Source organism: Dromiciops gliroides, chromosome X (genome assembly GCF_019393635.1).
Source record: "Dromiciops gliroides isolate mDroGli1 chromosome X, mDroGli1.pri, whole genome shotgun sequence".
NCBI lineage: Eukaryota > Metazoa > Chordata > Mammalia > Microbiotheria > Microbiotheriidae > Dromiciops > Dromiciops gliroides.
The window spans coordinates 27,517,053-27,578,000 of NC_057867.1; the positions used below are offsets into that span (position 1 = coordinate 27,517,053).

Here is a 60,948-nt window from a genome sequence, read left to right on the forward strand (position 1 = left end):
AAATCCTACCTGGTCATAGTGTATTATCCTGGTGATCACTTGCTGTAACCTCCTTGCTTATATCTGATTTAAGATTTTTGCATCAATATTCATTGGGGATATTGGTCTATAATTTTCTTTCTCTGTTTTGGCTCTGACAGCTTTTGGTATCAACACCATATTTGTGTCATAAAAGGAATGTGGTAGAACTCCTTCCTCACCCATTTTTCCAAATGATTTGAATAATATTGGAATTAATTAGATAGAATTCAGTTGAAAACCCATTTGGCCCTGGAGATTTTTTTCTTAGGGAGTTCATTAATGGCATGTTCAATTTCTTTTTCTGATATGGGCTTATGTAAGGATTTTATTTCCTCTTCAGTTAACCTGGGCCGTTTGTATTTTTGTAAATATTTATCCATTTCATTTAGATTTTCAAATTTATTGGCATACAGTTGGGAAATATAGTTCCTAATTATTGCTTTAATTTCCACTTCATTGGTGGTAAAATCACCCCTTTCATTTTTGATACTGGTAATTTGGTTTTCTTCTTTCTTTTTTTTAATCAAATTGACCAATAGATTATCTATTTTATTGATTTTCTCATGAAACCAGCTCTTAGTTTAATTGATTAATTCTATGGTTTCTTCCTTTCAATTTTATTAATTTCTCCTTTAATTTTCAGAATTTCGAATTTAGTATTTACTTGGGGATTTTAAATTTGTTTTTTTTCCTAGCTTTTTAAGTTGCATACCCAATTCATTAATCTACTCTTTCTCTTTTTTATTGATGTAAACATTTAGAGATATAAAATTTTCCCTAAGCACTGCTTTGGCTACATCCCATAGATTTTGGTATGTTGTCTCATTATTGTCATTGTCTTGCATGAAGTTATTGATTGTTTCTATGATTTGTTGTTTGACCCACTCATTCTTTTTTTTTTATCATAAAAGTAATTTATTATTTTCCAGTTACATGTAGAGGTAGTTTTCAACATTTGTTTTTTTTAAATAAAAGTATTTTTTTTAATTTTCCAGTTACATGTAAAGATAGTTTTCAGCATTTGTTTTTATAAGATTTCTAGTTTCAATTTTTTTCCTGCCTCCCCCCCTCCCCAAGACAGCAATTAATCTGATATATGTTATATATGTACAATAACATTAAACATATTTCTGCTTTAGTCATGTTATAAGAGAATCAGAGCAAGAAGGAAAAACCTCAAAAAATTAAAACAACATGACCAAAACCAAAAGAAATGGTATGGTTCAATCTGCATCCATATTCCACAATTCTTTTATTTTCTTCTGGATTTGGAGAGCCTTTTCCATCTTTAGTCCTTTGGAACTATCTTGTACCGTTGTATTGCTTAGAAGAATCAATGCTATCACATTTGATCAACACATACTTTCTGTTTATAATACTTCTGTCTGCCCAAATATATATGTATATGTATACACACACACACACACACACACACACACACACACACACACAAAGAGTTCTCAATAGTTATATGTATTATTTTCCTGTGTAGGAATGTAAACAGTTTAACCTTATTGAATAACTTTTTTCTCTGTTTTTATTTTTTTTAACTTCTCTTGAGTCTTGTATGTGAAGATTGAATTTTCTATTCATTTCTGGTCTTTTCATCAGGAAACTTTGAAAATCCCCTATTTCATTGAATGTCCATCTTTTCCCCTGAAAGAATATGATCAGTTTTGCTGGGTAATAGATTCTTGGCTGCAATCCAAGCTCCTTTGCCTTCCAGAATATCATATTCCATGCCTTGTGATCCTTTAATGTTGAAGCTGCCAGGTCCTGAGCAATCCTGACTTTGGCTCCATGATATTTAAATTGCTTCTTTCTGGCTGCTTGGAGTATTTTCTCCTTCCCCTGGTAATTCTGGAATTTGGCTACAATATTCCTTGGAGTTTTCCTTTGGGGGTCTTCTTCAGGAGTTGATCAGTGGATTCGTTCAATGATGATTTTATCCTCTGATTCTATAATATCTGCGCAGTTCTCCTTGATAATTTCCTGGAATATGGTGTCTAGATTCTTTTTCTGGTCATGGCCTTCAGGCAGTCCAATGATTCTCAAATTTTCTCTCCTGGATCTGTTTTCCAGGTCAGTTTTTTTTCAATGAGGTATTTCACATTTTCTTCTATTTTTTTCATTCTTTTGATTTTGTTTGACTGATTCCTGGTGTCTCATGGAGTCTTTAGCTTCCAACTGTCCAATCTGAATTTTTTAAGGCATTGTTTTCTTCAGTCAGATTATGCACCTCCTTTTCCATTTGGCCAAATGAATTTTTTAAGGAATTGTTTTCTTCAGTCAATCTTTGTGCTTCCTTTTCCAAGCTGCTGGTTCTTTTTTCATAATTTTCTTGCTTTGCTTTCATTTCTCTCCCCATTTTTTCTTCTACCTCTCTCAATTGATTTTTAAAAATCCTTTTTGAGCTCTTCCAAGAAGGTTTTTTGGTCTTGAGACCAATTCATCTTCCCTCTTGATGCTTCACATGTAGGCAATTTGGGAGTATTGTCCTCATCTGAGTTTTTGTTTGTCTCTTTCCTGTCAACACAGAAGCTCTCAATGGTGAGAGCTCTTTTTTGTTTCTTGCTCATATTGTAGCTTATTAGTTTTTTTTAAGGTTGAGGTCCACTCCTTGGGCTCCAGGGTCACTGTTTCAAGCTTCTTGTGCTGGGAGATAGGGCCTGCATCACTGGCTTTCTGCTCTGATGCCTCTATGGCTTGTGGATTTCTCACCACCCTGGGCTTTCTTCTGACATGCACTGGGATGGCCAGGCCTGGTCTCACCCATCCTGTGGGTGGCCCCCTAGCTGGCAGCCTGCCCTCTCAGCTGGTGCTGCTGGATCTTAGCACTGGCCCACTGCGCCAACTTGCCTGCTGAGCCAGAATCAAGGGGCCTCAGTTGCTTCCTGCTGACTTGCTCTGACCCCCTCCGTGGTGTGGTGTGTTGAGTTGCGTTGTCCTCCCCGCCTGCCCAAGTGAGACTGACCTTTCCTGAAGTCTTTTTAATTATCTCCATTTGTGAGATTATGATCCTCGTTCTTTTTGTAGGTTCTGTACTTTCAGAATCTGTTTAGAGGCTTGATTTAATGTTTTTAAGGAAAATTTGGGAGAGCTCAGGCAGCTTACTGGCTTCTCTCCGCCATCTTGACTCTGCCCCCGAATCCACTCTTTATTTCTTAATCAGTACCAAAATGTTTTGATGATCCCTGATTTGTTGTATAGTTTGAGCTCTGGTTCTGCTGGGCCACCTTTTCCATTATTTCACTTGAGATACTTGACCTTTTACTCTTTCAGATGAATTTTGTTAATTTTTCTTATTTATATAAAGTAATTCTTCAGCGGTTTCATTGATATGAAACTGAATAAGTAAATTAACTTAGGTGGTATTGTCATTTTTATTATATATTGACTGGGCCTGCCCATGAGCAATGGGCATTTCACTTATAGTTCAGGTCTGTCTTTATTATTGTATAAATTCTTTTCTAGTTGTATCTGCATTTTGTCCACTTTGTAGTTATTTTGAGTGGAATTTCTCTTCTTATCTCTTTCTGTTTGGTCTGTTGGCACTATAGAGAAATGCTGAATATGTCGATTTATTTTATATCTCTTGCCTCACATTATTGTTTCAATTAATTTTTCATTAACTCTCTGGAATTCTCAAAGTCCATCATCATATTATCTGCAAGAAGTGATTATTTTGTTTCCTTGTTGTATATGTTTAATTCCTTTGATTTACCTTTATTTTCTTATTGCTAAATCCAGAATTCCTTTTTACCTCTGTCTAGTAACTCCTCTGGCTCTGGAAAAGCAAATCTTACTCAAAAGAAACAGGAAAGGTCAATGAGAAGAGAGCAGATGAGTAATGTCATGCACTAAGAAGGTGTTGTTTTTGTTCTTTGTACTTTGCTCTCCAAGAGGACTATGGCATGAAGGTGATGTCATGACTTGCAGTGAATTGGATTTAAGTGAGGGAGCACTGTCCAAGGTCCCCAACCTCACTCTCTCCTCTAGAGCCATCTGGATCCAGTGGCAAGATATGCATCAAGATGACTAGAGATGTCCCTGGATGCAGTGGGAGACCTTGGCTTTTGCAAGCTAAGGTCTTTCTCAGGTCTCAGTTTGACTGAATTTACTCCTATGAGTAAATCCAAGAACATGAGGGGGGACTGTGGTGGGGAGCATTGGGATAAAGACAAGAGTATGCATTAAGCAGCTTAACTTTCTGTTTTGCTGATGTTCTAGACTTACAAAAGCGTTACTAATAGAGATTCAACCTAAAGGTGTGTGTGCATGCCTGTCTTTTACTCTCAGAGAGCCCCAACATACCTACCCCTGTATTATTCTCTAGATCTTGCTCAAACTCAGCCCAAATATGGTAGAAGGCTGAGGATGAAGTCATCAGCAAACTGAAGCCATAGTGTCTTTAGGATGATAACAATAATAGTAATAATAATAATAATAATAATAACTAGGATTGATTTAAGTGTTTTGTAAGATTTACAAAGTGTAATCTATTATCTCATATGACTTCACAACATCCCTGGGAATTAATCCAGAGGGAACTAAAATGTGTGATATTGTTGTCAGAGTCCATACTATACACCTGAGCCACAGCTGCAGTCATTGCCACAGCTGGTGGTTCACCACGCTCCCCAGTGGAGTCAGACTAGATTAGAATGTCACTGGCAGGGGCAGCTAGGTGGCACAGTGGATAGAGCATCGGCCCTGGAGTCAGGAGTACCTGAGTTCAAATCCAGCCTCAGACACTTAACACTTATTAGCTGTGTGACCCTGGGCAAGTCACTTAACCCCAATTGCCTCACTAAAAAAATAATAATAGGGGGCGGCTAGGTGGCGCAGTGGATAAAGCACTGGCCTTGGATTCAGGAGTACCTGAGTTCAAATCCGGCCTCAGACACTTGACACTTACTAGCTGTGTGACCCTGGGCAAGTCACTTAACCCCCATTGCCCTGCAAAAAAAAAATAATAATAATAAAATAAAAAAGAATGTCACTGGCAAATGTTTATCAATCAATCAAAGTACATTAAAACACATTAAAACACAGATAATATTACATTTTAAAACTGCTATAGATCACCCCAACATAAAGAACAAATAGATGTGGGGCAGCTAGGTGGCACAGTGGATAGAGCACCGGCCTGGAGTCAGGAGTTCAAATCCAGCCTCAGACACTTAACACTTACTAGCTGTGTGACCCTAGGCAAGTCACTTAACCCCAATTGCCTCACCAAAAATAAAATAGGTGAGTCCAATAATCGGATCACAAGCCCAGCACAAAGGCATGGTATAACAGCAATGAAGTCTTAGATTATCCTGACATCTATTGGAACTCTCCTCCAAAAGCAGAATAGTTCACCATTCTTTGACTTGCCTTTAATGATCATTTCATCCTTCGAAAAATGGAAGAATCAACCAAGGAGATTCTATTTTGAATCTGATTCTTACCAACAAGAAGAGACTGGTTACTGGAGCATGAAGACCCAATAGAAAGCTCTTATCCAACATAAAGGGGGCAAAAGTCATTGAGCACCTGGCCATCCTTGATGAGCACTGAAAGTACCAGTAGATATGGTGACTGCACAGCCGTCAGGGAAAAGGGAAAAAATGGAATCTGCAAACCATATGTCAAAGACCTTAACTTCTAGTTGTAGCAAAATGACTAGTAAAAATCTACAAAAGGAAGCAGTGTTCTCAAAGAAGCTATTAAACCTGTTCTACCAAACCATGGGAATGCTGGAATTACCTAAACACACAGCACGTTTTTCTTTAAACATTAATTTTGAAATTTAAGTTTTAAATTTAAAAATGAAAAAAATAACATTTAAAATTTTAAATCCTAGACTATCAAAAATTGAGCCTAAAATGAATACATTTTGTTTGCCTTCTTAGTATATGGGAGGGATGTGAGAATATGATACAATAGATAAGAAAGTTTGAACTGACACCTTGTTTTTCCCTTTATAACAATTTCCCCTATAACAAATAGAGGCGTTCATCAGCATTTCATTCACTTTAAACACACTCTAAGTATAATCATATAAATATGGATTTGGAAAGGACCTTGGAGAACATTTTGGTCAACCCCTGCCAAACAAGCAGTTTCCCATAGCTCTTAGCAGTACAACTTGCCAGCCAAAAACCAGAGGGATGTTGTTTGTCCTTCGTTTTCCGAGTAGGATTGATCCCATCACCACGGGTGATGTCTTGACTTACACGTGAATTGGATTTAAGTGAGGCAGAGTTGCACAAAGTCAACAGCCTCACCTCTTTCAGAGTCAAATCCAGGGGCAGGACAAAAGTCAGGACGATTGGCGATGGCCCATGACCTTGGTGTCTCTGATGCCTGACCAAGCTCTCAGTACTCCACAGAGCCTGCTTCAGCCTTCTTCATGGCCATTGGAATAAATTGTTCTCATCTACCCATTCTATCTACCCATTCTACGAGGGGAAGTCTTCATATGCTTGGGGTAGATATCCCCCTAACTCACTGACTGGTTTGAGCCCTCTAGATAACCTGGGTTAGCCCTTCTGCTGAGATGATTTTCCAGGGTGTGGGTACTGTGGAGCCAAAGGGATAAGATGGGGTTGGAGATAGAGGGTAACTCTCTGTTTCAGATTCCTCTAGAGTCAATCGACAGTTATTTATGCACAAAATATAAGATGGTTTTCCTATTAAAAGATAAATAAAAGAACAGGGAGAACACCTCCCTATTCTCAGGTTTATCAGGCAGAATAGATTCTTCCATGAAAGAAGGTGGAGTTCAGATGGAGTGTGCATAACAATGTAAGACAAAAAAAGAAGACACCTGTAGAATAGGGTAGAGTGTTAATAGGGATCAACTTGGTGAGCCTATAAACCTATTTGGGAATTCAATGGCATCTAATTGATTGCGCCTCAATTGACTAATTTGAGCTGGAATGGATCAACTGGGTGTGAACTGTTTAGCTTGGATTCTTTGGGGGAAAGACACATATCTCTTGCTAGGCTTTGCCAAAAAAGTGGTCACCTGTGAGGTTGATCTTTTTACCCTTTTCCACATTTCAGAGAACACACCATGGAGCAGCAGAGATTAAAAGTGGACTTGAGTTGGTATGGAAGGGGACAGGGATGAGGGGAGGGGACGCCTGTGCATGTCCACACTCTGCTATCCCAAGAACAGTTCATGGATGTCTTGGGAAAGAATCACATAGGAGTTGTATGTGTTCTCACCTGAGAGAATTCCAAGACCCTAATTCTAACGCTAACCCTAACACGAACCCTAACCTTAATGTGAAGCCTAACCCTAACCCTAACCCTAACCCTAACCCTAACCCTAACCCTAACCCTAACCCTAACCCTAACCCTAACCCTAACCTTAACCCTAACCCTAACCAGAATACAGTCTTCTAGAGTAAAAAATGAGAAGTGCCTGGCTACCACCAGACACTGGGAAATAGAAGAGGATCCCAGAAGCCAACTTTCTATTGCAAGTTACCTCTGCAAAAGCCTTAAGTTTATTTTCCTTCGGGGAACTTTCTAAATCTTTAGAATAGTATCATAAGGCTTTAGGCATATATATATATATATTATATCTATCTATATATATCTATATCTATATCTATATATATATCTTGGATGAAAGTGAGGCTCACTGGAAAGTTGGGGGTGTTGCCTTTCCAGCATCTAAAAGTTCGTTTCTCTTCTGAGGGGAATCCAAACCACAAGGTGGTGCTCTGAGTCTAGTTGACTATCTTGGACCCCTAAAGAAAGATGATACTTACCGGCAAAAGAGAGAAATTGTGTCGAGTGTTGATGTACTACTGTGAGCCTTTCATGTATTTTCTCTGTTGCCTGTTGGGTGAAATGAAGAATGTCCTATTCTCAATATGCACCTCAAATACTTGTACAAGGGTTGGGGACCCATTTACCCACATCTTTGGAGCTCTAGACACAAGTTCCATTTGAGGTATATTGATATTTTCTAAAAGCAACTCTGGGTGGGGGCAAAAAAGTCAGAGATACCATGATTTGGGGTGCCATGGTCCAAGACTGAGCCTGTTTCAGGTTGGCTCAGAGTTTGGGGTTCTGGTCCTTGGATTACAACAGTTTCGAAGTTTATCGTAGTTATAGAGAATATGTATCTAGGGTTTTTGAAGATGAAATGGCATCTTAAGTCACATTGAATAATGAACACATCCTTTGGGTGACATGTGACAATGACTTGAAATGCAAGTGTTTGCTCTGGGCTTGTTAGTGTTGCCCAATAGGTAAAAATCCAGTGGGGTGGGGGGTGCTGACAACTCAAAGCTGGATACCCATCAAATTACATACTCATTTGATACCCATGAGAGGCCCATTGCTATCAATTAATATCTTTTTTTGTTTGTTTGTTTGTTTTGGTGGGGTAATTGGGGTTAAGTGACTTGCCCAGAGTCACACAGCTAGTAAGTGTTAAGTGTCTGAGGCCAGATTTGAACTCAGGTCCTTCTGACTCCAGGGTCGGTGCTCTATCCACTGCACCACCCAGCTGCCCCAATTAATATCTTTTTGAGGGTAACCTGCTCCCATCAGTCTGCCTGTGCTCTGGAATAGGGGGGAGGGGAGAGAAACTTTTCACAGCCTGCAAAGTTTCTTCTAGCCACTAAACCACGGGTTCTTAACTGGGGTCCATGAACTTGTTTTCTCTCTTGTATTTTGATAACTATTCCAGTGTAATTGGTTTCCTTTCTTATCTCATGTATTTTATTGTATGCATTTATGAACATTATTCCCAGAAGGGATTCATGGGCTTCACCAGACTGCCAAAGGGATCTATGAAACAAAAGGGGGTAATCATCCCTACACCAAAGGGTGCTCAAAGCTTTAGTAAGTCTCATTAGTCTACATTGCTTTCCCTCCCTCCACAATGTTTCACCTTGTGGCGGATGCCCATTACAGGTTAACACCTGTAAGTATTGATCAAAAGTTAAATTATGGAAATTGCTATAATTATATCTTGGTTCTAGCCCTCCACCATTGGAATGGTTAACCTTCTCATAACCCTTCCTTGGGTACTCATAGATTTAGACACCAGCATAGTAGTTCAACTCAACCTTAATGCATGTAGAAGAAAAATTTTCATAGAAAATGTATGAAATATCCTCCATTGTAGCAGATTGTCATTGCCAACTATAACTCCCTTTCATGTCTCTTTCTTTTCTTTTTTTTGGCGGGGCAATGGGGGTTAAGTGACTTGCCCAGGGTCACACAGCTAGTAAGTGTCACGTGTCTGAGGCTGGATTTGAACTCAGGTTCTCCTGAATCCAGGGCCAGTGCTCTATCCACTGGGCCACCTAGCTGCCCCCTCATGTCGCTTTCTTACTAAGATCTTCTTATGGATAGAGCAAGACTCTGAATAAGCATTATCCCAAGAATGATAAAGAATATTCCTTGACAGAAAGAATGGAATGGAGGAGGGGGGAGAGAGAGAGCGAGAGCGAGAGAGAGAGCGAGAGCGAGAGAGAGAGAGATATTGAGATTCTTCCTCTTTCCAATTCTTCAGGATTACAAACAATTCATAGTGGTTTGCAGCCCTTAGTCAACTCTAAGTGACACTAGTCAATGCCTCATGATCTCAATGCTGCTCATCTCTAAAACAATGGAACTTAGAAGTTCCCATGCTTAGAAGTTCCCATAAACAATGCCAGTTTTTCTTTTATATTTTTCCTTTATTGCAGAGATATCAGCACCAGTCAAAGGGCAATCCTATTCCTTCGAATAGAACTAAGAATTTTTTCTCCATCTAACTGCCACTATGAATCACTCCTGGGCCCATGGAACATTCACAAAGGCAATGAAACAAAACTACATTTTTCATGGCTTGAAAAAGAGACACAATTGACAATGACCAGGTGAGATACGCAGGGACCCATTTCTCTGCCAAAGGGAATAATTTTCCGACTGGGAAAATGAAACAAAAATGGTTAGTGGGGTATTAAAATCCAAGATAATGAAGGGGGTGGTAAGAAAATAACTAATTTCCCTCAATGAAAGTAAGTCATCCAGCCCAGATGAATTAATATCCATGGAGAGTGAAGGAATTAGCAGATCTAATTGCCAAACTTCTGAAAGTGATCTTTGTAAAATCATGGAGAATGGGAAGGGGCTTGTAGAATTGGAGGTGGGTAAATGTTGTGATTTTCAGAAAATAGAAGAAAGCATATTTTTCAAACAATAAGTTGATGAGTTTGATTCCTGGCAAAAGTCTAGACCATGTTATTGTAAAGGTGGGCAACAGAGGGGCTTTGCTCTTCTCAGACCTTGATTGGTCATGCTCTGCATATGAAAGGGTCAGGAGATATGGCTAAGACCAACAGAATGATCTTGTCCCCTGGGCTCAGAAGAATGACAGAAATAGAGAATTTTTAAATGGGGAGAATTTTTTTTAATGACCCTGGTAGAAGTCTTGAGGGTCAGTTAGCTTTGAGAAGTCAGCTCTGAAGGAAAGACCATACTCTTGAAGACTCATTCTTCACTTTTTCCTCTTATAACTCTAGGGGATTTCTCTCTCTTGCCCTTTCCCTACCTATTAGCAATGACACCTAGTAGTAGAAGATGTTGTTACTCCTTTATTTTGAAGGGGACCAATCATGATGTGATGTCTTGACTTGCATGTGAAATGGTCTTAAGTGAGGCAGAGCCACACAAAGTTGTTGGCCTCACTCTCTCTTCCAGAGCCATCAAAGTCCATGGCAAGACTAAAGTCGGGATGAGTGGTGATGGCATGGGATGCGATGGATAACCTTGGCGTCTTTGATGTCTGACCAAGCTCTAAGTGTTCCACAGCTCCCACTTCACCCACCCCCGTGGCCATTGGAACAAATTGTTCTCATCCGCCCATTCCTCCAGGCCATTGGAGACATATGATTACTTGCAGGCTGAAAGGGGAATTCAAGGGCATTTCTTTCTGAACCCCCGGTTTATCTCCATTCCAACATAATGAAAGGTAATCACAAGGGGAATGATGATCATTAGCACCAGCATGGGTTAACTGAGAACATATCATTTCCTGAGAACAGTAGTCTCATTTCCTTTTCTGACAAAAGGATTTGTAAATCAGTGAAATGCAGTGGACATACGCTTACATTTCAGCAAAGCCTTTGACAAAGTCTCTTGTGTTATTTTTGTTGATAAGACGGAGAGATATGAACGGACGTGCGCATAGAGTGTAGGCCTAAGATGCTAGCACTCCCCATCCCCATTGGCCTTTCCCCTTCCCCTAAGAGCAAAAGCCAATGGGCGTGTTTTTCTGGGTAATACCAGCACAATAATCCTATATCCCATGCATGCCTAGACTAGAGTATAATGTAGTTTGATGTCTACGGAGTTCTTTGAGTCAACCCAAAGAACGATGGATCAGTGTCATCTTGGAGGAAAGACTCAAATGGATCCTATTATTATTTTCAATATTTTTAATCGATTTCTCAGATGAAAGCATCTATTACCACAGTTGAGTAGGCAGGACACTTGAGCTGTGGGGGCAGGAAGATAGAGGCCGTTATGAATACCCCTAATGAGAGCAACAAACAACCTCTCTCCCATTCTGAGGTTGCCTCAAGGCTGATTATAAAAGCATAGAGAGTCCAAGCTTGTGTATTAATGCTCCCAATATTGGTCCTTGTACTTTGTTGTTACAAAGCTGAGTGGGTTGATGGCAGGGGAGAGAGAGAGAAAAAAGGGAAGCTTTCTCCAATCCAAGCAACATGGTTCTGTGAAGTCGGCTTACTTACATTACTTTCCCTAAGTGCTTGTGTTTGTTTTCTTCTGTGTTGTAAGCGTCCCCGAGGAAAGTCTTGGACATTGAGTTGTGCTGAGTGCTGCTTGAGGTCTCAGGCACGGAGAACATCAAAGAGCTCGGGGATGATGACTTTATTAGAGCGTTAACAACAACGGAATCCCCGACTCTTGTTAAGTACCTTCGAAGCCCTTCTCTGTTCTCTTGGGCATCTGTGTTTTAAAGGTTGTGGCACCACAGCAGATCATCAGCATTATAGCATATACAGAAAGCCCTAAGGTTTACAAAGTGCCTCATGTTTATTATCTCATTTGATCCCGAGATTCCACACAACACAAAATAGAAAGCTTATTACATGCGTGGAATGACGCAAATCTGGAACAGTGCCCTAACACTTTTGGAGGAATAATAAGGATGCTAAAATATTCTGGGGCAATAGACTGAATGGAAAAAAGATTAGATCGAATGGGAGATAAATGTAAATAAAGATCGGCATTTGTTTATTTTTTTTAAACGGTTCCAGAGATACAGGAGGAGCATCTAGGTGGCACAGTGGATAGAGCACTGGCCCTGGAGTCAAGAGGACCCGAGTTCAAATGCCACCTCAGACATTTACTAGCTATTTGACCCTGGACAAGTCACTTCACCCCAAACGCCTTAAACATCCGGGGCCATCTCCAGTCCTCCTTATCTATATATTTCCACTGGACCCAGATAGTTCTGAAGGAGAGAGTGAGGTTGCTGACTTTGCACAGCCCTCTCACTTAAATCCAATTCACCGCAAGCCATGACATCACCTCCTGATGTCACGGTCCTCTTTGAGAAGTGCAAACAATAACAACAACAGGTACAGGATGGAGGTGATAGGGGACAAAGAAGTTCACTTCAGAACTTGAAGATTTAGGCAGCTTACAAGCTCATTACAAGGCAACCCAAAATAGGAGGAGACTGGTGAGGTAGGTGATCATCCACCCTCTCTCTCCACAGTCCCAGTCAGACCATATCTAGATGGAGTCTTATGGATGTGTTTCCAGAGGAGAGAGCCCAAGCTAGTGAGATGACCTTGTGTTAGGACTAATGGAAGGAAGTGAACATATTTACCTCGGAGCAGAGAAGACTTAAGGGGCACACGATAACTGTCTTCAAGCATTGGAAGGACTTTCATATGGAAGAGGAGCTAGACTTGTTTTTAATTGGTTCCAAAGGGCAGACTAGACACAATGGGTAGAAGTTAGAATATAGCAGGTTTGGGCTTGATATAAAGACAAACTCCCTAACAATTAGAGCTGTCCAAAAGAGAAATGGGTTGCCACAGAAAGGTGAGGATTCCCCTGCCCCAAGAGGTCTCAAGTGGAGACTCATCTCTGATGCAGTTGAGGGGATTCCTGCTCAAATTGAGAATTCGTCTCAATGCTGAGTCCAATTTCCTCTCTCATCTTTATGGGCCACCTATGGGTATCATGGACCCGATTCCAGCCATCAGCTGTCTCGAGGGCAGGGCCTGTTGTCCTCACAGTAAATCTAGAGCTGGAACGATTGCTTCTATTCTGCTGATAGTCTCAAAGGCCCACTTGCAAAAGCACTCCACTCCACAAACTCCAGCAAGACGGAGAACTGGGAACCTTTCCAAATCGACATCTTTATTCATTTCCCCCTTCACCCAGAAGCTGCAGTCAACATCTTAATTGCAATCCGATGAGTTAAGGATGCCAGCAAAGCAGCAGGTTGGTCACTAGAAGGAAAACCCACACCCCACTTCCCCAGCTCCAAGAGCCTGAAAGTGCCCATTCTGTGGCTGAAAGAAAGATTTTTATTTCATCCCTTCCAGGAAGAGCCGCTCTGGTTAGGCAATCCAGACATCCCAGCTGGATCTTTGCTTCCAGAGCATGTGCTAGTCAAAGACCCCTGAAATCTTACAGAGACTGTGGCAAAACTGCTGCCTGTTGCCCACCCCCAACTCTTTCCCTAGCCCAGGTAAAACCACCAGTGGCAGAGGGAGGTGGTGATGGGTGGAGAGTGGGGAATGACACCTCCTATCATTTCTCCAGGGACTAACATAGAGCCATGGGCAAAGCTAAAGGATGGAGGACCTCGCAAAGTCTACTCACACAGGACCAAATCCAAGCTGCTCCCTCCCTAAGCAAGGGCCTAGGCTGGGATTCATGGGGGATGTTTAACTGGTAACCATACATTGGAGAGGGCAGCTAGGTGATGCTGCAGTGGATAAAGCACTGGCCCTGAATGGATTCAGGAGGATCTGAGTCCAAATCCAGCTTGAAACACTTGACATTTACTAGCTGTGTGACCCTGGGCAACTCACTTAACCCTCATTGCCCCACAAAAAAGAAAAACAAACAAACAAACAAAACATAAGGGGGGCTGGTGTGAGAGGGGGCCCGAGGGCCATTGTTGTTGGGCTTTTTTCAGTGTTTACATTTCCTTTCTTTTTCTCCTGCCTGATTTACTCTGGGAGTTGAATTTACAGACTACTTAAGGAGCACGCAAAAGAAGCCATTTACTTTCTTGTCATCTCAGCTCATTTAAACCCTGGCCTCAACCTTCAGTGGAAGAGATCCAAGCAATGTTCTAAACAGGGACCCAAGAGAACATGCATTCTCATGACACAGGCTCACTTCCCCTTTCTCAGATCACTCTCTGAAAATACAAGGGGGCCCTGCTTGTTTTCATTACAAAAGGAAACTTGGCTTGTCTGGGGGGGAGAGTTATTCACTTCAGGACTCCTCCAAATAGCGAATTCCTGTTGCTGTATTTTAAATGGGATTCAATGCACAGGCCTATTGTGTAAAGCAAGGCACACCTCTCCCCCAGAGGTCACCTTGTCCAACCAGGCTGAACCATTCCATCACTGGGTAGGGAAGGGAGATTTCCCTCCTCCCCCCCCAAAAAACATAAATAAAACTCAACAACATTGTGATGATAAAATCTGACTCCATTGAGATTATTCTACAGCTAAAGCAACCATCTGACCCCAATTTCAGGCCCATAGGCAGTCCCCAGTGCCTGAGACAAATATGAGTTTAAAAACTCAAGTTCGTAATTGCACAGGTGTAGGAGTTCTGTTACTAACCGGGATTACGTAGTTTAGAGTCACATCTGGGCTTACAATCCATATGTTTCCTCTTGAGCATCCATAGGTTAGAGATCAAGAATTAACCAAAAAAATAAGTTGACATAAGAAAAAAAAGCAGCCTTCCATTTTCATCCCACATCTCAGAAGTTAATTTCCTTTTCCCACCCTTGGGAACAAAAGGACAGTGGAATATCCACCAGGAAGGATGGTCTTGTGGTCCAAAGTCAGGCTTGGCATGAGCCATCTATTAGCATTGGCAGAGTAATGAGCTGATGATGGTCCTGGGTGCGAATGTGGCACTTGGAAGGCACTTGCTAGTTTAAGGCAGTGGACCATTCCTGGCACAAGGGGATGCAATAGAAGCACCCCATAGCTTAGAGGGCCAAAGGAGTCTGGCCCTCCAGTCTCCCAAAGGACAGAGCCAGAGAGCCTCATTCTCTAGAAATCTCCAGTTGACAGTTATTTTCATATGGAATCTTTTCTGCAATAAGGAGTTTCCTCTTCTGGTCCCTCTATGACAGTGCTAAGCCCTCAGAGTCAGCCAAAATCCTCTGCGAGGTCCACTAGATGATGGTCACTTTCCACATGGAACCCAGTGAGAGAAGCACATTCAGAGCACCAAAGTACATGCTGACTCCTCTAGGTTGATTCTTCTTTTCTTTGGGGGAGAGGAGGGGGATATAGCTTTCGTGTGTACATGTGTAAATGTGTGCCTGCCTGTGTCTCTGTGTAAATGTTGTTGTTGTTTCAGTCATGCCTATCTCTCCGTGACCCCATTTGGGGTTTTCTTGGCAAAGAGAGTAGAGTGATTTGCAATTTCCTTCTCCAGGTCATTTCCCAGATAAGGAAACTGAGGCAAACGGGGAACAATGACTTGCCTAGAGTCACATAGGTAGTTAGGGTCTGAGGCCAGATTTTCAACTCAGGTCTTCCTGACTCTAGGCCTGGCAGTATAGCCACTGCAGTGCCACCTAGCTGCTCCTCTATGTAGATGGGAGTGGTAGTGGTAATCGACTGTAATGAGCCTGCCTTCTGCATATAGTCTTTTGGAAACAGAAAAGGTCTAATCATAGCAGTGACATACTGACATCTTTCAGCATCGACCCCTTCAAGGTTTGCTAGTCACTACCATAGAGCATGGTGACTTGGAGTCAGGAAGGACTGGCTTCATTTGCTGACACTCCACAGCTGTATAACCATGAGCCTCATTTCCCTCATCACTTGCGGAACTTTCAGATGTTCCATGCCACAAAGAATTCATACAAATCTGCGTGTAACATCTGAAAGTTCTGCAGGTGTGATAAACCTGGCATGGGAAAATGCTTTTTTATGGACCAACATTGAGAGGCCGACTTCATGCCTGGCCCAAAAGGGTTAAAGAGACTCAGTAGGATGCCTGTGTTGGTGCATGACACAGTCCTCCAGCCACCTCCAAGACCAACAGAAATGGTGAAGGCGTCTAAAGCCTGGTCTGTTCAAACAGGTGATTAAGTCCTGAGTGTCATGGCTGAAGAATTACATCTCCATCAAGAGACATCCTCATTGGGAGAGAGATCTTGAACCCGATGAAAGCTTCACTAACATCTCTGCCAGGCATGATACACAGATAAAAAGATTCAGTGTTTGTTTTGATCTTTGAAGAAAGAAAGAACGGGTTTGAGGCGGAGCAATAAAAGGTGAGGAAACTAGGAATAGCAAAGTACACAGTAGGTGTCAACAACCCATGGAAATGTGCATGTGCAAGTGAAGAGAATATCCTATCCCTTCTTTGCCATCAATGTCATTGTGTGTGCAGAATTCATTCCCCAAAATGCAACAGGCAATGTGGATGAGTTCAGTTTAGAAGTGTTGAGGAATTCTGGGCAACACAAAAGAGGTAAACCCCTGGTCCTACCTAAGGATGTACCCCCTGATAATGCTGCTTCAGTTCCAAATGCACCTTCTGAGAACTGTTGTTGTTTAATGCAAAATAGCATGTCCTAGTCTTAAACCACCAGATTTAGCTCAGAATGATTTGGGGTCATTTCGAAAAATCAGACCCACCTTCAAAGGATTCACCAACATCGAAGTGTTTCAAAAGAATGTGAAATAATTTCCAAAGATAAATGCCCAAATGAATTGGAATCAAAGCTGTATCACTAAAATTAAGCACCCAGAGGGCAGCTAGGTGGCACAGTGGATAAAGCACCGGCCCTGGATTCAGGAGGACCTGAGTTCAAACCTGGTCTCAGACACTTGACAGTTACTAGCTGTGTGACCCTGGGCAAGTCACTTAAACCCCATTGCCCCGCCAAAAAAAAAAAGAAACACCCAGGTACCCAAGTTGGAAGATGTTGAAGGGGAAAACATTGGCTTAAAAGCATCAGTTCTAGTATAATTGTTTAAAAAGATATTCTCACTACTTAGAGTCAGGACTACCTGGATTTAAAACCTGCTTCAGATATTTACTAGCAGTGTGATGCTGAGCGAATCAGGTCACCTCCCTGGGCCTCAGTTTCCTCATTGTAAAATGAGTGGGTTGGCCTCCGGCTCTATGACCCCTTTCATCTCTAAGTCAATCCCATGAATTTCAGAGTGTATGTGTGTGTGTGTGTGTGAGCATATGAGCGTATATGTACATGCATGTACATATGTATGTATATTTGTGTTCAGGGATACACACACTCACACACACACACGGATCCTAAAAAAGACCATGCATTCACAGCACCTAGGAGCAAATCTCCAATTTCATGTGCCAGGAAGGGCCAACATCCGGTGTTGGTGGATGTCTTTCCAAGTTCCTATAATTGAACATCAATTCACCCAGTACTGTTCTCTCATATTCTAGAGTGGGCACTCTGGAACATTGCATGTAAAAGTGTAACATCTGGGGGCAGCTAGGTGGCTCAGTGGATGGAGCACTGGCCCTGGAGTCAGGAGTACCTGAGTTCAGATCTGGCCTCAGACACTTAACACTTACTAGCTGTGTGACCCTGGGCAAGTCACTTAACCCCAATTGCCTCACTAAAAAAAAAAAAGTGTAACATCTGAATTTTCTTAGTTGGACCCAGACAGTGGTTTCTTTGCATTAGTTTGGCTATGGCTATGAGAGAAGAATCATCTAGGAAATGTCCCCCATGCGCCGTTGCCATAGATCTCTCTTCCTTCAAGGAGACATTTAGAAGGGACAAGTTGTCCTTCAGCTATGTCCCCTTATCAGTAGGGCATATGCTTTAAGTTGGTTTCCTCATCAGTGTGGACAGGCAGCACGGAGTCATCAGACCCTGCTGATACCCAGAGAACTGTGGTGAGCAAAAGGCTAGCTATACTGAAGGGCATAGACTGGGGTCGGGGAGAAAGGAATCAGGCTATATAAGAGTTCAACACATGCCCTTGGGTTCATTAACCCTGGAATATAACCCAACCATAAGCTAACTGGCTTGCATGGCTATGAACCATCAGCTCTCAAGCCATAGACTTTTTTTGGTGAGGCAATTGGGGTTAAGTGACTTGCCCAGGGTCACACAGCTAGTAAGTGTTAAGTGTCTGAGGCCGGATTTGAACTGAGGCCCTCCTGACTCCAGGGCCAGTGCTCTATCCACTGTGCCACCTAGCTGCCCCAAGCCATAGACTTTTTTTTTTTGGTGAGGCAATTGGGGTTAAGTGACTTGCCCAGGGTCACACAGCTCGTAAGTGTCTGAGGTCAGATTTGAAGTCAGGTCCTCCTGACTCCAGGGCCAGTGCTCTATCCACTGTGCCACCTAGCTGCCCCAAGCCATAGAATTTTAACAATGGTCACTCCTTTAGAGTATCCACATATACATATATCCATATGCATGTATATACACACGTATACATGTGTACACACACTCACACACACACACACATGGTCCAGATAAGAGAATAGATACTTCCACACCTTCCAAGAGACAGAAGTGGTGGGGAGCAAGGCTTTCTGTAGCAGATGCAAGCAGCAACTCTGCTTTTGCCTGCTGGTCTGGGACTTCCTGGAATTTTCCTCCTTCCTTTTGGTTCCAAAGCGGACCACAGTGGAAAGATGTCTGGCTTGTAGCATGGGAATTACATTCTCCCTCCAGCTAATAAGAAAAGTCTTAAATGATTAGGAAGGGAGGGAGTCATGGAGGAAATGAATCAGACAATAGCTACCTCAGTGAGAACCGTATCATTGATTAAGCAAGCTAGGGAGGAGAAGGTATGTGCCTGGGGGACCCTGGAGGCTTCTTCCCCTATGGACTCTTTCCTAGGGAAAGGACCATTGGGAATCAAAGCCCAGGGCATTTTGTTTATGTCTCTGTACCTTAAGAATGAGTTCTGGGGGCAGCTAGGTGGCACTGCAGTGGATAAAGCACCGGCCCTGGATTCAGGAGGACCTGAGTTCAAATCCGGACTCAGACACTTGACACTTACTAGCTGTGTGACCCTGGGCAAGTCACTTAACCCCCATTGCCTCACCAAAAATAAATTTTAAAAATATTAAAAAAAAAAAGAATGAGTTCCGGGTGACTATAGGAAAAGTATAAATGAAATTCACAAGGAATTCCTCTTCCTCCCTTAGGAATGGAGAGAAGAGGAGGAAATGGAGCAATTGGAAAGGAAAGAGAGGAGACAGAAGAATCAAATGGAAGAGAAGCTAGAGGGAAGGGGGATGAGAAAGGATAAAAAGGAGGAGGAGGAAGGGGAATGGAGACTAAGCAGGAGAATAATAAATGTTAGCTCTTTGAGGCAGTTTGATATGGTGGGTAGAGAGCCGGACTTGAAGTGAAGAAGACCTGGGTTCAAATGACAACTTAGATGTCTACTAGCTCTGTGACCCTGGGCAAGTCACTTCACCACCTGCCTGGGCCCCAGTTTCTTCCACTGTAAAGTGATGGCGTTGGCCTCTGAGGGCCCTGCCAACTCTAGATGCATGAACCTAGAAGGATGTTGGACTCTGTAATTTGCTTTAAGCCTATGATGGTAGGGTAAGGACTCTCTTTCCTTTCTATCTTCAGTGCTTTGCATAGTATGCAGCACCTAGTAAGTATTTTGTAAATGGCTGTTGAGTGACTGCTTAATTGATGAGGGAAAAGAAGGGAGGAGACAACTCCTTTCCCACCCCACCCCCATCACCTGCTGACTTCACAGTGGACAATTCGGGGGGGGGGAAATAGCGCTAGGAAGGCAGATGTCTTCTGCATCCCTGCCACTGCTACAGCTGCTTGAAGAACAGTCTTCACAGAAAGGGAAAAGGTCAAAGGTCCAAGGGTGAGATTATTTCTTTTCTCTCCCCCCCCTCCAGCTATCTACCTCTTTCTTATTAAATCTGAACCCTCCCCAGGCCAGAGAGTTAGGGAAGGATAGAATATCTTTATCTCTATCTTAATCAGGCAGGCTTTCTCTATTTCTAGAAAAAAGATGCTAAGGCAGGGGTTGGGGGGGGGTGGGGATCAATAATGTAAATATCTGTGATCCAAGGCAGGAGAGCCAAGATATAGGAGAATCATAGGAATGTGGAAGCATCTCTTTGTATCACATATTAAAAAAAAGAGGGGGTCCTTCATTCTTTCTGTCACTGAGTTGGGATTATGAGGGCTGGTCTTTATAAGGTGCTTTGAGATCTCTCATTCTCTATCACTGAGTTGGGATTATGAAGACTGGTCTTTACAAGGTGCTTTGAGATCTCAGAACATCAAATCATAGGATCTTAGATCTAGAGAAAAAGGGGTTTTAGATGTCATCTAAACTACCCCCCCTGCGCGCGTGCGCACACACACACACACACACACACACACAATTTTACAGAAGAGAAAACTGAGGCCCAAAGAAATTGACTTTCACTGGGTCACAAAGGTAATATCAGAGGCTGGATTTGAACCCAACTCCAGAGTCAGTGGTCTTTCCATGAAACTACACAAGTGCGTTAAACAAGTATTTATTTTTCAGAAACAAGTCTTCTGGAATTTCTCTGGGAAGATTTTTTTCCATTTTACAGGGTTTAATTCTCAGACAACCACAAAGGAGAATCTTCAAGCACTGGTGGAGCTATGGCTACATGGTGAGTAAACTGAGACCTGAATAATCAACTATGAGAAAAAGACATCAGAAGACAAAGTGAAGAGCTATGAGTGAAGAGCAAATAAACTATCCCAGTGGGCTTGGTGATATTCTGATGGCCCATAAGGAATAGGGAAAGAGAATAAATCATGAAAGAGGGGGAGGGGCAGAAATAGTACCACAAACACGCCCCTCCCCACACAGGATGACCTAAGCTATGTGACCCAAACCAAGAGTGGGTACAGTTAACCCACTTTGGCCCCAACCTCAGCTGTTCTGGCTGGATAGCTTGGCCATCGGAGCCCCAGCACCTCAAGTTATTTCTATGATGGGATGAATAGCAGATAGGTCTGTCTCTTCATACTGGCTGGGGTCCTCATTGGGCTGGTCTAACTCCAAATCCCTATCCCAGAAAGGGCAAACTTCAGTCAAGGTATTATGAAAGGTAGATTCGGGAGGGGCCTGTGTGGGGCTCAGGATCATCTGCCACCAAGAATGCAGAGACATGTTAAGCTCATTGCGGAAACTTTGGTTGAGCCAATAGTAGATAATGGGGTTGTAGCACGTGCTACTCATGGCAAAACAATGGGAAGCAAAGTATACAACCTGGTGGCTGTAAATGACACCACTGGACAGGAACACCTCATAGAAAAAGAGGGGGAACCAGCAGATGGCAAAGACCACCACAACCGTCACCAGCATCTTCAGGGTCATCTTCTTCTTCTGTAGGTAGTTGAGGGTGTTATCCGATATATTGCTGATGGAATTGTGCGCCCACAGCTTCTTGGCCATGAGTGAGAAGGCGACCAAAATCACCACCAGGGGCAGAAAGAACAGGAAAACGAAGGTAATCAAGTCCAGGTACTTCCTGATAGCATTGATTGGGATGGGGAACCTCGGGAAGCAGACCATCTTGTTGTTCTTATTCCTGGTGTATCAGATACAGAAAGAGAAAGACAGACAGAGGGATAGAAGCGATCAGAGACACAGAGATAAAGGCTGGATTTGGAGTCAGAGGGGCTCCTTTGAATCCCACCTCAAATTACTCTGGCGCTCCCTTTTCTTTCTTTTTTTTTTTGTGGACCAATGAGGGTTAAGTGACTTGTCCAGGGTCACACAGCTAAGTGTCAAGTGTCTGAGGCTGGATTTGAATTCGGGTCCTCCTGAATCCAGGGCCGGTGCTTTATCCACTGCAGCGCCACCTAGCTGCCCCTCCCCCATTTACTTTCTTATGCTGACCCACGATCTTTTGAAACCACAATGGAAAAAGTCATGATGTGGAAGGGAGCAACTAATAAAAATGTCCTTGCTTTGAATTCATTGGGCATTTGGATTGGTCAGTATAAAGAGACAGATTGACAATGGCACAAGCCAAAGAGTGATTTGTGGAAACCCTCCCCCGCAAAAATAGAACCTGATTCATGTAAAGTCAGCGACTGGGGTTCAGAATCATGGGTTAAAATGATCTGTATACCTATTGTATAGCCCCACATAGAGTGTAAGCTCCTTGAAGGCAGAAATTGTTTTTAGCTTTTCCCTTTATCTTCACCATCTACAGCAGAACCTTGCCCCTTTTTTTGGTGAGGCAAGTGGGGTTAAGTGACTTGCCCAGGGTCACACAGCTAGTAAGTGTCAAGTGTCTGAGGCCGGATTTGAACCCAGGTCCTCCTGAATCCAGGGCCCGTGCTATATCCACTGTGCCACCTTGCTGCCCTCCTGCTCCCTTTTCTCCTAGCACAATTCCTGGCACATGACTAGAAGTGTTTGGTAATTAATCTGATCTTAGTTTGCTTCTCCGTAAAATGAGAGTGTTCGAATAAATGATTTCTAAGATCCCTTGCAGCTATGAATCATATGATCCTACATTTAACAGTAGTGTCTACTTTTCTTTCCCCCAAGAGTCATAGCTAGCTATATGAACTGGGAGAATCAAAAGGGGAGAAACATCCCAGATGTCAGAGGTCAATGAGTCCAACCTGAATCACTTCTACGATACTCCCAACAAGTAATCATTCAGCCTTGGTTAAAGAGTTCCAGAGACGGGGAGCTCATTACCTCATAAGGGAGCCCATTCAATGTTGGAAGTTTTTGAGTTATTAGGAAGTTGGGGGGGGGACCTAAACCTGTATCTCTACAAGTTTCCCCTCTTGCTCTTAGCTTGCTCTTTCAAATACCTGATGTCTTTCCTAAGCATTCCAATCAGGGGTTCTAACCTGGGGTCCACCGATTTTTTTTAATACTTTGATAATTTGCATTTTCATTCAGTTGTTTCAGTCCCATCCATCTCTTCCTGACCCCATTTGGGGTTTTCTTGGCAGAGATACTGGAGTAGTTTGCCATTTCCTTCTCCAGCTCATTTTCCAAATGAGGAACTGAGGCAAACAGGGTGAAGTGACTTGCCCAGGGTCACACAGCTAGGACGCGTCTGAGGTCAGATTAAAATTCGGTTCTTGAGCAGCTAGGTAGTGCATGGGGATAAAGCACCGGCCCTGGATTCAGGAGGACCTGAGTTCAAATCCGACCTCAGACACTTGACACTTACCCTGGGCAAGTCACTTAACCCTCATTGCCCCACCAAAAGAAAAAAAAAAAGAAACTCAGTTCTTCCCGACTCCAGGCCTGGGTCTTTATCCAGTGCACCACCTAGTTGCCCATTTTGATCATTTTATTTCAATATAATTGGTTTTCTTGGAAATCCTATGCATTTTATCTTATAGATTTAAACATGTGATTCTGATAAAGGGTTCAAAGGCTTCACCAGACTGATAGCCCAAGGAGCAAAAGGGTTCAAGTGTGCCCTCCAACACTTCCTAGCTGTGTGACCCTGAGCAAGTCACTTAAACCTCTGTTTGCCTCAGCTTCCTCATCTGAAACCTACATTTCAAATGTTGTTATGAGGATCAAATGAGATCATATTTATAAAGTGGTTAGCACAGTGCCTGGCACATAGCTATATTACACATTAATAAATGCTTATTTCGGGGCAGCTAGGTGGCGCAGTGGATAGAGCACCGGCCCTGGAGTCAGGAGGACCTGAGTTCAAATCCGGCCTCAGACACTTAACACTTACTAGCTGTGTGACCCTAGGCAAGTCACTTAACCCCACTTGCCTCACCAAAAAAAATAAATAAATGCTTATTTCCTTCCTTCCTTCCTTCCTTCCTTCCTTCCTTCCTTCCTTCCTTCCTTCCTTCCTTCCTTCCTTCCTTCCTTCCTTCCTTCCTTTCCTTCCTTCCTTCCTTCTTTCCTTCCCTCCCTCCCTCCCTCCCTCCCTCCCTCCCTCCCTCCCTCCTTCCTTCCTTCCTTCCTTCCTATGCCCTGCAGTATAAACTGAGATTTTGTTAGCTCTTTGGGCCAGTACCATTATGGCCTTCATAGGAGCACAGATTTAGAGCGAGAAGGTTACATCTAGACCAACCCTGCCATTTTACAGGTAAAGAAACCGAGGCCCAGAAAGATTAATGGCCTTATTCAGGATCACAAAAGTAGCAAGTGCCAGAAATGGAATTTGAACCCAGGTCCCTTGATTCCAAATCCAGTGCTCTTCCCTCTTGGAACTGCCACTTGTAATGAGTTGCAAATTAACTAATGTTTTGTGTATATATATTCCAAGTAACTCCAAAATCCAAGGGGAGGATCATAATTAGCACATTCCTTCGTTGTACATCTGCATATATTCTGGCTGGCAAAAGTAACAAGTTGTCTAGTTCCTAAAAGCTGTCTGCATTGATCAGAGATGGAACAAGGCCAAAATGCTGATTCTGGTAGGAAATACAGGATTCCAAATTCAAATACATTTGCATTTCCTGATGCCCTAGACCAGAGCATAAAACCTTGACCTTTGGGAACAGAAGTGTAAATGGAAGCATAATTCATGGATTAATGGGACTAAGTGGTACTCCTCGAGGGGTACTTTATTTCCCTATGTTGGCACAGATGAACACAACAGGGTGCCTAGGCTGGACCCATTTTGAAATTACTGGGAAGGGGGAAGCTAGGTGGTGCAGTGGGTAAAGCACCGGCCCTGGATTCAGAAGGACCTGAGTTCAAATCTGGCCTCAAACACTTGACACTTACTAGCTGTGTGACCCTGGCCAAGTCACTTAACCCTCATTGCCCACAAGAAAAAAAAAAGAAAATGAAATGAAATTACTGGAAAATATTTTAGTGGACCTTAGAGGAAAACTCCCTACTGTCCACTCAAATCAAATCAATTGAGATCATGTTTGAAAAGTGTTCAACACCTGTCTGGCACATAGTAGGCACTAGATTCCTTTCCACTCCTTTCCCTTCCCTCTTATCTTCCTCCCACCTTTATTGACTTGTTGTTGTTTGTCCTTTGTTCTTGAAGAGGACCATGACATCATGTCATGACTTGCAGGGGATTGGATTTAAGTGAGGGAAGGCTGTGCAAAGTCACCAACCTCACTTTCTCATCAAGGGCCATCTGGGTCCAGTGGCAAGATATACATCAGGGGGCAGCTAGGTGGCGAAGTGGATAGAGCACTGGTCCTGGGGTCAGGAGAACCTGAATTCAAATCCGGTCTCAGACACTTGACACTTACTAGCTGTGTGACCCTGGGCAAGTCACTTAACCCCAATTGCCTCACCAAAAAAAAAAAAAAAAAGATATAGATCAGGACCACTGGAGATGGTCCTGGATGTTTAAGGCGATCATGGTTAAGTGATTTGCCCAGGGTCACACAGCTAGTCACTCAGACACTTGTCTGAGGTGAGATTGAACTCAGGTCCATCCAACTTCAGGGCCAGTGCTCTATCCAATGTGCCACTCTAGCAACCCCTCTGCTGACTATAAAGGCAGTGGGGTGACTCAGCAGATAGAGCACTGGGCCTGGTGTTGGGAAGACCTGAGTTTAAATCCAGCCTATGACACTGACTAGCTGTGAGACCCTGAGCAAGTCACTTAACCTCTGACTGCCTTAGTCTCCTCAACTATAAAAAGGGGATAAGAATAGTACCTACCTCTGTGGATTATTGTGCATATAAAATGCTTAACACAGTGCCCGGCACATAGTAGGCATTAACGTCAGTGTTTGTTCTCTCACCTCCCCCACCTCCTTCTTTCTTAAAACCTTCCTACCATTGTCTGAGCCACCCAGAAGAGAGGGAGAGGTGGGAGCCAAGGGAAGAGAGACAGGGAGATATGGAGAAAGATCCATATGAACTCCCTGCATGCTGAAGTTTTGCCACTCTAAAATGGGGCCCTCTAGGTGACATCCCGAGTTCTAGCACTGCCTAGAAGAGCCGGGAAGAGGCGCTGGCCCTACACTGGCCCACTTACATAGGCTCGATTTCAGGGAATTTCTGGTAGATAGCATGTAGTAGGGAAAAGAAGCTGGCCAGGGTCCAGATAATGATGATGTAGATCCCCACCTTCCTAGTGGTCATCAGCGGCTTCAGAGGTCTCATGGTTACCTGCGAAGAGGCCAGGGAGGAAACCAAAGAAGAGTCAGGCGCTAGAAAGGGGACATTCACTTCTTTATTCAACAAGCTCTGCTCCAATGCACATTTGGAGAGAATGCATGCTGGGCTCTCAGGGAGACACAGTCTGGATAATAATCCCTGGCCTCCCCCCATTCCCGGCCTCCCTCCTCGGAGTTTACAGCCTGTGACAGGGATCCATGATGAACACAGATAACTACGATGTACAACAATGGCTGCGAAGGGCATCGAGAAAGTGACAAAGTGCTATGTGAGCCAAGGGTCTTCCCATGGGGAGAAGCAAAAAAGAATTCATGAAGGAGGCAGCATTTGAATCTGACTCAAAAGGCTAAGGAGGAATCCAGCAAGCAGAGTGGGAACCCTTGGCACGTTGGGCACAAGAACTCCTACCCCCATTTCCAATGCAGGCTACTGCTTGGGCTTCTCCTACTCTGTATAGACTGAGTCACTCAGGCTGGAAAAGCCCCTTGGAACTGAACCTTGACCTTCGCTGGGAAGAGTACCTTCCCTCTCTTTTGTTTCTCTGCCTGGACCCATTCCTAGATGGGGGAACAAGCTTTGACCTCCCAATCCCTTTAATCCTGAATCTGAAGAGCAAAGCCCCCTCCCCAACTCATGCTTCCCACACTCTTATCCCTAGGCACCTTGGCCCTACCCTCCAAGCCCCCCCCCCATGCATTATGGGATTCCTGCTAGATCACAAACTCGTTTCCCTTCATTCAAGACCTCTTGCTCCTACCATCTTCTGGCTCTGACTGAGACCCAACTCCCTCGGGATGACTCTGCACCCTTGGCCATCCTCTCTAGTAATGGGTACACCTTCTAGCAGACCACCCCCGACTACTCAGCACCAGTAGGGGTGTTAGGATACCCTTTGTTTCCCTCAATGGCCCCTTCCAGACTCAACCTCAGCTCCCATCCCTCAACAACCTCTTCTCCTTTGCGGCTCATGCTGTCCAAATGGTCTAAGCAGATCCTGGTGGCCATTATTTACCAAGCCCCAGAACATTCCCCCTCCTTCCTCAGTGAGTTCGGGGACTGCCCCGTAGTCTTTCTCACAGTCCAAACTCCTGACTACATATTAGGGCACATTCACATCCACATGGATGATAGAAGTTACCCCCCTCCCCAATGATGTCATCACCCTCAAGGGTTCAGGAATTCCTCTGTCAGGTCATATTCTCCCATCATTTTATCTCCCCCTAGGTTTTCCTCCTCCTAAGCATATTCTTCGTGACCTCCTCTTTGGCTCAGTCTTTTCCCAGGTCATCACCTCAGCTTTGGCTACACTCTCCTTCCTTCTACATCTCCCCGCTTAGTGAGTCAGTCCAACTTTAAGCTACCTTCAGGCCCCTTGACCCCTGGTCCCATCACCATTCACTCCTTGCCAAACTCCAAGCCCAGATTCCTCCCACCATCTGTCTCTTTCTCTCCTACTCACTGCTGAAGAGAGGGAAGAATTCACACCACAGTGCAGAGATCACTACAAATTTATGTTATCAAAACCCAAGTGGCCTCTTACTTCAGGAAGTTAATCCTTCTCCTCCTCCCTAATCGATTCTCTCACTCACTGACAGCAGTGGTTACTACAAATCTTTTCATTTCTCCTAACACTTCACACAGCATCCCCTCCCTGTGCCCTCTTGACTGAAAACCTGAACTCATGGGGATTTTTTCTGTTTTTGTTTTGTTTTTTGCAGGGCAATGAGGGTTAAGTGACTTTCCCAGGGTCACACAGCTACTAAGTATTAAGTGTCTGAGGCTGTATTTGAACTCAGGTCCTCCTGAATCCAGGCCCAGTGCTTTATCCACTGCACCACCTAGTTGTCCCAAACTCATGCTTTCTTAAGAAAATCAAGTTCCGGGGCAGCTAGGTGGCACAGTGGATAGAGCACCGGCCCTGGAGTCAGGAGGACCTGAGTTCAAATCTGGCCTCAGACACTTAACACTTGCTAGCTGTGTGACCCTGGGCAAGTCACTTAACCCCAATTGCCTCACTAAAAAAAAAAACAAAAACTTAAAAAAAAATAAAATCAAGTTCCCTTCTCCTTAGCTTGCACCCCCTTGACATCATTTCCCATCATGTCCTCCTTTCCTCCAGTTTCTCATTAAGAGATGGCCCTTCTCCCTTCCAAGTTCAACCCCTTTCCATGTACCTTCGATCCCATCCTCTTCCATCTTGTCTAACAGATGACCCCCACTGGCACCCCCAACCTTGCTCTAATCTTCAGTCTCTCCCAATATACTGCTTCCTTCCCTGCTGCCTACAAACACACCCAGGTTCCTTAATTCTCAAAAAAAAACCCCTCAGTAGGCCCTATCACGCCTGCTGGCTAGTTGCCTCTACCTCTCCTCTCTTTCTCAGCCAAATTCCGTGAAAAAGCCGTCTCTATTTGGTGTTTTCATTTGTTCCCTTCTTGTACTCATCTTAACCCCTCTGCATGCTGGCTTCTGACCTCATCACTCAACTGAAACTTCTCTCTCCAGATCTACCAATGATCTGATCATTGCTTAATCCGGGGCCCCTTACTCACTCTTCATTCTTCTTGACACCTCTGTATCATCTGACACTGTTGGCCATTCTCTCTCCTCCTGGATACTCTTTCGTCAATGATTCTCCATGACACATTCCCCACCCCCACCCCCACCCCCGTGTCTCTCCCCCTGTGTCTCTGTGTCTGTGTGCATCTCTCTGTCTCTCTCCCCTTTCCTTCTCAGTCTCCTTTGCTGGCCTATCCAAGGTTCTGTCCTTGGCCTCTCCCCTTTGATCTCTCCAATCTCATTTGGCAATGTTAACACAGGCTTTGTAATGACTATACATACCTTCCTGTCAAGGCCAACCTGGCTAGTTGGTGTGTAACTCTGATAGGCTGGTATAGTTGTTACAAAGCCCATGTTAACATTAACTTCGTCAGTCCCAACAGGTTCAATGATCATCTCTATACAGATAGCAACAAGGTCTCTACGTCCAGCCCCAGTATCTGTTCTGAGTTTCGGTCCCACATCAACTACTGGATGTCTATAACGGAACTTTACATAAGCACCTCAAACACATGTTCCAAAGAGAACTCATCAGCTTCCCCCCCCAACCCCCTCTCTTCCAAACAGCCCTATTTTTGTCCAGGGTCAAACCATCCTTTGGGTCACTTGGATTCTAAACTTTAGCCTATCTTTGGCTACTCACCCCATGTATTCAGACTCTCATCTGGACCACTTCAATAGACTTCCAATTAGCCTCCCTGACTCAAGTCTCTCAAGTGATTTTCAGAGAACCTTCTCAACCTTAATGACTTCCAGTGGCTCACTATTACCTCTAAGATCAAATGTCAACTCCTCTTTTTGACACTTCACCTCTTCCCAACCTAGCCGCTTCTTCCCTTCGAGTCTTCTGCCACATGACTCCCCTTCTCACATTCCACTATCCAGCCAGATTGGGCTACTTGCCATCCCAGGAACACAACTTGCCATCTTCCATCTCCATGCCTTTGCCTTGTGCCTGAAATGCCCTCTTGCCTTACCTTGGCTTCTTGTAGCCCTTGGCTTCCTCTGGTCTCAGCTTGGGTACCACCTTCGGAAGGCAGTCCTTCCTGGATCTGTCAGTTGCTGGTACCTTTCCCTCCAAAGTTACCTTGTGTCTGCTTTGTTTGCATCTCACTAATGCTAATATATGCACATGTTGTCTGCCACAAAGATTGTAAACTCCTTGAGGGCAGGGACAATATAATGTTGTCTTCATATCCCTTGAACCTAGTGAAGTGCCCAGCGCATAGTGTTTATTAAATGTTTGTTGACTGAATGAGGAAGGCTGAAGACTTTGAATGTCAAGCAATGGGAAGCCACTGAAACTTTTTTTTTTTAAACCCTCTCCATTACTGGGGGTCGAAGTCTTTCTTTCTTTTTGTTTGTTTGTTTGTTTGTTTTTGCAGGGCAATGAGGGTTAAGTGACTTGCCCAGGGTCACACAGCTAGTGTCAAGTGTCTGATGCTGGATTTGAATTCAGGTCTTCCTGACTCCAGGGCCAGTGCTCTATCCACTGCGCCACCTAGCTGCCCTCCTACTGAAACTTTTTGAAGCAGAGGAATAACACGGGCAGATCTAAGAAAGATTGTTCTGAGTGAATGTCAGGGATAGATGGAGTGGGGAGAGAGCAGAGGCCCCAAGTTCTGTTAAAAGGCAATGATAATAGTTGTCCAGGTGGGTGACAATGAAGGGCTATATGAAAGGGTAGAATCGAGCTATTAGATCAATTATTATAATAATTATTAGCATTATTATATTAGAATTAGAAATTGGGGACAGCTAGGTGGTTCAGTGGATAAAGCACTGGCCCTGGATTCAGAAGGACCTGAGTTCAAATGCAGCCTCAGACACTTGACACTTAATAGCTGTGTGACCCTTAATCCTCATTGCCCCACAAAAATAAATAAATAAATAAAAAGAATTAGAAATGGGGCAGAACCCATGCCTAGGTTACTTCCCAAATGTCCAGAAGGTTCTGGAAGAAGCCGGACACTTCCCTGCAAACCACTGGTCAGAGACATCAGTTAGTTCAATTGGGTGGCAGGTGATGGTGACAACACCCATGGGACGGTCAGCTTCTCTCTGCTTCCTAGTCACTGCACCTTAAAACCCAAACCTTTTATCACAACAGGGACTGGGTAGGGGTGCAAATGGATCAGCGTCATTCATTCTGAGAACTGCTCACTATAACCTACTGATGGAGTGCTATCGGCATCTTTGAGACAGAAGAGCGTAGCCAGGATCAAAGGCTGTCAAGGTGGGCAGCTAGATGGCGCAGTGGATAGAGCACCGGCCCTGGATTCAGGAATACCTGAGTTCAAATCCGACTTCAGACACTTAACACTCACTAGCTGTGTGACCCTGGGCAAGTCATTTAACCCCAATTGCCTCACCAAAACAAACCCCCCCCCACCACCAAAAAAAAAGGCTGTCAAGGTGAAAGGGATTGTAGAGGGCAGAGAATCTGGCATGGGGAAAATATGACTTGAGAAATTAAAATCCATTTATTTCTATTTATTGACATAATATATTCATAGAAATGAAGATGAATAAACTTAATTGATAAATTGATAAGCCCAATCTTGTCCCCATGTACAACCCTTTTTATCACCCAAGTGGACAACCACGATCGTAGCTTTCTCCCTCGATAGGAGAAAGGCACACTAAGCACGGGGCACGGGAATTAAGACATAAAGCTACTTTAAAGATCCTCGAAATCTAACCCAGGCATTTGACAGATGCAGAAACTGAGACCCAGGAGGATCACGTGACTAGCCCGAGGTCACACTGCTAAGACAACAGCAAAGCTGGCATAACTTCACCTCAGTCTTCCTCAGTTTCATCATCTACAAAATGAGGATAATGCCAGGACCTATCTCCCAGGCTTGTTGCAAGGTGCCTTGCAAACCTTTGCAGCACGACATAAATGCTAGCTATCATTCAGGGCCAGCTCCCCCCAAATGCAATGTTCTTCCACTTGCCCCCACTGCTTCTAAGGACCTGTTAGGGATGGGGGTACACTTGCATCATGGCAAAGGGAAGAGAGGCTCCCAAAATAAAGGTACTGCCTGCGGGTCCTGGTTGTGGGTCAACTGCAGAAACCTTTGTCCGTTGCTCTCAAGTATAAGCATTGGGTTCTTGTCTTTGTCTGTGGTTGAGAATGAAAGTCCCTAGTACACAGAGGGGCAGAGAAGGCCAGAGGGAGGGAAGGGCGTTAAAGATCATTTGACTTTTAGGGAAAACCGATCCACCTCCCTCTCCTCGAGAGTGGGGAGTGTCAAAGTTTGGGAGTACGACAATCTGGGTTGAAATCCTGACTCTGGCATTACTTTAGGCATCATTAATCTCTCTGGGCCTCAGTTTCCCCATCTGGAAAATGCAAGGGATTAGAATAGATGATCTCTAAGGTCCCTCCCAACTGTATGTATGTATGTGTGTGTATGTATGTATATGCGTGTGTATGTATGTATGTGTGTATGTCTTTTGTCCCATGATCCTCTCCCCCTTCCTCCCTTCCTCCCTTCCTTTTCCCAGCCCTATCCCTCTGCCCCCTTCTCATCTGGAAACAGCTGAGTGAGACATTTCCCAGATTTTGAGATTGGAAGGTACTTGGGTAGCATCCCATCGAACCTAGATATGGAATAACACCCTAATACATCATAAAATACCTAAGAACTGTTCTGAACCTCTGCCCAGGAGATCTCTAAGGAGGGGGGAAACCTGTCTTCTCTCAAGGCAAGCCATCCTACTTTGCAAACAGGCTTCTGCCCCCTCTACACATCGCCCCTTGCCCCTGGTTCTGCCCTCTGGGACCAAACAGAACACGGCTGCTTCCTCTCCAAACATGAACCCCTCATCTCTCTGGATGGGCCCCACCCCAGTTTATCTCTGTCCTTAGTCCTTAAACTGCCCAAAACTGACCCTGATGCTCTGGCCGGGCCGATTGGGGAGTGATTGCTTGGCCGGGGCTCTCCTAACGCAGGCCAGCAGGCCCCTGGCGTTTTGGGCCGCTTCTGCTTTACCATTTCTGACTCGCCTTGAGCTCACAGTCCACTAAAATGTCCAGATCTCGCATCAGAAAAACTCCCATCTAAGCAAGCACCTCTCGCTCTAGACAGGAGAGGTTGACTTTGTGACTCCCAGTGGAAGGTTTTTCATTGATCCCAAGCGGGTTTCCTCTTATTACATTCAGCCCATGCTCTTGCCTGTGGAGAGTGTTTGGGATCCTGGCTTTGCCAGATCTGATGAGCATCCCTTCTATGCTCTTATCCAAGTGATTGGTAAAGATGTTAAGTAGCACGGGGGCCCGAGCCATAAATCCCTGGGGTACTCTGCCAGAGACTTCCTGCCCAGCTGAGGCTGGACCCTGAACATTGCCCCTTTGAGTGTGTGGGGGCAGGGATTGGGCTTCCCTTTATGCCTCGTGAGGATGACCAGTGACTTTTAGCAGGGCCTGGACAGCAGCCTGGGCTGAAATCAACAACCCTGAGCAAGGCTCACTGTCCCTGTCCGGGCCCCTTCTGTGTCCCATGCCCAGGTACCGAGGCTTTGCCCCAGCCCAGCTAGCCCACACCCCTCCCCTCGTGGGTTCCAGGGGCCCTCTGGTACCTCGTAACGATCCACAGCGAGCGCTACAAAGGTGAGCACAGAAACGTAGACGTAGCAGAATTGGACAAAGCGATTCAGGTGACACATCATGTATCCAAAGACCCAAATGGCATCGATGAAAGTTACCTGTGGGCATAAGGTGAGACACCAAGTGAACCCAAAAGCCTTCAGTGAACAGTAACCAGCCCCACCCCCGGGGGGGGGGTCACAAGGGCCAATGAAGAGTGGCAGGAGAGATGAGAAATGGGCTCTAAGTGTTGGGAATGGGGAGTTAATAAGGACAAGGAAACTCAAGGTATTTGGGCTCTTTTTTCCACCTAAAGGCTTTAGAAAATTTCAACTAATTCATAATGTATGTGAATCTATGCAAATCCATTTAAGGGGCAAGTATTTGTGAATCTACAAATTAATGATTCCCCTGGATCTGATTAGATGAAGTTGAGAACACTCTACTCAGTGCCGACTATCTATATACCTTCCTACCTGTGTGACCTTGGGTAAGTCACTTCCTCAACAAGAGCCTTTGTTTCTTCTGTAAAGTGAGGGGGCTGACTGGGTGAGCCCTAGAACTTCCCTTCCAGCTCATTAAATTCAGCACATTTACTAGACATTTGCTCTGCACCAGGTACTAGGAGACAACAGTGGTCCTCTTCTCTCAATCCCTGCTACTGATTTGTGCCTCCCACAAAGGACCATAGGAAGAATGACTAGCAAGATCCTAGAAAGATCCCTCAAAGCAAGAAGTGACTCATGGGGCAGTTGGGTGGCACAGTGAATAGAGCACTGGCCCTGGAGTCAGGAGGACCTGAGTTCAAATCCGACCTCAGACACTTGACACTTACTAGCTGTGTGACCTTGGGCAAGTCACTTAACCCCAATTGCCTCACCAAAAAAAAAAAAAAAAGAATTGACCCTAAGAATAATGCCAGTCACCATGTCTCTGATTCTTTAAGATACAGGGATCTTCCCTTCTTAACCACCCTGGGTGAGAGGAGGGGGGAGATTAGAATGAGGTTCCCTCACTTTACAGATGAGGAAACTGAGGCTCTGTAAAATGACATAACTTGTCCAGGCTCACACAAATGCCTACCTGCTAAGCAAAGAGGAAGCTTCTTGTGATTTGTAGTCAAAGCAATGTAGGTTGAAGGTATGGAACTTTTAAAGAAATACCCCCAGGAACAGGAACCCAAAGGGGACCTTAGAACTCCCTTTCCAATAGACCTTTACAAGCAGGATAACCCCATGACCATTTCCTTTTCCCTACTAAAGTTCTGGGGTTGAAACAGGTCTCCTTGGAGGTCTGCAGTAATATGAGGTCGATATTGAAACAGAGTTTGAAAGAGAAATGGGAGAACATTTTATCATTGGGGGGAAGAGGGAAAGAGGAGAGAAAAGAGGAGGGGAATGAGAAAAGGGAGGGTGGGGAGAAGAAAAAGGGAGGAGACAAGAGAGGAAGGGAACAAAAAGAGGAGAGGAAGAGATGAGAATAAAGGGAGGGGAGGGAGTTTACGGGCAGCTAGGTGGCGCTACACTGCATGGGTGGGGTGGGGCAGGGCTGGGTCTGGAGTCAGGAAGGCCTGAGTTCAAATCCAGTCTCAGTAATTTCCTGTCTGTGTGACCCCCCCCCCAAAGTCACTTCCCCCTGTCTGCCTCAGTTTCCTCATGTGTCAAATAAGCTGGAGAAGAACATGCCAACCCCCTCCTGTATCTTTGCCAAGAAAACCCAAAAATGCGGTAATGGGGGAGTCAGACACGAGTGGAAAACGACTGAGGAACAACGAGGAGCATGAGGAAAAGAGGGGAAAAGAGAGGCAAAGTGAGGAATAGGAAGGAGAGAGGAGTGCAGGGAGGTAGAAAGGACAGGGGAAAAGGTGTGTAGTCTAGTTGAACCTCCTCAGACGAACGAGGAAACTGAGGCAGAGAGAGGTGAATACCCGAGTCCCTCCAGAATGGGCTTGGCCCCAGCTCCCCTGCCTGGAGAGCCCTCGATCTCTGCTCTTTCTCCCCCACCCTATGCCCCTCCCCCACCTCCTAACCTCCAGACAATTCGGCCTAAACAAGTGGCCGGGAGGAGGGGGGGGGGGGGTGAGAATCTCTTCAGATCTCAAAGTATTCTGTGAGGAAAAAGTACGTGATCCCCTTTAGATGGCCCCTAGGCAAGTAGAAAATGCGCCCCGGGGTCTGCCACCATGCCCCTCGCGCCTCGCTTTCCGTTACTCCCTTCTTGGCCTCCCCTCCCCCTTCCCCCACCCCCCCACCCCACCCCACAACATCATTACCAAAGCGAAAGATGTGTTCAACAAGGTGAGAAGCATGTTGGCGCCAGTGAGGTTGATGATGAAGAGCCCGGTGACTGAGTGGACCCTCTTATACTGCAAGATAACGCTACCGACCACAGAGTTTCCAAAGACTGAGAGTAAGAGGATGGAGAAGTAGGCGAAGATGAACAGCCCCCTCAGCCTGAAGGGCTCCTCGGCGTTGAGACCTTCCCCGTGGCTCAGGACCAGGCTCAGATTCATCTCGGTGGTGCTAGAAAAGTCGGGGAAGCCGTACAGGAGCGACTTAACGGACGGCCCCACGGTCTCAGTGGTCCGGGAGGTCTCATTGAGCAGAGACATCGCCCCGAAACCGCCCGGGGTGGTCGTCAACGGAAGGGACCCCATGGCGCCAACCGAGTGCGTTCCTCGAGGCTGAGCGCGCGCCGAGCTGAGGAGGCGTCGGAGGCACCCTTAGGAGCGCCCTCGAAGTTCCTGGCCGCGCCCTTGCTCTTGGAGCGACGCGATTGGCTGCCTGGAGCCCCACCCCACCCCCCGCTGACCCCGCCCCGCCCCTCCGCTTCTCGCCCTCCTGTTGCTCCACAGCGAGGCAGGGCCCGCGGGGGAGGGGGGGGAGCGAGCCAATGGGGAGAGGCCGAAGAGCCTCTCCAGGGGGCGCTGGGAGCCGGGCCCTCCAGGCTCCCCCGGGGCTGCGACTCCTTGTCAGCTGCCCTCCCTCTCCCCCCAACTCTGTCTCTTGCGCCTTCCTTGTCTCCCCCCTCTCTCTCCATATCTTTCCTCTCTCCATCTCTCTCTTTTATCTCTCCTCTGTCTCTCTTTCTCTTCTCTCTCCTCTCCCCATCTCTCTCCTCTCCATCTCTCTCCTCTCTCCTTTCTCTCCTCTCCTCTCTCTCCTCTCTCCATCTCTCTATCTCTTTTATCTCTCCTTTTCTCACTGTCTCTCCATCTTTCTTCTCTCTCCTCTCTCTCCATCTCTCTCTTCTCTCCTCTCTGTCTCTCTTTACTCTCCATCTCTCTCTTTTATCTCTCCTCTTCTCTCTCTCCATCTTTCTTCTCTCTCCTCTCTCCCTCTCTCTTTTATCTCTCCTCTTCTCACTGTCTCTCCATCTCTCTTCTCTTCTCACTCCATCTCTCTCCTCTCTCCGTCTCTCTCTTTTATCTTTCCTCCTCTCTGTCTCTCCATCTCTCTCCTCTCTCCATCTCTTCTCTCTCTCCTCTGTCTCTCTATCTCTATTCTCTCTCCTCTCTCTCCATCTCTCTTTTATCTTTCCTCCTCTCTGTCTCTCCATCTCTCTTCTCTCTCTTCTCTCCATCTTTCTACTCTCTCCGTCTCTCTGTCTCTCTATCTGTTTTCTCTCTTCTCTCTCGATCTCTGTCCTCTCTTCTCTCTCCTTCTCTCTGTCTATCTCTCTGTTCTCTCTCCATTTCTATCCTTTCTATTCTCTCCTCTTCTCTCTCTCCATCTCTCTTCTCCCTCTCCATATCTCTTCCCTCTCTTCTCTCTCCATTTTGTCCTCTCTTCATCTCCTCTCTCTTTTCTCTCTCTATTTCTATCCTCTCTTCTCTCTCCCCATTTCTCTCCTCCCTATCCATCTCTCTCTCTCTCTCTCTCTCTCTCTCTCTCTCTCTCTCTCTCTCTCTCTCTCTCTATATATATATATATATATATATATATATATATATATATATATATATATATATATATATATATATATATCTTCTCTCTCTCAATTTCTCCTCTCTCTTCATTTTTCTCCTTTCTCCATTTCTCTCCTCTTTCCTCTCTCTCTCCATCTCCTCTTTCCATCTCTCCCTTTTCTATCCATCTCTGTGTCTCCATCTGTTTCTCTCTCTCTCCAACTGTCTCTCTGCCTCTCTCCATCTCTCTGTGTCTCCACTTCTCTCTGTCTCCATCTTTTTCTCCATCTCTCTGCAACTGTCTCTCTCTGCTTCTCCCCATCTCTCTGTGTCTCAATCTCTCTTCCTTTCTCTATCTCTCTCCTCTTCTTTCTCCCCCTTTCTCTCTCCTCTTTCTCCCCCTTTCTCTCCAGCTCTTTCCCCTTTCCCTCTTGTTCCTGATCTCATTTCTTTGACTCTGTCTCTCTCTTTCCCCTCTCTCTTCTCTCCTCTTCCTCTCTTCTCCAACCCCCCCTCTTTCCCCTCCTTCTCTTTTGATCTCTGCCCCCTTCTCTTCTTTTCTCTTTCCCTTCCAGCCCTGAGAAAACGCCTGAGCTTGAGACCCTGGATCAGGAGGGTGGGAGGTAGGGGAAAAGTCATGAAGGCTGGATGAGACTGGAGAAAATAGGAAGCGACTTGCAGGATTTATTAAACCCTTCCCCTTTCAGTTGAATATAGGAAAGGAGGAGAGAGGAGGGGAGGAGATGGAAGAACAGAAGAGCAGAGGGAAAGGGAGACAATGCAGGAAGGGAGAAGACAGGGGAAAAGAGGATGAAGGAGAGGAATAGAGGAGAAAAGGCAGGAGGAAAGAGGGTGGAGGAGAGAAGAAGGGAGGAGGAGAAAGAAGGGGAAAGGATGGAGGAGAGGTGAGGCAAGGAGACTAGAGTTTCTCCCAACAACAGATTGGGGGGTAGGGAAGAGACTTGTTTTTGTTGTTGTCTAGCAAACATTCTCTAACTTATTCAGCCCACTGAATGTTGGCTCCTTTGAAGCTGCCCCCTGAAGACGTTCTGCACTCAGGATTTATCCCCAGAGGCTGTATTGCTCACACACCACCTTTCTGAAACTTCTCTTTGCCAATTCTCTTCAGAGCCTGTCAGCTATCCTTTTGAACTTACTCAGTTACCACAGAGTTTCTACCTCTGAGGATCTGTTTGCATTTTGGAAAGTCAGTCACCAAGCATTTATGAAGTGTTTACAATGGGCAAGCCCCTGTGCTAAGTAAGCACTTTGAGACCCCTGGCCTCAGGGAACTCACAATCTAACAGGTTAGACAACAAGCAAACAATCATGGGCCAATGAGTTATATGCTGGGTAATTGGGAGATCATGGCTATGGGGAGGGACTAACAAGACTGGAGAAGCCCCTCCCCTGCCTGGAGAACATGGAATGTGAACTGAGTCTTTTTTTAAATTTTTGTTTTGTTTTTGTTTTTTTGTTTTTGCAGGGAAATAAGGGTTATGTGACTTGTCCAGGGTCACACAGCTAGTGTCAAGTATCTGAGGGCAGATTTGAACTCAGGTCCTCCTGAATCTAGGGCTGGTGCTTAATCCACTTTACCACCTAGCTGCCCACTGAACTGAGTCTTTTTTAATTATAAAAGTATTTTATTATTTTCCAGTTACATGTAGAGACAGTTTACAACATTTGTTTTTATAAGATTTCTAGTTTCAAATTTTTCTCCATCCCTCCCCTCTTTCCCCCCTCCCCAAGACAGCAAGTAATCAGATATAAGTTATATATGTACAATAACATTAAACATATTTCTGCATTAGGCATATTATAAGAGAAGAATCAGAGCAAAAAGGAAAAACCTCAAAAAAGAAAAACAACAGCAACAAAAAGAAAAGAAATAGTATGGTTCAACCTGAATCCTTATTCCACAGTTCTTTTTTTCAGGATTTGGAGAACCTTTTTGTTCATGAGTCCTTTGGAACTATCTTGTAATAATGCTGAGAAGAATCAAGTCTATCACAGTTGATCAACACGTAATGTTGATGACATTGTGTACAATGTTCTCCTGGTTCTGCTCACTTCGCTCAACATCAGTCCACTTAAGTCTTTCCAGGTTTCTCTGAACTGCTCCTGCTCATCGTTTCTTACAGCACAATAGAATTTCATTACATTCATATACCACAACTTGTTCAGCCATTCCCCAATTGATGGACATCCCCTCAATTTCCAATTCCTTGCCACCACAAAAGGAGCAGCTATAAATGTTTGTACATGTGGGTCCTTTCCCCTTTTTTATGATCTCTTTGGGAAAAAGACCCAAAAGTGGTATTGCTGGGGTAAAGGTTATGCACAGCTTTATCGCCCTTTGGGCATAATTCCAAATTGATCTCCAGAATGGTTGGATCAGTTCACAGCTCCACCAAAAATTCATTAGTGTTCCAATTTTTCCACAGTTTTACCAACATTTTTCATTTTCCTTTTTTGTCATATTAGCCAATCTGATAGGTACCAGGTGGTACCTCAGAGTTGTTTTAATTTGTGTTTCTCTAATCAATAGTGATTTAGAGCATTTTTTCATATGGCAATAGATAGCTTTGGTTTCTTCATCAGAAAACTGCCTGTTCATATCCTTTGTCCATTTCTCAGTTGGGAATGACTTGGATTCTGATAAATTTGATTTAGTTCCGGATATATTTTAGAAATGGGGTCTTTGGGGCAGCTAGGTGGCGCAGTAGATAGAGCACCAGCCCTGGATTCAGGAGGACCTGAGTTCAAATCTGGCCTCAGACACTTGACACTTACTAGCTATGTGACCCTGGGCAAGTCACTTAACCCCAATTGCCTCACCAAAAAAAAAAAGGAAAAAAAAGAAATGGGGCCTTTATCATAAGTACTGGCTATAAAAATTGTTTCCCAGCTTTCCGCCTCCCTTCTAATTTTGGATGCATTGCTTCTGTTTGGACAAAACCTTTTTAATTTAAGGTAATCAAAACCATCCATTTTGCATTTCATAATATTCTCTATCTCTTCTTTGGTCATAAACTGTTCTCCTTTCCAGAGATCTGAAAGGTAAACTATTCCTTCCTCTCATAATTTACCTATGGTATCACCTTTTATGCCTAAATCATGTACGCATTTTGACCTTATTTTAGTAAAAGGTGTAAGATGTTGGTCTATGCCTAATTTCTGCCATACCATCTTCCAGTTTTCCCAGCAGTTTTTCTCAAATACTGAGTTCCTATCCCAGAAGCTAGAGTCTTTGGGTTTATCAACCAGTACATTGCTAAAGTCATTTATTACTGTCTCCTGTGCCTAGCCTATTCCACTGATGCACCACTCTATTTCTTAGCCAGTACCAGATAGTTTTTATGACTGCCGCTTTATAGTAGAGCTTCAGATTTGGTACAGCTAGCCCACCTTCCTGTGCACTTTTTCCATTATTTCCCTTGATATTCTTGAACTTTTGATTTTCCAGATGAATTTTGTTATTATGTTTTCTAGCTCTATAAAATAATTTTTAGGTAGTCTGATTGGTATGGCACTGAGTAGGTAAATTAATTTAGGTAGAATTGTCATTTTTATTATATTAGCTTGGCCTATCCATGAGCACTTGATATTTTCCCAATTATTTAGATCTGATTTGATTTGTGTGAAAAGTGTTTTGTAATTATGTTCATAGAGTTCCTGGGTTTATCTTGGCAAATAGACTCACAAGTGTTTTATATTGTCTATCATTACTTAAATGATATTTCTCTTTCTATCTCTTGCTGCTGGACTTTGTTGGTCATGTATAGAAATGCTGATGATTTATGTGGATTTATTTTATATCCTGCTACTTTACTAAAGTCGTTAAGTGTTTCAAATAATTTTAGTTGATTCTCTAGGATTCTCTAAGTACACCATCATATCATCTGCAAAGAGTGATCGTTTTGTTTCCTCCTTTCTTATTCTAATTCTTTTAATTCCTTTTTCTTCTCTGATTGCTAATGCTAACATTTCTAGTACGATATTGAATAATAGAGGTGATAATGGACATCCCTGTTTTACCCCTGATCTTATTGGGAAGGCCTCTAACTTATCTCCATTACATATGATGCTTGCTGATGGTTTTAGGTAGATACTGCTTACTATTTTAAGGAAAGCTCCACCTATTCCTAAGCTCTCTAGTGTTTTTATTAGGAATGGGTGCTGCATTTTGTCAAAAGCTTTCTCTGCATCTATATATGTATATATATATATATAGATAGATAGATAGATAGATAGATAGATATAGATATAGATGCATCTATATATATATATATAATCATATTATTTTGGTTACTTTTCTTATTGATGTGGTTGATTATGTTGATAGTTTTCCTGATGTTGAACCAGCCCTGTATTTCTGGTATAAATTCTACCTTGTCATAGTGTATTATCCTGGTGATCACTTGCTGTAATCTCTTTGCTAATATCTTATTTAAGATTTTAGCATCAATATTCATTAGGGAAATTGGTCTATAATTTTCTTTCTCTGTTTTTGCTTTGCTTGGTTTTGGTATCACCATCATATTGGTGTCATAAAATGAATTTGGTAGAACTCCTTCACCTATTTTTCCAAATAATTTGTGTAATATTGGAATTAATTGTTCTTTAAATGTTTGGTAGAATTTACCTGTAAACCCATCTGGCCCTGGGGATTTTTTCTTAGGGAGTTCATTAATGGCTTGTTCGATTTCTTTTTCTAATATGGGCTTACTTAAGGATTTTTTTCCTCTTCAGTTAACCTGGGCCATTTGTATTTTTGTAAATATTTATCCATTTCATTTAGATTGTCAAATTTATTGACATACAGTTGGGCAATATAGTTTCTTTTTTTAATATAGTTTCTAATTATTGCTTTAATTTCCACTTCATTGGTGGTGAAATCACCCCTTTCATTTCTGATACTGGTATTTTGGTTTTCTTCTTTCTTTTTTTAATCAAATTAACCAATGATTTGTCTATTTAATTGGTTTTCTCATTACACCAGCTCTTAGTTTTATTGATTAATTCTATAGTTTTCTTGCTTTTAATTTTATTAATCTCTCCTTTGATTTTCAGGATTCCTAATTTAGTATTTACTTGGGGATTTTTAATTTGTTCTTTTTCTAGCTTTTTAAGTTGCATGCCCAATTCATTGATCTCCTCTTTCTCTTTTTTATTGATGTAAACATTTAGAGGTATAAAATTTCCCCTAATCACTGCTTTGGCTGCACCCTATAGATTTTGGTATGTTGTCTTATTGTTTTCATTGTCTTGGATGAAGTTATTGATTGTTTCTATGATTTTTTGTTTGACTGACTCATTCTTTAGAAAGAAATTATTTAGTTTCCAATTAATTTTCAGTCTACTTTTCCATGGCTCTTTATTACATGTAATTTTTATTGCATCATGATCTGAGAAGGAAGCATTTACTATTTCTGCCTTTCAACATTTGACTATAAGGTTTTTGTGCCCTAATACATGGTAAATTTTTGAAAATGTACCATGTACTGCTGAGAAAAAGGTATATTCCTTTCTATCCTCATTCAATTTTCTCCAGACATCTATCGTGTCTAACTTTTCTAACATTCTATTCACCTCTTTAACTTCTTTCTTATTTATTTTGTGGCTAGATTTATCTAATTCTGAGAGGGGAAGATTCAGATCCCCCGCTAGTATAGTTTTGCTCTCTATTTCCTCTTGTAACTCATTTAACTTATCCACTAAGAATTTGGATGCTATACCACTTGGTGCATACATGTTTAGTATTGATATTACTTCATTATCTATAGTGCCTTTTAGCAAGATGTAGTTTCCTTCCTTATCTCTTTTAATTAGATCTATTTTTTGCTTTGTTTTTTCTGAGATAAGGATTTCTACCCCTGCTTTTTTTTTTTTACTTCAGCTGAAGCATAATATATTCTGCTCCAACCTTTTACCTTTACTCTGTCTGTATCTCTCTGCTTCAAATGTGTTTCTTGTAAACAGCATATTGTAGGATTCTGGTTTTCAATCCACTCTGCGATTCACTTCTGTTTTATGGCAGAGTTCATCCCATTCACATTCACAGTTATTATTACTAACTGTCTATTCCCCTCCATTCTATTTATCCCCTTTGTACTTCCCCCCCTACCCTGAACTGGGTCTTGAAGGAAGCCAGGAGGCCAAAGTGAGGGGGAGCATGGCAGGCATGCTGGCCAGCCAGGACAAAGGCATAGAGTCAGATGGAGGGACAAGGAGACCAGTGTAGCTGTATCTAAAAGCTCGAGAGGGGGGTTACATGATAGAAGCCTGGGATGGTAGGTTAAGGCCAAGTTGGAAAGGTCTTTAAATGCCAAACAGAGGGGGTTATGCTTGATCCTGGAGATGATAGGGAACCATGGGAGTTTATTGAGTAGGGAAGTGACACGGCCAGGCCTGAACTTTAGGTAACTCACTTTGGCAGGTGAGTGGAGGAGACATTGGAAAGGGACACACACATACACACTTACTAGCTGTGTGACCCTGGGCAATACACTTAGTCCCAATTGCCTTAAACATCAGGGCCATCTCCAGTCTTCCAGATAGATAGATAGATGGATGGATGGATGGATAGATAGATAAACAAACAGACATACAGATAGATAGATAGATAGATAGATAGTTTAGATAGATGGATGGATAGGTAGGTGGGTAGATATAGAGATAGTTACATACATACATACATTCATACATATAGAGATAGGTAGGTAGGTAGATATAGAGATAGATAGATAGATAGATAGATAGATAGATAGATAGATAGATAGATAGATAGATAGATAGATAGATAGATAGATAGATAGATAGATGGACGGACAGATTGATAGATAGATAGATATCACCACTGGACCCAGATTGCTCTGGAGGAGAGAGTGAGGTTAGTGATCTTGTACAGCCCTCCCTCACTTAAATCCAATGCACTGCAAGTCATGACGTCACACCGATGTCATGGTCCTCTTCAAGAATGAAAGTATAGAATCATAGATATAAAACTGGAAAGGTCTTCGGAGGTCATCCATTGAAATCCTCCATTTGTAAGGATGGGGAAACTGAAGCCCAGGGAGATCCAGATTTACCCCCAGGTCACACAATGATGAGCAGAATCAGGAATTGAAACCTTGGCCTTTGACTCCAGATGTATTTTAAGGTATGATAACAATAGAAAAATTTACAAAGTGGTTTATATACCTTATATCCTTGGGTCCTAACAACAATTCAATGAAGATTTTACAAATGAGGAATAAAAACATTTATGTCTTTCTCCCAGTTCTGTTATTAACTGGCTGTGACACTTTGGGCAAGTCTCTTCCCCTTTCTGAGCCTCAGTTTTCTCCTCTGTAAAATAAGAAGGTTCGATTAGACATCTTGCGGGGGCCCTTCTATCTGTAGAGCTAGAGTCCTATGTGTGACTTTGACTAAAAGAAACTTCCCCTCTCTAAGTCTATTTCCTCCTCTGTCAAATGAGAGTTGGGTTGGATGGCTTAGGAGGGCCCCTTGGAGTTTGGGCATTGTATCAGTCCGATATTCTTTGAAGTGAAAGTCAGCATGGTATTATGGGAAACTACCTAGTTTTTGGTGAGAGCACCTGAATTCAAGGTCTAATTCCAATTCACCCTGGTTGTGGGACTTTTGAGCAAATCAGCCCCACTTGGAATCACTGCAAATGGGGATGTGCTTATGCTCCCTACTTTTTGGGGTTCTTGAGAAGAAGGTGATTTGTAACATTTACAGAACTATAGAAAATGGCTACTTTATGATAACTAGCATTGGATATTATTGGATCCAGCCAAGAGAGGGACAGTAGAGATAGGGTCAGTCATAGGGCCTGAGACCTCAGAGTGTTGCCTTTTCTCTCCTCCCTCCCCATCACCCAGTCCTAGCTATAACATGAATGTGTGCCTCCAAACCCAGTGGTCCCCAGTTCCTCAGACCAAAGGATCCTAGATTTAGGGCTGGAAGGGATCTTCAACACCATCTAATCCAAGCTTCTCATTTTAGAGGCAGCGAGGCTGTACAATGGTTGAGAGCAATGGACTTGGAGTCAGGAAGACCTGAGTTCAACTCTTACCTCAGATACTTACTAACTTCATGATGCGGGGATAGTCTTTAAGTGACTCAGCCTCAGTTTTCCCATCTGAAAAATGGGGCTAATAGAATCCACCTTGAAGGACTGGTGTGAGGACCAAATGAGATAACATATGTGTGGAACATTACAAACCTTATATCAATGTTTAACATCATCATCACCACTGGCACCACCATCATCATTTTACAGATGAAGAAACTGAGGCCAAGGAAGAGCAACTAACTTACAAAAGGTCACACAGGTAGTAAGTATACACCCAGGAGGGATATCACCCATGTCCAAATTTCTATTTGTCCAATTAATCAGCAAAGACTTATGGAGTACCAAGTTCTGTGATAGGAGCTGTTGGAGATTCAAAGAGTATACGATATGGTCCCTTAGCCCATTAAACTCACAATATTATTGAAGATATGTGTGTGTGTGTGTGTATACACACATACTTACATATCTATACATACATAAATATATACACATACATATATATTTCAGATCCATTTGTGTTTGTGTGTATATACACACAGAAATATATCTGTGTGTGTTTGTGGAGAGAGGCCGAGAGAGCACTGGTTACTTCTCAGCTCAAAAGTCATCAGTAGGGGCAGCTAGGTGGTGCAGTGGATAGAGCACCGACCCTGGAGTCAGGAGTACCTGAGTTCAAATCCGGCCTCAGACACTTAACACTTACTAGCTGTGTGACCCTGGGCAAGTCACTTAACCCCAATTGCCTCACTAAAAAAAAAAAAGTCATCAGTAGCTCCCTATTACTTATTAAGTACCATTCAGGCTCCAGCCCTTCACAAGCTGTCCCCGTCTTCCCTTTACATCCATAACTCACACTCCTCTCCATGCACTCTCCACTCCAGCCAAATGAACTACTCTCTACCCCTTGGGCATGCCTTGAACTTTCTTGCTTCCCTACCTTTGCAGTTAGTTCATAAATGTTGCCTTTGCATGGAATACATTCTCCCTCCTTTGATAATTGAATCCATACCTCATTAGCATAAGAAACTCAACAGAACTCAGTAGCAACTCAGCAGCAGCAGCAGTAGTCCTAAGACCCAAATTCGAACCTGGATCTACCACTCACTAACTGTGTGACCTACAACAAAGCCCTTCTTCCTTCTGTGCCTCAGTTTCCTCCTCTGTGAAATAAGAACTAGATGGTCCCTTTTAGCTTTAGACCAAAGGCTCTGAAACGGTTTCACTTCCTGGCCCCTGTTGGCAGTCAGGTAAATCCTTTGCACCCCTTCTTAGAATCATGATTTTAAGCACACACAATACACAGGTTTACAAAGAAAACCAAAGGTTAATGAAAAGAAAGATGCATATTTTTCTCATCCAAGTTCATGGGCCCCCTGAAATCTGTCCCCAGATCCATAGACTCCAAGGTAAGAATATTTGCCCTAGCTCTATGAACCTATTTTGATCTTCAGCATGGCACTGAATATGTCTGTGCCTCAGTTTCCTCATCTGTAAAATGAGGCAGGATGAATGATAGCTATGACCCTTCCCAGCTCTAGGTCTTTGATCTTAATGGCATCAAGACCTAAATTTGCTTCTTACATCTTTCCCCCATTGTTCTCAGTTCCGCCCTTCTGAGGCCAAACTGAAGGGGCCAACCCCTCCTCCACATGACAGTCAATCAATAAGTATTTCTTAAGTGCCTACTATGGGCCAGGCATCAATAGAAATGAAATAATCCCTGCCCTCAAAGAGCTTTCATCCTATAACAGCCTTTCAAATACTTGTCCACAACTTTATTGTCCCCTCCTCCCCCCCTCTCCGTCCTGCATCTTGAGTCTTCTCTTCTTTCTGGGCCATCTACAAAGGCAGATTAAGTGCAGTGGATAGAGTCATAGGCATGGATTCTGGAAGACACGAGTTCAAATCCTGCCTCAGATATTGTTGTTTATCCTTCATTTTTGAAGTGGGCCAGTGACACCATGAATGATGTCTTGACTTGTGTGTCAGTTGGATTTAACCGAGGCAGAGCTGCACAAAGTAATCAGCCTCACTCTCTCTTCCTGAGTCATTGAAGTCCTTGTTGTTGTTTGTCCTTCCTTCCCAAAGAGGACCGTGACATCGGGGTGATGTCCTGACTTTCATTGAATTGGATTTAAGTGAAGGAGGACTGTGCAAGGTCACCAACCTCACTCTCTCCTCCAGAACCATCTGAGTCCAGTGGCAAGATTTATATCCAGATGGCTGGAACTGGCCCCAGATGTTTAAGGCAATTGGGGTTAAGTGACTTGCCCAGGGTCACCCAGCTAGTAAGTGTCTGAGGTGAGATTTGAACTCAGGTCCTCCCAACTTCAGGGACAGTGCTCTATCCACTGCACCACTTAGCTGCCCCTTCATCGAAGTCCAGTGGCAAGACAAAAGTCAGGATGACTGGCGATAGCCCAGGATGCAAGGGATAACCTTGGTGTCTCCAGTGTCTTCAAACACCTGTCTACTATCCCCCATAAAGCACAAAATCCCTAAAGCAATAATATGTATACACACAACATATGTTAAATGTAACATATATGTACCAATGTATGTGCACACATATGCATGTGTGTGCGTTACATATAGAGCACAACACTGCTTTCTGGAGTCCAAGAGTAGCATCTAAGTGTTGTGCAGTAACCAGACACATTGGTCACCTGTAGGGAGCCAGTTCTTCCCCTATCCCAGCTCTTTGGATTGTAACTGCAGTTAAAGTTACACACTAAATGTGCAAGCCCTTTTTTCCTTACTCCTAGGTCAATCTGGTCACCAGCTGGGTGGTTTTAGTATTTCTTAAGTGATAGTACCCTGTGGTCACCTCTGCCCTTTGGTGCCTTCTGATCCATTGCTCTTCTTTCCTACCCATGGGATCGTAGAGTTAGAGATGAAAGGACGCCCTTGAATCCAACACCCCTGCCCGCCCATTTTACAGATAAGGAAACTGAATCTTGTCGGGGTTTAATGACTTGGTCAGGGTTCCAGAGCTACTAAGTATCTGAGGCAGGTGTATGGGTGTTCAGAGAAGACTAGTGTGAGGGCTTGCTGAGTCCTTTCCAGGGATGCTCATCCCCCTTTGGTGTCCATCTGTCACCCAACTCTCACCTTTGGCTCCAAGAAGCTGTAGCCTAAGCAGTGGCCATGCCCTACTACAACCATCTTGACAGACAGGCTAAAGCAGGTTGAAGGTAAAGAACGGGCCACAAACTGGTCAGTGAGTTGGGGGGGGGGAGGCTGTCTATCCCAAGCATTTGAAGACTTTCCCTGGTGGAATAGAGCAGATGAGAACAATTTGTTCCAATGGCCATGAAGGTGGCTGAGGCAGGTGCTATGGAGGGCTTAGAGCTTGGTCAGACATCAAAGACACCAAGGTCATCCAGTGCATTCTGGGCCATCGCCAGTCATCCTGACTTGTGTCCTGCCACTGGACTTTGATGACTCTGGAAGAGAGAGAGAAACAGGTGATTTTGTGTGACTCTGCCTCACTTAAATCCAATTCACACATGAGTCAAGACATCACTCTTGGTGATGTGACCAAGATGTCATTGGTCCTCTTCAAAAACAAAGGACCACCAACAACAACAACTACAAGATTTCACAGTGGAGAGAAGGTTGGAGTTAGAGTCAGGAGGCCCTCAAGCATCACTGCCCAGTGTTTTCCCACCTACCACTGGTGTTCTAGGATTGGCATTGGAAGAGAATGGCAGCGGGGCATCTAGGTGGTACAGTGGATAGAGCACTGGCCTTGGAGTCAGGAGGATTTGAGTTCAAATCCGGCCTCAGACACTTGACACTTACTAGCTGTGTGACCCTGGGCAAGTCACTTAACCCCAATTGCCTTACCAAAAAGAAAAGAAGAGAATGACAGTGAAAGATCTGGGGCAGACTATAGATCCCATTAAGCAGTGTGTCCATCTACTTAGCTTCAATATCTGAGCATGAGAAACTCAGATAGTCAAAAAGATATTGGAAGGGCGGCTAGGTGGCGCAGTGGATAGAGCACTGGCCCTGAATTCAGGAGGACCTGAGTTCAAACCCGGCCTCAGACACTTGACACTTATTAACTGTGTGACCCTGGGCAAGTCACTTAACCCCAATTGCCTCACCAAAACAAAACAAAACAAAACAAAAAGATATTGGAGCCAGTTGTAAAGCCCCATCTCAGGGACTCGTTGGCGGGGGTTTTTATTTCATTTTTTATTTTAATGGAACCCTACCTCAGACACTTATTAGCTGTGTGATCCTCAGCAAGTCACTTAACCTCTGTTTGCCTCAGTTTCCCCATCTCCTAATGGGGATAATAAGAGTACCCAATTCCCAGGGTCATTAGTGAGGATCAAATGAGATCATATTTGTAATGCTCTGCGCAGACCTTAAATCGCCATCTAAACACTAGGCCTTGTCATAATTCTAGTTTCTGTTTCTGTGGGTGCTCCTGCTTCCTACATGCAATTCTAATGTACATGATATATGCACTAGATATTCAGCATAATTCCCTGTGACTGTTATACGCTAATTTATGAATGCTTATGATATATGTTTATAGCTTTCCCCATGTCACTCTTATAATTTACACAGACTGCAAATAGTCTACTGGGGAGAAGCTGAATAGGGGACAGAGGGAAAATAACCCCTGCTGTTAATGGGTGCTTCCAGAGTTTCCACATGGTGCGGCGTGTCTGACACCTGGGCGCAGGGAGAGCCAGAAGAGGCAGTGAAGGGGAGAAAATGGGCATGATGCTCAAAGTTTTCTCCCCGGGCCCTGCCGCCTCACATGGCTTTGAGACATAGAAGGGTTACCATTGCTCTTTCTTTGCTGACTTTCGGTAGTAGAAGTAACAACTGCTCACTATATACTTTTGTCTTGTGCCTGGCTCCAGACTCTATGAAGTCCCACTCACCCAGACCTTGGACGGACCTCATCCCATCCATAATGGGTGCAAGCAACAAAGGCTAACTCTTGACCTCTCACTGATCCTTGAGGCAAAAAAGCAATGGGGTTGTGTGACCCTGGGCAAGTCACTTAACTCTCATTGCCCCACCAAAAAAAAAAAAAGTAATGGTGACCCAGAGGACAAGATGTCCCACTTAAATAGGCATCCAAGAGGCAAGTGTGTCATGTACTGTGTCCTGTTTCTCTATATTGGCCGTGGGACTAGGGTGAGCCTGAAAGGTGGCTCGTCTCACAGCCTTCCATCCCTGGCTCGATGGGAGGAGTAAAAGGTAGTTTTGCTGGGGCCACGAGTGTGTTTGTGTCTGTCGGGGTGGGGGAGGGAGTGTTTGTTTGCCATTCATTCACTTCCTTAATATCACAGGGCTTTCTACTTTAAGTAAAGTGTTCTTATTCTCACTAGGATGCAAGGCCATTTAATAAACCCTGATTGTTCTAAAAGAGGGAAATTCAGCGGGTGGGGAATTATTGGCATTAATAAGAGTAATTTTGAACCCAAGGCTCTCACAATGCCTGGGGTAAACAGTTTGGAGCTTTCTTAGAGAATCACAAGCTCCCTTTATGGTAACCCAGACATGGATCTACTCTAAGGCCTCCACTAATGAGGAAATCATTGCCTGTCAGGCAGTTGTTATTACTTAATCATAGAATGGTCCTTGCTAGGTGTGGATGATAGGAGGTCAGGGATGATTTGGACTTGAGTAAATGAGCAAGGGAGAAAAACATTCACTGGCTTGGGTGAACCTGGGTCAACTCGAGCAGAGAGGGGCCCATCTGTTCTTTGACATCATTGAATCTCCAAGTTTAAGAGCATCTTGGAGGGGCAACTGGGTGGTGCAGTGGATAAAGCACTGGCCCTGGATTCAGGAGGACCTGAGTTCAAATCCAGCCTCAGAACGTTGACACTTACTAGCTGTGTGACCCTGGGCAAGTCACTTAACCCTCATTACCCTACCCCCCCAAAAGAATAGAGCACTACCCTCACATGTTTATATAGGGTGTCCCAAAAATCTTTTTTTTTTTTGGTGAGGCAATTGGGGTTAAGTGACTTGCCCAGGGTCACACAGCTAGTAAGTGTCAATGTTCTGAGGCTGGATTTGAACTCAGGTACTCCTGACTCCAGGGCCGGTGCACTGTGCCACCTAGCTGCCCCTCCCTGGTGTCCCAAAAATCTTAGGGCAGTTTTAACTGCCTTCCTGACTTTGATGTTCTAAGGTTCCTTTCAGTTCTAATAGTCTATGTTCTAGGACAGCTAAGTGGCACTGCAGCGGATAGAGCGCCAGGCCTGAGGTCAGGAAGACCTGACTTCAAATCAGGCCTTAGATACTTCCTATCTGTGTGACCCTGGATAAGTCATTTCACCCTGTTTGCCTCCGTTTCCTCATCTATAGAATGAGCTGGAGAAGGAAATGGCAAAGCACTCCAGGATCTGCCAAGAAAACTCCAAATGGGGTCACAGAGTCAGACACAATGGAAATGACTGACCACCAATCTTACACTCTGAAATCCTCCATTCTTAGGTTCTGGGTTCTAAGGTTCCCCCTATCTTGGAGAGCTTCTGCTTTCCTATTTTCCCCAGCTCTGAGATTTCTCTCCCCCACCCCAGATTTCAGATTGTGTGTTCTCAGCACCTTTGCAGCTCTGACATTCTCTCTTCTCAAGTCAGGTCTTCTCTCCCTCTGACATTCTATAGGAATATTGGGAGGAGAAGCAGCCACCCAAAGGGGCCACTGGAATTCAGGCTTCCTGCCAATTACTCCTTCATCACGACTCTTTGTTAGCTCTGGGTGCAGAGCTAGAGATGCTTGTTGGAGGATTCAACTGTGTTCCTCCTCCCCCCTCCACTCAGTCCTCTGCTGCTTTTACCATTAACAGCTGGTGCCTGGAAACCAGAACTAAATGAGGCTTAATGAGAAGTGAGTCAGGCAGGACAGCAGGAATTAACTAGCTTGTGTTAAGAGGGAGCAGAGAATGTACAAAATGAGGGAGGGGATGGTCTGAACATCCTCAGGCTTAGTCACCAGCCAGAATGCTGCAACCTATTTTGGGTAGCGTACTTTAGAAGGGACATTGGTGAGATAGAGCACATCCAGAGAAGAGCAAAGGGGAGGGTGGAGGGAGTGGAGATGAAGCCATGCTGAACTGACTGGAGGCCTCAGACATCTTCTTAGAGAAGACAAGGGGGGCAGCTAGATAGTACAGTGGATAGAGCACTGGGCCTGGATTCAGGAGGACCTGAGTTCAAACCCGGCCTCAGACACTTGACATTTACTAACTGTGTGACCCTGGGCAAGTCACTAAACCCTGATTGCCCTGCCCCCCTCCAAAAAAAAAGAAGACAAGGATGAGGAGTCACATGGAGCAGCTCGTGAAAGGCTTTCCCATAGAATAGGGGTTGGATTTGTTCTGCTTGTGAGCCCACAAGGCAAGGCCAGGAACAGCGGACAGAGTTAAGAAACAGCCCCAGATTTGGAAACAGAGGACCTGAGTTTGAATCTGAGTTCTGCTTAATAATAATGATGGTGGTGGTGGTGAGAAGGATAATGATGATGGCGATTTAATAATCGTAGTTTAAGAATATTAAGGTTTGTAAAGTGTTTGACAAATATCTCAGGTCAAGAAGGTGATTCTGCCCTTGACAAGCCCTCTAAGAAGGGGAGAGAGAGAGGAGAGAGAAAAGGGAGAGAGAGAGAGAGAGAGAGAGAGAGAGAGAGAGAGAGAGAGAGAGAGAGAGAGAGAGAGAGAAGCGAGAAAAGGGAGAGAGGGAGGGAAGGAGACAGAGAGAGAGAAAGAGAGAGAAGAGAGAAAAGGGAGAGAGGGAGGGAAGGAGACAGAGAGAAAGGAGAGAGAAGAGAGAAAAGGTAGAGAGGGAGGGAAGGAGAGAGAGAAGCGAGAAAAGGGAGAGAGGGAGGGAAGGAGACAGAGAGAGAGAGAGGAGAGAGAAGAGAGAAAAGGTAGAGAGGGAGGGAAGGAGACAGAAAGGAGAGAGAAGAGAGAAAAGGTAGAGAGGGAGGGAAGGAGAGAGAGAGAGAGAGAGAGAGAGAGAGAGAGAGAGAGAGAGAGAGAGAGAGAGAGAGGAGAGAGAGGAGAGAGAAGGTAGAGAGGGAGGGAAGGAGACAGAGAGAGAGAGAGAGAGAGAGAGGAGAGAGAAGAGAGAAAAGGTAGAGAGGGAGGGAAGGAGACAGAGAGAGAGAGAGAGAGAGAGAGAGAGAGAGAGAGAGAGAGAGAGAGAGAGAGAAGGAAGAAAAAGAGGGAGGGAAAGATGATTCTGGAGAAAGGATACAAAGAAACCATTTAAGTCATTCCTTTTAAGATCAATTAAATAGGAAAACTGTTCTTGGATCAGTGGCTAATTCTTTTTGATGCAGATTTAACACAATTTCCATCCTTTTATTTTTGCCACTATTATATTTGCAAAAACATATAATAGGTTTATTTCCTTCTTCATTTGTTTTTCTTAATCAGAAACATGCCAGTGAATAACTGGAAGACTAATTATCCTTTAAAATATAATACGAATCTTTTCTCAAAGACAACTCTTTCTTACCTTATTCTGTATACTATTGAGCCACTCAAAATAAATCCATCTTGTTCCTTGCCTTACATTTTGCACTGTTAACCTGAAATAAAGAAGACTGTCAAAACAAAAAACCCCAACCCCCCCCCAAAAAAAACCCCAAAATATCTCACTTCATCCTTGCAACATCCCTAGGAGATAGGTGCTATTGTCTTCATTTTACAAATCAGGAAACTGAGGCATGATGTCCCACTGCTAGCAAGTATCAGAGTCAGAATTTGAAATCACAGCTACCTGAGTCTAGACCTAGCTTTCTCTTGTGCCATGTAGCTGACACTGTTTACTGCCTGTGTGCCCTTGGGTAAATCACTTACCCTTTGGCTTTCAGTTCCCTCATTTTTTTTCTTTGCAGGGCATTGAGGGTTAAGTGACTTGCCCAGAGTCACACAGCTAGTAAGTATCTGGTGTCTGAGGCTGGATTTGAACTCAGGTCCTCCTGAATCTAGGGCTGGTGGTTTATCCACTGTGCCACCTAGCTGCCCATAGTGCTCCCTTCTTTTTGATGAGAGGGGGTTGGGCTCAATGGCATCTGAGGCCCAGGTCACACAATCATCAGCAGAGTCAGAAACTGAGAGCTGCGCCTTTGACCCAACATGCACCATTATTTTTTTGTTTGCTTTTGTTTTTGTTTTTCAGGGCAATGAGGGTTAAGTGACTTGCCCAGGGTCACACAGCTAGTAACTGTCAAGTGTCTGAGGCTAAATTTGAATTCAGGTCCTCCTGAATCCAGGGCCGGTGCTTTATCCACTGTGCCACCTAGCTGCCCCCCCCCCCAACACATGCACCATTCTTTCCACTGTTCTTGTCTGTGGACAAGAACTCATTTCCACTGTCATTTTAATGCAGTGGAACTATTGAGAACTCTACAAAGTGGTTCATATACTTTATCCCCTCTGGTCCTTGCAGCAACCCCATGAGATTTTTTAAAAATATGGAATCAAAGGCAGCTGGGTGGCACAGTGGATAGAGCACCAGCCCTGGATTTAGAAGGACCTGAGTTCAAATCCAGCCTCAGACACTTGATACTTACTAACTGTGTGACCCTGGGCAAGTCACTTAACCCTCATTGCCCCACAAAAAAATTAAATATGGAAACAAAGCATGCTTATCCTTCTCTCAGCTCTGCTACTCACTGGCCATGGGACTCTGCATAAGTCACCTCTCCTTTCTGAGCCTTAGTTTCCTCCTCTATAAAATGAGGAGGTTAGACTAAGCTGGCCTGTGAGGACCTTTCCAACTCTATCTATTATCTAGGATTCTACATGTAACTTTAATTAAGTTACTTCTCCCTCAGCCTCAGTTTCCTTCTCCGTAAAAGGAGGGGGGCTGCACTAGATAAGCTGGAAGGCCTCTCTTAGCCCTTGCCTTCTGTATTCTTCCAGAGCTGCTGTTGTATAATTACCTGTGATTCCCTTCTTCTTGCCAGCCTTCCACCCCCCACCTGAACCCTCAGCATGTTTGAGCCTGGGGCCAGGGGGAGTGGGGGCGCCCTCCCTCAGTCAGCAACCATCTCAGGCCTTAGTTTTCTGAAAGCCCAAGTCTCTACCTCCCTCCAAAGAGGATGAACGAAAAAGATCAGTCGCCGCATGACTCGGTCACATCTCTGTTGCTCAAGATATGGCCGGGAGACAAGAGGTATGATGGGGTTCAATGCAGACTCCCCGATGTCAGAGCTGAGGGGTATGTGTGCTAATTAAAGCCCTTAGATCCTATTTGTCTGGTGGGGTGCAGGTTCAGGTGCTCAGCTCTGGGTATTTTGCAGGGCAGGGGGAAGCTAGTGGGGAAAATGGACTTAGTGATTCTTGCCACCTCCAGCCAAGTTCTCCTGAGAAGCCTGTGTGCCTGGCAAGCTGTTTTCCTCATTGAAAGCATATTATTTCCAATAACTTTAAAGACATAATTCATATTCTTTGCACAAGAGATGGGCAAACATTCAGCTGCTCATCAGCCTGAGATAATGAATGGAGATGTTAAACAACATTTCTTTTTTCCCCCCTATTTGTGTTTCAAAGCAGCAATTATCAAATTTGCCACTCTGCCAACTTCTCCTCGTCTCTCATTGCCTCATTGTCTCTTGTCATCTCTCTGGCTTTTCCATTACAGATCCTCCCACTTTGTCTCTCAGTGTCCATCTTAATGGCAGAGCACCTGGGGGCACCTCATGCTTGTACAGTGGGTGCCCCAGACAAGGTTACCGGGGTGAAAGGTATTCTGTAAGTCTGCATCTATTTAAACCCATAGCTCTTGGGGGGCAGCTAGGTGGCGCTGCAGTGGATAAAGCACCAGCCCTGGATTCAGGAGGACCTGAGTTCAAATCCAACCTCAGACATTTGATACTTACTACCTGGGTGACCCTGGGCAAGTCATTTAACCCCCATTGCCCTGCAAAAAAAAAAAGTAAACCCATTGCTCTGAGACCCTCACTGCGTTTGCTTCTAATCAAACAGAGGACAGAATTAATTACAAGCAAAGGCATTTTGTGAAATAATGTCGTGGAAAAAAGGGAGCAATTCAATATCTCCCCCTAGCAACTTGGGGTCCACTTCCCCACATATGCACAGCTTCAGGGGGGAAGAGAGGACACACATAGGGAGCAGGTGTGGAAGGCTACATACCCAGGGAGCATGGGGACCCTGTAGAGAATGTGGGGGCAGTGCCCACCTGGGGAGGGGCAGTGCCTACCTCCAACCATGTTGATGTCTCCTTGCCCAAGCTTTTCTTTGCTGGTTTTAGCTCAATCTGCAGAGGAGATTCTTGCCCCCTCCTCTTCATAGGAAAAATGATCTCAATCATTTCTGGGCTTAGAGAAGCTGCAGTTCTAGCCTAGCAGCTCAGCCATTAGAATAGGGGAAGATCTTCTCAGGCCTGCTCTCCCTAGCCTTGTGGAGGGGGGGGGAGGGATTTAATTAAATTAATTAATTAATTAATTTTTATTTTTTTAATAAGGTATTTCATTATTTTCCAGTTACATGTAGAGACAGGATTATAACCCAGGTCTCCTCACAACAAATCCATAACACTAAGCTTCCCCAAAGTTCCAAGAGACAGCGGTCTGGATACCTCCAACTCACAGAGTGAAAAACCCAGCAGACAGCTACTCTAGGTTCAAGATCCACTGTGGGTCTGTACACCTAAAATATGGGGCTGGCCTGGGAGTGGTTCTCGCTCTGCATGCCAAGGAATTTTGCAGTAGGAGCAGGGAGGAGAAAGCACCCATTTCAGCCAAGGCTTGTACCGTTGGATTGGTGAGAAGAATCCAGTCTATCACAGTTGATCAACACACAATGTTGTTGATACTGTGTACAATGTTCTGCTGGTTCTGCTCATCTCACTCACCATCAGTTCATGCAAGCCCTTCCAGGTTTCTCTGAAATCTGCCTGCTCATCGTTTCTTACAGCACAATAGAATTCCATTACATTCATATACCACAACTTGTTCAACCATTCCCCAGTTGATAGGCAGCCCCTCAATTTCCAATTCCTTGCCACCACAAAAGGAGCAGCTATAAATATGTTTGTACATGTGGGTCCTTTCCCCTTTTTTATGATCTCTTTGGGGAAAAGACCCAAAAGTGGTATTGCTGGGTCAAAGGGTATGCACAGTTTTATAGCCCTTTGGGCATAATTCCAAATTGATCTCCAGAATGGTCGGATCAGTTCACAGCTCCACCAACAATGTATTAGTGTTCCCATTTTTCCACAGCTTCTCCAACATTTATTATTTTCCCTTGTTGTCATATTAGCCAATCTGATAGGTGTCAGGTGGTACCTCATAGTTGTTTTAATTTGTGTTTCTCTAATCAATAGTGATTTAGAGCATTTTTTCATATGGCAATAGATAGCTTTGATTTCTTCATCAGAAAACTGCCTGTTCATATCCTTTGACTATTTCTCAATTGGGGAATGACTTGAATCCTCATAAATTTGATTTAGTTCCCAATATATTTTAGATATGAGGCCTCTATCAGAAGTACTGGCCATAAAAATTGTTTCCCAGCTTTCTGCCTCCCTTCTAATTTTGGATGCATTACTTCTGTCTGGACAAAACCTTTTTAATTTAAGGTAATCAAAACCATCCATTTTGCATTTCATAATATTCTCTATCTCTTGTTTGGTCATAAACTGTTCTCCTTTCCAGATATCTGGAAAGTAAACTATTCCTTCCTCTCCTAATTTAGCTATGGTATCACCTCTTATGTCTAAATCATGTACCCATTTTGACCCTATTTTAGTATAAGGTGTAAGATGTTGGTCTATGCCTACTTTCTGCCATATTATCTTCCAGTTTTCCCAGCAGTTTTTGTCAAATACTGAGTTCCTATCCTAGAAGCTGGAATCGTTGGGTTTATCAAACAGTACATTACTCAAGTCATTTCCTACTGTGTCTCCTGTGCCTAACCTATTCCATTGATCCTCCACTCTATTTCTTAGCCAGTATCAAATAGTGTTGATGATTGACACTTTATAGTAGAGCTTTAGATTTGGTACAGCTAACCCACATTCCTGTGCATTTTTTTCCCATTATTTCCCTTGATATTCTTGACCTTTTGTTTTTCCAGATGAATTCTGTTATTATGTTTTCTAGCTTTATAAAATAATTTTAGGTAGTCTGATTGGTATGGCACTGAATAAGTAAATTAATTTAGGTAGAATTGTCATTTTTATTATATTAGCTCAGCCTATCCATGAGCAATTGATATTTTTTCAATTATTTAGATCTGATTTGATTTGTGTGAAAAGTGTTTGGTAATTGTGTTCATAGAGTTCCTGGGTTTGTCTTGGCAAGTAGACTCCCAAGTATTTCATATTATCTACCGTTACTTTAAATGATATTTCTCTTTCTATCTCTTGCTGCTGGACTTTGTTGGCCATGTATAGAAATGCTTATGATTTATGTAGATTTATTTTATATCCTGCTACTTTGCTAAAGTTGTTAATTGTTTCAATTAATTTTTGAGTTGATCCTCTAGGATTCTCTAAGTATACCATCATATCATCTGCAAAGAGTGATAGTTTTCTTTCCTCCTTGCCTATTCTAATTCCTTTCATTCCTTTTTCTTCTCTGATTGCTAAAGCTAACATTTCTAGTACAATATTAAATAATAGGGGAGATAATGGACATCCCTGCTTCACCCCTGATCTTATTGGGAAGGCCTCTAACTTATCTCTATTCCATATGATGCTTGCTGATGGTTTTAGGTAGATACTGCTTATTATTTTAAGGAAAGCTCCACCTATTCCTAAGCTCTCTAGTGTTTCTATTAGGAATGGGGGCTGTATTTTGTCAAAAGCTTTCTCTGCATCTATTGAGATAATCATATGATTTTGGTTACTTTTCTTATCGATGTGGTTGATGATGTTAATAGTTTTCCTTGAAATACCTTTTTTAAGAGGAGTGCACGGACCAGCCACAGTGCTACAGCAGAGTGGGGGACAGTAAGTCATGGTAGCCTGGAGGGCACAGAGATGGGCAGAAGGGATGTCAGCAAGTCTGACAGGGACAGCAGAAGGACAGACAGGAAAATCATCAATGATCCTTGAGATACAGAAGACAAGACGAATGGTAAAATCATAGTCAACATTTATTAAGCACCTACTATGTGTCACCAATGTGCTAAGTGCTGGGGATATAATGAAAGGCAAAAAACCCCCCAAAACCCAGCCTTTCTTCCCAAGGAGCTCATAGTCTAATGGGTGAGACAATGCACAAACAATTATGTACAAACAAGCCATATGCAGGATTAATTGGAGATAAGTAACAGAAGGGAGGCGTAAGCATTAATCAGAACAGGGAAAGGTTTCCTGAGGAAAGTGAGATTTGAGCTGGGAGTTGAAGGAAGCCAAGGAAACAGAGGAAAAGAGAGAGAGAGAGAGAGAGAGAGAGAGAGAGAGTTGGGGGAGGGAGGGCAAGAGAGAGAGAGAGAGAGAGAGAGAGAGAGAGAGAGAGAGAGAGAGAGAGAGAGAGAGTTGGGGGAGGGAGGGAGAGAGAGAGAGAGAGAGAGAGAGAGAGAGAGAGAGAGAGAGAGAGAGAGAGAGAGAGAGAGAGAGAGAGAGAGAGAGATTGAAGGCAGTGGGGAGAGCCAGTGAAAAATTCTGAGTCAGAAGATGGCAGAACCTGGAAGAATAACAACAACAACAATATCATTTACATAACATTTGCAAATATTACCTCATATTATCCTCACAACTCTGGGAAGTAGTTAAGGAATTATTATAATCTCTTATCTTCATCATCACCACCATCATTTTACTATTGAGGAAACTGAGATAGGCAGAGATTAAGTGACTTGCTCAGGATCACATGTCTAGTTAAGTGACTGGGGTTAGATTTGAACCCGGCTCTTCTAAACAAATGGCACTCAGGCCTCTTAATTTCCAGGCCAGCCCAGTTGCCACTATATCACGTTGCCTTGCCATGAAGTTAAGGGGCAGACAGCCCTTTCTGCCATCTTTCCTGAAGTCCCCAGATTACCAGGTGGCCTCTATTTGCTGCTTCCATCTGTCCTTTTGTTTCTGAGCTCCACACATGCAGTTGGGAGTATTTAGGGTTGATTGATGATGTTGAGACTTTATATCTGTGTCCTCACTTCTCAGGCATTCATTAAAGAAGGTCAGAGGTCAGGGCAGGTAATGTTGGGACATGATGACATGTAATTTTTTCCCCTATGAAATTGAGTTTGGAAGGAGGCAATGTGATCTTGCCTGGTTTTGATGCCCTTTGGGGAGATCAGATGGAGCCCACGTTCCCCACCCTTTCATATCAGGAACTCACTGAGTTCATCCTTGCACCTGGCAGTCGCCCCCCCCTCCCCCACCACCAAGACTCAAGTTGACACGTCCCTTTTGGCCCCCAAAACCCTGAACTGGAGCGGGGTGTCTGAAGGTTTCTAGGGTCACAGATTCCTCGGGCC

The 60,948-nt window shown here is 43.9% G+C and overlaps 1 protein-coding gene across 1 annotated transcript; it reads right to left on the minus strand.

Annotated features, from left to right (window-relative positions):
* Positions 1 to 20,864: 20,864 nt before the first annotated feature.
* On the minus strand, positions 20,865 to 36,121 carry LOC122733894 (probable G-protein coupled receptor 83). The gene is made up of 4 exons (XM_043974608.1): positions 35,783 to 36,121; positions 33,504 to 33,629; positions 26,215 to 26,348; positions 20,865 to 21,840 (listed from the first exon to the last, which is right to left on the minus strand). Exons 1-4 carry the CDS (start codon positions 36,119 to 36,121, stop codon positions 21,225 to 21,227), a joined length of 1,215 nt encoding a protein of 404 aa, XP_043830543.1. The 3' UTR covers positions 20,865 to 21,224.
* Positions 36,122 to 60,948: the final 24,827 nt, after the last annotated feature.

What these genes read in the sequence shown, in the direction of transcription:
- LOC122733894 (XM_043974608.1), bottom strand. Translation starts at nt 36,121, where the DNA reads ATGTCTCTGCTCAATGAGACCTCCCGGACCACTGAGACCGTGGGGCCG. An exon ending in TGAACACATCTTTCGCTTTG is followed by an intron (nt 33,630 to 35,782) that starts GTAATGATGTTG and finishes TTATGCCCACAG; the next exon opens with GTAACTTTCATCGATGCCAT. An exon ending in TTCCCTGAAATCGAGCCTAT is followed by an intron (nt 21,841 to 26,214) that starts GTAAGTGGGCCA and finishes CTGATACACCAG; the next exon opens with GAATAAGAACAACAAGATGG.